General features: G+C 36.4%; 1 protein-coding gene across 1 annotated transcript; it reads left to right on the forward strand.

Annotated features, from left to right (window-relative positions):
• The first annotated feature begins 22,355 nt into the window (after positions 1-22,355).
• Positions 22,356-46,482, forward strand: LOC144445703 (uncharacterized). The gene is made up of 5 exons (XM_078135347.1): positions 22,356-22,852; positions 29,148-29,269; positions 36,656-36,801; positions 39,543-39,663; positions 43,913-46,482. The coding sequence occupies exons 1-5, from the start codon at positions 22,393-22,395 to the stop codon at positions 44,321-44,323; spliced, it is 1,260 nt and encodes a 419-aa protein (XP_077991473.1). The 5' UTR covers positions 22,356-22,392; the 3' UTR covers positions 44,324-46,482.
• Positions 46,483-58,795: the final 12,313 nt, after the last annotated feature.

Genomic DNA, 58,795 nt, shown 5'->3' on the forward strand with positions numbered 1-58,795 from the left:
TCTACCCATTACTTCACATTTTATAACATAATAATACTATTAAATGAACATTTGTTATAGTACGCCTGTTTTTCGAAGAGCTCCAGCTGCTAACAATTATTACCCGTGTTAGATCTATAGCGACACAATGGCTCTTCATACTTCCTTAACTTTATTTTGGAGCATGCATGCAATCCACTGCAGCCTCTATATAAGCGCATAGGATTAAAACATTCACATGGCAACCTCAGGTTTCCAATTATACAGCTGAGTGGACTGAGCCACATTTGTACTCTTTCGAGATTGTATAGATGAGTTGTGAAGTTAAATCGTGATCGTCTAAAATTTGTTACAGGCACGTACTCTGTAGATAATGTTTTTTTTCAGTAATCGCCATCATACCATTTATTTCCGCTTCAAAAAAATAACGGTCAGGGGACATTATGTTTGCCACCTTTGTCACCAATCACAAGTTTGATGGGACCAGGTTTAATAGGCCTTTCCAAAATTTGACATGGTGGCGCTCTACTTCCCGTCTGTGTGTATCTTGGGGGTATACATGGTATAGGTTAATCATACAGCACTGCTGCTTTCCTCGATGTCTGAACAATGTGCAAAACACCCCTTTCTACAGAATACAAGGAACAATGAGGTGATGATACCCCAATTTGAGCGAGGGTGCTGTATTCTCAATTTCCTGTTTATAAATTATAGTCTGCAATGGCATGGCCTATTGATAGGGGATAAAGTACTAATTGACAACTCGGATTACATTAATGTCCCTCATGTATTAATGGGTTAATGGAGGTTGGACGATTATAGGTCTTTGCCTGGGGTAACAATTGCACAATGCCTTGGGTACTATGTAATCGTCGGAGGCGCTGTATATATAAATGTGCGTCGTTATAGCGCATTAGCATTTACTCCACACCGCTTCAAAACCACCCTTCTCTCTCAATATTTGTCATCGCTCCAAAAATTGTAAGTGCTGTCTTGAATAAAATAGGACGAGGGCACACAAACATGAATAATGCAGGAATTTCCAGTCTTTATATTCTCAAAATCTCCGTTAATTGACAGCAGTATTGCAAATGTCAATCACATCAACATTAACCCAATAGTATTATCAATATAGTTTGAATATGTTACATCAGGCAAGTTCATGTCGACAGGCTAGAATCATCAGGCAAGTTCATGTCGACAGTTTCTTAGCAAACTGCCACCTAGCGGTAAAGCCAGCAAATGGACAGTTTGACACAGCCTGTCAAGTAACAAGAACCCAATGGTACAAGAACTTATATTATTATTAATAAGGAAGTGTTTTCATCTTCGATTTGTTATTGTACACCGAGTACACCGGTATTGTAATATGAAACTTGTTACGACATCATCAGTTATAGTACATGATAATCAGAGTAGTATATACATTCGTTAGATATTTTAGTCAAGGAAGCAATAAAGCGGTGCTGTTGTGATTAGCCACTCTGATCACCATATATTGCGATTTATCGTTTATAGTTCATCGTAATGGGATCTTGGTAAAATCAAGACTTATACTTAATGACTAGACTTACGATTCGTAGACAGCATGTTTTATCGGCGGCATCTCAGACAACTTTTTTTGTTTCGAATTACACACGAAATACAGACACGGATAGCGCACACAATGGAATTAGATTAGGTTAGATTATATTAGATAAGATAGGGTTATATTAAATTAGATTAGATTAGATTAGATTAGATTAGATTAGATTAGATTAGATTAGATTATTAACCAAAACGACATAAATCGGCATATAATAACTCTTAAATGCCTCAAGGGTGTCATTATATGTTGATGAAACGCCATGAGTACTTTATTTATATGCAATTAATATGTAATATTTATCTATGATGAAGATGTATTTATTATTTAGTTTCAAATCATGAGCTACTCATGAAGCAACGTCAACTTGATTAGGTGTTGTCGGTACTCGGTGCTCGAAAAACTTCAACTTATTATTTAAGTGTTATAGAACACGGATAAATCCATGGGGATGAATCGGTCAGCTTAAAAGACACAGAAGAGCTGTAAGGGATCACTGCACAATATTGCACAAGATTAACTAATCAATTCGAACATCGTTCGTTTAGGACAAAACCCCCCTCCACCTTCCCCGTAAACCACATGTTTATATATAATGTAAAACATGATGAAAATTGTAGCAGTCGCACCACTACGATCGATGCAATGTAAAAACATGGCAAACATGATGTTCCAGTCTCATGCATGAACATGTGTACTGTAGGGAGATGATAGTAAACACATCAAAATACTACCCACCACTGTATCTCACTTTAAAAGTAAATTTTTATCAGCTTATCACCATCTCAGCAGTAAATACAGATTAAGCTGTTATCATTGAAGGCGTGATATATAGTTTTCCAACTTTGGTTAGAACATAAACCCTCCACCCACATGGTCTATGGTTAGAACACAGACCCTCCACCCACAGGGTCTTTGGTTGGAACACAGACCCTCCACCCACAGGGTCTATGGTTAGAACATAGACCCTCCACCCGTGATCGTCTATGGTTAGCAGTGCGAAAATAAAGTTCAGTAATCGCATTAACGCCAGACCCCCTCCACCGTAAAGGAACGAAGTTCGATTAATTGAGCTTGTGTGACATTGTGCGATCGTCCCTAACTTTGAGCACGTTTAACATTTGGCTCATGTATAATTCACCTAAAACGTGACCAACACCGTATTGTGAACTGATTGAAGTACCAGCATCGTCGACACTCAGTGGATTACAAGCATGACCTGATGAACGATGGTTACGAGAAGGTGACATGAACATTATTGTACTGTAATAACAGAAGTAGGGTGAGGTTACAGCCCGATTTCTTGTCAACTAATCAGCATCGAGTTATATCTCTCTGCCTGGGGTGTTCCAGTATTCAAAACAAGTTCATCTGAGAAAACACCCTTCATTAACACTGTCTGTGGTCTGCTGCTAAGAAAATCCTTAAACCAATGATTAAGATGTCCGTTTAGCTCTAAATCTAGAAGGCGTTGCAACAAAATGTGGGTTTGTATAGTATTAAATGCTGAGCTAAAATCTACATGAAGAGTATACGCTCAAAAGCTTTAGACTGTTTTACGGGTATGCTATTAAGTTAAGTAATGTAAGAGTCGCATCTTCGGTTCCCATGTAGCTTTGTAGGCGAACTGGAAGGGGTTCAGACTATAAACTACTGATTCAGAATATGTTATATGTTTACTTACAACCCTTTTCATACATTAGGCCAAAAAATACCTGATTGTTTCTGGTCAGCACGAGCATCACTTAAATACCAACGCGTCATCTTTTGTTTTTGTGTTTGTCCACCCCATGCAGTCTGCAGATCAAGGGAAAACACAAAAATTGCCCCCCCCCCCCACATTAATTGCTACTTCTGAATCAGTGAAGACAACTGCAGAGCAATCGCGAACAAGCAAAATGACATCTGCCCCACATACACACTAGCTCTAAAGTACTAAATAAAAGGAACAGTAACTGTCATAAATAGTAGATTGAGTGACAGGTTTGTTGAGAATTTAGAATACAAATCACCTCACATTGACCTAAGATATTACCTAATTATCGAAATGTTAATTATGGAAATGACCTATTGTGATTTATAAGCTACTGCAACAATCTATAATGGACATATGCACTTTATTACCGTCTTTCTATTCTTAAAAGGTTTGCTGTTTTCAGATAACATAATGGGGTCTGCAGTATGATTTTAGTAGGCACAAAAAACTCGCGCATTCCTGTTCGCTGTACAAGACTCAACTTCCGAGTCAAGCAAATCACTCATTTTCTACCGAAAATTCTTGTCAATTAATGGACCATTGCACAACGACCTTACCAAGTATTTTACCATGGCATTTAAAGCTCATAAGAATCCATCCTTTTGTGAAATTTGTAAACTTTTCGACAAACTATGAGCAGGAAATGGACCGAAATTAGGCAACATAGCGCAAATTGATATCTCTGAGCAAAATTGTGCTTGTCCCTAAGGAATTGCAGACAAATCTAATTGTACATTAACAACCGGTTTTAGGACGTTGACTCCTATATCGACTGTACTGCTATTCAGTTCCATTAAAAGAAGTTAACTGCGTATCATAATGACTGAGAACATCCGCAGCATAATTGTTCCACCTACAGATACGTATGTAATGCGAATATAAAAGGCATTTCTCAAATAATCTGTTCCGCCCCGTCGGGTATTGGACGTTCAGGTAAAAAAAAAACACCGTACATAAAGACATAATCATTATCTTGAGGGCTTTTACGTATCTGCTTTCGCTTCCTTTAGAGCTGTCACTTGAAGAATACGTGTTACATTTTCCACAAGCTAGAAATTATTGATGTTTCTAAGCTGCACAGGTTTTTGGTCAGTGCCTTTGTATATGATTTGCTGCACACTAATTTACCACACTATATTGATGAATACTGCAATGTGTTAAAGTATGACTACAGTACACGACAAAAAGAACAGCATAATGTATGTGTACGTTACCTTCTGTTAAAACATATTATGGTAAACAATCAATGACATACACAGGTGCAATTACATGGAATTCAAAACAACACGTCACCAGAAACGAACCTATATGGCAACTATTCAAAGCATCACTCGGTAAAGATTTATTGAAAGAGTATACCACATAACATTACATAGATTTAATGTAATATATGACTTCTTTTCACGTTGGCGCTCAGATATATATGAAGGGGGGGGGGTCGAGGGTAGAGCTACATTTTGTATATTTATTTACACCCTAAACTTGTACCATTATTTACTGTTTCCAGGGGTCAGACACGATTAGCATAGCTATTTTCTGACTCCTGTTATCCGATCTGATTGTTGGCTTATTCGTATTTACGTTTTTGATGTCCTTTTTTCTTTTTTCTTGATCGGGTAATAAAAGATATCATATCATATCATATCATATCATATCATATCATATCATATCATATCATATCATATCTCATATCATATATCATATCATATTATATATCATATCATATCATATCATATCATATCATATCATATCATATCATATCATATCATATCATATCATATCATATCATATCATATCATATCATATCATATCATACCATACCATACCATACCATATCATATCATATCATATCATATCATATCATATCATATATCATATCATATCATATCATATATCATATCATATCATATCATATATCATATCATATCATATCATATCATACCATATCATATCATATCATATCATATCATATCATATACCATACCATACCATACCATACCATACCACACCATACCATACCATACCATATCATATCATATCATATCATATCATATTTGTTAACATATCTCAAGTTACGATGTTGGTAGAATACCACAGCATGATGCATCATGAAATGGCGCCATTTTCTTTTTGCTTTAGGATCTACACTTGTCTAGAAAGTTAAATTCGAACCCTAAAAATATGTATACATGTATCAAAGGACCCATGCCTCCTGTTTACATTAACATCATAAAAGAAACATGTAGGTGCTTTCACTCAGTTCTGTCAACTCTTACCCAATCTCCTTATTGTACCACACCCTTGCAAAGTTTCTACCGTTATTCTAGAGCCCCCAAAAAACAATGCCCAGTTATTAAATGACGTCAGGCCTTCTTAGGTCAAATTTCATATAGTTTCATATAATTAACTTTCCAGTTAAGGGTACATCATGTATATGATAGCAACAACTCAGAACAATACTTCGAAAGTTCAACACAATCAACCAGACGATCTCATTCACACACATTCCATGGAATACCAGCAAAAACAAATGCATACAAATACTTATATTATCCCGTAAATGACTGGAATAATCTCACAAATGTCATGTCTATTCTATATCTACCGAAGTATTCAAAGAATACGTATCAGAACACATTAACTCTTTTCATCATTACTAGTGTTGTCCACACACGTACACACTCACAAACTTGGTGTGGCACTTATTAGTATTACCGAGTAAACAGAAACAGAAACAGAATTTTGCATTCCAACAATTCATATAGGCACAAATAATCTCTAGGTTTGCCCTTACAGGGAGACATTCAGTTTAAATCTGGTTTGTGTACTAATATAGCCGCAAGTCTTTGCCTACGTATACAGAGAGTGCAACTTTCTAAGAACAGGAGATCACGAAGTAGACCACTGGAGTTTTATCTGCTATGTTGAGAATTCTTTACTTCAATCAAAGAGATTAAAAAAAGCTAAAAGTGAACAGGGGGTCTCAAGTATACGGTGGCTTAATGAGGACTGGGTAGTTTTTTTTTTAAAAATCATGTGAGGAGTTTGTTTTTTTTACCGTGGATGTAGTTTTTATTTCATGGGAGTAGTTTTTTTTTTTACCATGTGAGTATATTTTTTTACCATAGGAATAGTTTTTATTTCATGGGAGTAGTTATTTTAACATTTGATAGTTTTTATTTCATAAGAGCAGTCTTTTTACCATGGGAGTAGTTTGTGTTTACCTTGTGAGTAGTTTTTTCTAACCGTGGGAGTATTTTTCTTTACCACGGGAGTAGTTTTTATTTCATGAGAGTAGTTTATTTTTTACCATGTGAGTAGTTTTATTTTTTTACCATGGCAGTAGTTTTTTTTTCATGGGAGAAGTTTTTACCATGGGAGTATTTTTTTTATACCATGTGAGTAGGTTTTACCATGGGAGTAGTTTTTTTTTTGTCATGGGAGAATGTTTTTTTTTACAATGGGAGTAGTTTTCTTTTACCATGGGAGTATTTTTTTTTTTTTACCGTGGGAGTAGTTTTTTAAGTTTAAAACTAAAAAACTACTCCCATGGTAAAAAAAAAAAAATACTCACATGGTTTAAAAACTACTCCTATGGTGAAAAACTACTCACATAGTAAAAAAAATAACTACTCACATGGCAAAAAAACTACTCACATTGTAAAACAAACTACTCCCCACAGGGTGAAAAAGCTTATTTATGCTATATATGTTATGCCATAAAGCATCCATAAATGATGTCTAGCATGTTTATGTTCTTTTATGCCATGTTTATGCCAAGCATATAGAGATTTTTGTTTTCTGGTTCATTTATGCAGTATGTATGTGTTCATAAAGTCCCTGCGTGTTTGCATAAACAAATGCAGGGCATTTAAAAACAATTAAGGGTAAAACTGGTACCAAATTTAAAAGATTTTCTATCGAACTAAAATTCTCTGCACAAATACCAATAAAACAAAAAGATGGTCAGTGTTTAACACTTAATTTATTGTGATATTGGGAGTGCATATATGTCCAACTGAAATTTGGCATTGTGCATAAATGTAACATATTCAAATTATTTCTGTTTATTTGTTGAGTGACTTATAATTGCCACTTTTGTTATAATACATAACTCATGATGCACAAATACGTTATTACTGGTGCATGTGGCACTGTTGTGATACTTAATTATAATTTTATTGTGATATTGATAATGCATATATGTCCAACTGAAATTTGGCATTGTGCATAAATGTAACATATTTACGGTATTATGTTAATTGTTGAATGACTTACACTATAATTGCCACGTGTACATGTGCATATCTGATACTTAATTATAATTTTATTGTGATATTGTTAATGCATTAATTCCGATGTTGTGATTTGTCATTGAGCATACATATAACATATATACAGTATTTCTTTATATTTGTTGAGTAGCATGTAATTTCCAATTATGTTTGATCCAATAATGTTCACGTGTACAAAATAGCTAGCTATGTAATACCATCAGACAATGAGATGGTAATATTAAATATGTAAACTATATATGTATGTCACTTTAAAGTCAAATTTATTTAGTGAAGGTAATTCTGCATATATAACTGATAAGTTGTAATAAAGTTGAACTTTTTGTTATTGTCTCTTTCAATACACGTACATAAACACACACGTCTTTGCATATCCATAACAAGCTACTCCGAATTTGTGCGAGAATCTTTAATCAGTCCATATTACTAGAAAGCTTGGGTTAAGGTGATTATTAATTATTAATTGTGTGTGTGTGTGTGTGTGTGTGTGTGTGTGTGTGTGTGCGCGTGCGTGTGTGTGTGTGTGTGTGTGTGTGTGTGTGTGTGTGCACATTAGGCGCCAAGTTTAAGCCATACGTCCTTCGAATTGTTGGCATAAATTATACCTTGGGCGGCTTTAGCCTCTTACCGTTGAGGGCAGATTGGCAGAGGCTGCAACCATGCATGTACCAATTGCAAGACTTGGGCAGATTTGGAATCAGTAGGGCGCCATCTAGCGAGTGTTACGAAATGTTATGGCAGCGTCACCAGCGTTTTTTGAACTAAGGCCTAAATATATTGTTTCCTTTTTTAAATGAATTATAGAAAGTGTGCCAAATTTGATTTCATATGTGCAGATGTAATGCGCGTGTTGTACAAATGAAAGTTTAATTTCATGTGGACTGAATTATTGAATTACACGTACGATTCTGTTGTCAGAACATAAATATTCTCTGTATATATCGCCCTCAGCTCTGTACTAGTCTAACGTATTCAGCTAGCGCATCAAATGTACTCTGACCTTGATTCGATTACGTATTCAATTGTTCGGTGGAGATAAAATTGACACAAATTAAAGGCGAAGCTTGATTTTGGTTTAACGTGTTAAAACGAAATATAAACTAGCTATTTATTGGCAATAAAACCACAGCAGATGTATGGCAACTACCTTAGACTCTCACAGCCCTCGGACCTTCGCATTACTGTAAAATTGAAAGCTAAACGAATTAATTTGTATGTACCGATACCATCTGCACATACAACGTACTCAATGACCGTACTCGAATATCCTTGTACTGTGCGCTCTCATCGACCACATATATAGAGATAACTATTCGCTGACGTGTGACTGCGACGCTCCGCGTTTTCGCGAAAACTTCGGGCTTATCTCTATCATGGTGGATGATAGTGCACAGTACAACTACAAGGATATTCGAGTACGGTTATATAGCTGGTATCGGTACATACAAAATAATTTGTTTAGCTTTAATTTTAGTAAAGCGAAGCTCCGAGGACTGTGGGATTGTCTACAACTACCTCTAAACTGGATTTGCTGTTGATCAGAAGTACTTTCACACAACAGAAATGTGTTTGCGTTCGAGGAGCCATACTTTGTGCCCAGTGTGTGACATGCACGCATCTTGAAGATTGTGAGTTGAGTCATTGCGCAAAGTCATTGGAAACAAAATTTGGAGCGTTATGGTTCAGAATATACGGAGTTTTCTTTCGAAAGGTATAATGGGCAAATTATATGAGAATTCACCACCAACGAATTCTTGCTACGCATTAAGCGACAAGATCTTTCAAAAGAGTGTGAGAGTGAGTTTTGACCAGTTCGTTCAAAATTACCATTTCCATATTTAAACCCATCTGGCAATTTAGACCCAGCTGATGATAATATGAACGTCATTTTCACCGTTATCATTAAAAGAAAAACAATCACAGTTTGCAGTGGAGACTGTTTAGAGCCACAAATGTGTATGTTGTTAAAAACATTTACAAGTTGCTACAAATTGTACAAGTATTCAGGCCTTTCAGCACCTTGTTACATGTAACCTTTTCCAAATAATCAGCACACAACATAATGTGTGAATTTATCATAATGTACAAAACCATGCTTTATTCAAAAGTAAATGAATGTGTTTGTGTTAATTTGATAGCATAAAAAGATGTACACGTCAGATACGTCCTCCACATTTGTCTTCCAGACATGTTGACACCAGTCTCTTTTTTTTCAGAATTCTATTCAGACTGACAACACTGTGTTAGATAACTTCATTAAGCTGTCGATAATGTGAAACATACAGAAAGTATGGTAGAGTCAAGAAAATTTATTCATAGTATAAAATATTTTACATTCACATGTGCAGATGGGATTAATGTGCAACATGAAATATAAGAAAACAACAAGTTGCCATGCAAATTGCATCTGTTCATCCCAAGACACCATTCAACAAATTTCAACTCCACTGGCTCAGTAGCTTTGGAGAAGTGTTTTTACCAAAAATTCTATTTTAGTCCTAATTTGCAAATAAAATTATCCATTCAATTTGTGCACTTTTCCATAAGAACTGTAAATTTGAAGACACACAGCATTTCTCATTTATAATAAATCAATCATACAATAATACTAATAGCATTTTCTTTCACAAAAAAAAGAACAGCACTTGCAAGAACTCACAAAAGAACGGTTTATGAATATGCACTGTCTGATATTTACATATTTCAGATGGCAATGTCTCTAGAATGACAACATCTTGCTCACCTACTTTACTGAAGGTTACCATATAGTTTGCTTGTTCTCCATTTTGCGAAGCTTAAAGTTTAGCATTTTCCAATTGTAGAAACCATAAAGCAAAGGATCAGTGGGAAATAATTCTTCAATTGTCCTTTGCTTAGGTTCATGGTACATGTTTATTGGAGTACGAACTTCCTCCTCCTCTGATGAATCAAATTGTGGCAACTCAGTAGGTCGATGAGATGGTTGGATAGAATCAGTCTGAAATACTTCTTCTTGAGTCCTTTTCTTTGATTCATGGTATATTGGAGTATGACCTTCGAATTCCTCCTCAGATGATGAATCAAATTGTGGCAACTCAGTAAGCGGGTGAAATGAATGTTTTTGAAACTTGTGAAGTTTTCTTTTTCTTTTTCTTCTAGCTTTGCTACGTCTCTTTATGGATAAAGAGCTTCTTTTCCCCATACTGTGTTAGATCTACAAATGATAACTAAAGTTAATGGCATATACATGCACTTTCACTGTTTTTAAAAATTATCAGCACTGCAGTTATTTTCATAGAACGTTAATTTCTCAGTGTCATAGTTATTTATAGTGCTTTAGTTTAGAAGACCTTTCCAGATTATTTAGTCATCCCAATTTGTCAAATGTTCACCCTTTTAATGAAATAAAAAAACCTATCCATACTGAGATTTGCTTTTACTCAGCTGTCCCTATTTTATGTTCTTGATATGTCACGTCATCTCATCAATGTGTGTATATTTATATATATTATCCCATGAAATTAAGGGTAGTTTTAGGTCATAATGCTCCGAGTATGATTCCGCGGACTAATACAAATTCGAGCCGGTAGGCATTCTCACCGTCACACCACAAAACCATCTAAACTATTTCTATCCCTCCACACTAAAGCTTTTATATCCCTACACATTACATATTACAAAATGGCTGAGTTGTGTGGCCATTTTCATCAGAGATCACTGACCGTCACACCACAAAACCATCTAAACTATTTTAGCCCTCCACACTAACCTTTTATATCCCTACACATTACATATTACAAAATGGCTGAGTTGTGTGGCCATTCTCATCAGAGATCACTGACCGTCACACCACAAAACCATCTAAACTATTTTAGCCCTCCACACTAACCTTTTATATCCATACACACTACATATTACAAAATGGCTGAGTTGTGTGGCCATTCTCATCAGAGATCACTGACCGTCACACCACAAAACCATCTAAGCTATTTTTAGCCCTCCACACTAACCTTTTATATCCCTACACACTACATATTACAAAATGGCTGAGTTGTGTGGCCATTCTTATCAGAGATCACTGACCGTCACACCACAAAACCATCTAAACTATTTTTAGCCCTCCACACTAACCTGTTATATCCCTACACATTACATATTACAAAATGGCTGAGTTGTGTGGCCATTCTCATCAGAGATCACTGACCGTCACACCACAAAACCATCTAAACTATTTTTAGCCCTGCACACTAACCTTTTATATCCCTACACACTACATATTACAAAATGTCTGAGTTGTGTGGCCATTCTCATCAGAGATCACTGACCGTCACACCACAAAACCATCTAAACTATTTTTATCCCTCCACACTAATTTAACCTTTTATATCCCGGCCTACACACTACATATTACAAAATGGCTGAGTTATGTGGCCATTCTCATCAGAGATCACTGACCGTCACACCACAAAACCATCTAAACTATTTTTATCCCTCGCCACACTAACCTTTTATATCCCTACACACTACAATTACAAAATATGGCTGAGTTGTGTGGCCATAAGAGATCACTGACCGTCACACCACAAAACCATCTAAACTATTTTTAGCACTCCACACTAAAGCTTTTATATCCCTACACACTACATATTACAAAATGGCTGAGTTGTGTGGCCATTCTCATCAGAGATCACTGACCGTCACACCACAAAACCATCTAAACTATTTTTAGCCCTCCACACTAACCTTTTATATCCATACACACTACATATTACAAAATGGCTGAGTTGTGTGGCCATTCTCATCAGAGATCACTGACCGTCACACCACAAAACCATCTAAACTATTTTAGCCCTCCACACTAACCTTTTATATCCCTACACACTACATATTACAAAATGGCTGAGTTGTGTGGCCATTCTCATCAGAGATCACTGACCGTCACACCACAAAACCATCTAAACTATTTTTAGCACTCCACACTAAAGCTTTTATATCCCTACACACTACATATTACAAAATGGCTGAGTTGTGTGGCCATTCTCATCAGAGATCACTGACCGTCACACCACAAAACCATCTAAACTATTTTAGCCCTCCACACTAACCTTTTATATCCCTACACATTACATATTACAAAATGGCTGAGTTGTGTGGCCATTCTCATCAGAGATCACTGACCGTCACACCACAAAACCATCTAAACTATTTTAGCCCTCCACACTAACCTTTTATATCCATACACACTACATATTACAAAATGGCTGAGTTGTGTGGCCATTCTCATCAGAGATCACTGACCGTCACACCACAAAACCATCTAAGCTATTTTTAGCCCTCCACACTAACCTTTTATATCCCTACACACTACATATTACAAAATGGCTGAGTTGTGTGGCCATTCTTATCAGAGATCACTGACCGTCACACCACAAAACCATCTAAACTATTTTTATCCCTCCACACTAACCTGTTATATCCCTACACATTACATATTACAAAATGGCTGAGTTGTGTGGCCATAAGAGATCACTGACCGTCACACCACAAAACCATCTAAACTATTTTTAGCACTCCACACTAAAGCTTTTATATCCCTACACACTACATATTACAAAATGGCTGAGTTGTGTGGCCATTCTCATCAGAGATCACTGACCGTCACACCACAAAACCATCTAAACTATTTTTAGCCCTCCACACTAACCTTTTATATCCATACACACTACATATTACAAAATGGCTGAGTTGTGTGGCCATTCTCATCAGAGATCACTGACCGTCACACCACAAAACCATCTAAACTATTTTAGCCCTCCACACTAACCTTTTATATCCCTACACACTACATATTACAAAATGGCTGAGTTGTGTGGCCATTCTCATCAGAGATCACTGACCGTCACACCACAAAACCATCTAAACTATTTTTAGCACTCCACACTAAAGCTTTTATATCCCTACACACTACATATTACAAAATGGCTGAGTTGTGTGGCCATTCTCATCAGAGATCACTGACCGTCACACCACAAAACCATCTAAACTATTTTAGCCCTCCACACTAACCTTTTATATCCCTACACATTACATATTACAAAATGGCTGAGTTGTGTGGCCATTCTCATCAGAGATCACTGACCGTCACACCACAAAACCATCTAAACTATTTTAGCCCTCCACACTAACCTTTTATATCCATACACACTACATATTACAAAATGGCTGAGTTGTGTGGCCATTCTCATCAGAGATCACTGACCGTCACACCACAAAACCATCTAAGCTATTTTTAGCCCTCCACACTAACCTTTTATATCCCTACACACTACATATTACAAAATGGCTGAGTTGTGTGGCCATTCTTATCAGAGATCACTGACCGTCACACCACAAAACCATCTAAACTATTTTTAGCCCTCCACACTAACCTGTTATATCCCTACACATTACATATTACAAAATGGCTGAGTTGTGTGGCCATAAGAGATCACTGACCGTCACACCACAAAACCATCTAAACTATTTTTAGCACTCCACACTAAAGCTTTTATATCCCTACACACTACATATTACAAAATGGCTGAGTTGTGTGGCCATTCTCATCAGAGATCACTGACCGTCACACCACAAAACCATCTAAACTATTTTTAGCCCTCCACACTAACCTTTTATATCCATACACACTACATATTACAAAATGGCTGAGTTGTGTGGCCATTCTCATCAGAGATCACTGACCGTCACACCACAAAACCATCTAAACTATTTTAGCCCTCCACACTAACCTTTTATATCCCTACACACTACATATTACAAAATGGCTGAGTTGTGTGGCCATTCTCATCAGAGATCACTGACCGTCACACCACAAAACCATCTAAACTATTTTTAGCACTCCACACTAAAGCTTTTATATCCCTACACACTACATATTACAAAATGGCTGAGTTGTGTGGCCATTCTCATCAGAGATCACTGACCGTCACACCACAAAACCATCTAAACTATTTTAGCCCTCCACACTAACCTTTTATATCCCTACACATTACATATTACAAAATGGCTGAGTTGTGTGGCCATTCTCATCAGAGATCACTGACCGTCACACCACAAAACCATCTAAACTATTTTAGCCCTCCACACTAACCTTTTATATCCATACACACTACATATTACAAAATGGCTGAGTTGTGTGGCCATTCTCATCAGAGATCACTGACCGTCACACCACAAAACCATCTAAGCTATTTTTAGCCCTCCACACTAACCTTTTATATCCCTACACACTACATATTACAAAATGGCTGAGTTGTGTGGCCATTCTTATCAGAGATCACTGACCGTCACACCACAAAACCATCTAAACTATTTTTAGCCCTCCACACTAACCTGTTATATCCCTACACATTACATATTACAAAATGGCTGAGTTGTGTGGCCATTCTCATCAGAGATCACTGACCGTCACACCACAAAACCATCTAAACTATTTTTAGCCCTGCACACTAACCTTTTATATCCCTACACACTACATATTACAAAATGTCTGAGTTGTGTGGCCATTCTCATCAGAGATCACTGACCGTCACACCACAAAACCATCTAAACTATTTTTATCCCTCCACACTAATTTAACCTTTTATATCCCGGCCTACACACTACATATTACAAAATGGCTGAGTTATGTGGCCATTCTCATCAGAGATCACTGACCGTCACACCACAAAACCATCTAAACTATTTTTATCCCTCGCCACACTAACCTTTTATATCCCTACACACTACAATTACAAAATATGGCTGAGTTGTGTGGCCATTCTCATCAGAGATCACTGACCGTCACACCACAAAACCATCTAAACTATTTTTAGCACTCCACACTAAAGCTTTTATATCCCTACACACTACATATTACAAAATGGCTGAGTTGTGTGGCCATTCTCATCAGAGATCACTGACCGTCACACCACAAAACCATCTAAACTATTTTTAGCCCTCCACACTAACCTTTTATATCCATGCATACACACTACATATTACAAAATGGCTGAGTTGTGTGGCCATTCTCATCAGAGATCACTGACCGTCACACCACAAAACCATCTAAACTATTTTAGCCCTCCACACTAACCTTTTATATCCCTACACACTACATATTACAAAATGGCTGAGTTGTGTGGCCATTCTCATCAGAGATCACTGACCGTCACACCACAAAACCATCTAAACTATTTTTAGCACTCCACACTAAAGCTTTTATATCCCTACACACTACATATTACAAAATGGCTGAGTTGTGTGGCCATTCTCATCAGAGATCACTGACCGTCACACCACAAAACCATCTAAACTATTTTTAGCACTCCACACTAAAGCTTTTATATCCCTATACACACTACATATTACAAAATGGCTGAGTTGTGTGGCCATTCTCATCAGAGATCACTGACCGTCACACCACAAAACCATCTAAACTATTTTAGCCCTCCACACTAACCTTTTATATCCATACACACTACATATTACAAAATGGCTGAGTTGTGTGGCCATTCTCATCAGAGATCACTGACCGTCACACCACAAAACCATCTAAACTATTTTAGCCCTCCACACTAACCTTTTATATCCCTACACATTACATATTACAAAATGGCTGAGTTGTGTGGCCATTCTCATCAGAGATCACTGACCGTCACACCACAAAACCATCTAAACTATTTTAGCCCTCCACACTAACCTTTTATATCCCTACACACTACATATTACAAAATGGCTGAGTTGTGTGGCCATTCTCATCAGAGATCACTGACCGTCACACCACAAAACCATCTAAGCTATTTTTAGCCCTCCACACTAACCTTTTATATCCCTACACACTACATATTACAAAATGGCTGAGTTGTGTGGCCATTCTCATCAGAGATCACTGACCGTCACACCACAAAACCATCTAAACTATTTTTAGCCCTCCACACTAACCTGTTATATCCTTACACATTACATATTACAAAATGGCTGAGTTGTGTGGCCATTCTCATCAGAGATCACTGACCGTCACACCACAAAACCATCTAAACTATTTTTAGCCCTGCACACTAACCTTTTATATCCCTACACACTACATATTACAAAATGTCTGAGTTGTGTGGCCATTCTCATCAGAGATCACTGACCGTCACACCACAAAACCATCTAAACTATTTTTAGCCCTCCACACTAACCTTTTATATCCCGACACACTACATATTACAAAATGGCTGAGTTGTGTGGCCATTCTCATCAGAGATCACTGACCGTCACACCACAAAACCATCTAAACTATTTTTAGCACTCCACACTAAAGCTTTTATATCCCTACACACTACATATTACAAAATGGCTGAGTTGTGTGGCCATTCTCATCAGAGATCACTGACCGTCACACCACAAAACCATCTAAACTATTTTTAGCCCTCCACACTAACCTTTTATATCCCTACACACTACATATTACAAAATATGGCTGAGTTGTGTGGCCATTCTCATCAGAGATCACTGACCGTCACACCACAAAACCATCTAAACTTTATAGTTTTAGCCCTCCACACTAACCTTTTATATCCCGACACACTACATATTACAAAATGGCTGAGTTGTGTGGCCATTCTCATCAGAGATCACTGACCGTCACACCACAAAACCATCTAAACTATTTTAGCCCTCCACACTAACCTTTTATATCCCTACACATTACATATTACAAAATGGCTGAGTTGTGTGGCCATTCTCATCAGAGATCACTGACCGTCACACCACAAAACCATCTAAACTATTTTAGCCCTCCACACTAACCTTTTATATCCCTACACACTACATATTACAAAATGGCTGAGTTGTGTGGCCATTCTCATCAGAGATCACTGACCGTCACACCACAAAACCATCTAAGCTATTTTTAGCCCTCCACACTAACCTTTTATATCCCTACACACTACATATTACAAAATGGCTGAGTTGTGTGGCCATTCTCATCAGAGATCACTGACCGTCACACCACAAAACCATCTAAACTATTTTTAGCCCTCCACACTAACCTGTTATATCCCTACACATTACATATTACAAAATGGCTGAGTTGTGTGGCCATTCTCATCAGAGATCACTGACCGTCACACCACAAAACCATCTAAACTATTTTTAGCCCTGCACACTAACCTTTTATATCCCTACACACTACATATTACAAAATGTCTGAGTTGTGTGGCCATTCTCATCAGAGATCACTGACCGTCACACCACAAAACCATCTAAACTATTTTTAGCCCTCCACACTAACCTTTTATATCCCGACACACTACATATTACAAAATGGCTGAGTTGTGTGGCCATTCTCATCAGAGATCACTGACCGTCACACCACAAAACCATCTAAACTATTTTTAGCACTCCACACTAAAGCTTTTATATCCCTACACACTACATATTACAAAATGGCTGAGTTGTGTGGCCATTCTCATCAGAGATCACTGACCGTCACACCACAAAACCATCTAAACTATTTTTAGCCCTCCACACTAACCTTTTATATCCCTACACACTACATATTACAAAATATGGCTGAGTTGTGTGGCCATTCTCATCAGAGATCACTGACCGTCACACCACAAAACCATCTAAACTTTATAGTTTTAGCCCTCCACACTAACCTTTTATATCCCGACACACTACATATTACAAAATGGCTGAGTTGTGTGGCCATTCTCATCAGAGATCACTGACCGTCACACCACAAAACCATCTAAACTATTTTTAGCACTCCACACTAAAGCTTTTATATCCCTACACACTACATATTACAAAATGGCTGAGTTGTGTGGCCATTCTCATCAGAGATCACTGACCGTCACACCACAAAACCATCTAAACTATTTTAGCCCTCCACACTAACCTTTTATATCCCTACACACTACATATTACAAAATGGCTGAGTTGTGTGGCCATTCTCATCAGAGATCACTGACCGTCACACCACAAAACCATCTAAACTATTTTAGCCCTCCACACTAAAGCTTTTATATCCCTACACACTACATATTACAAAATGGCTGAGTTGTGTGGCCATTCTCATCAGAGATCACTGACCGTCACACCACAAAACCATCTAAACTATTTTTAGCCCTCCACACTAACCTTTTATATCCCTACACACTACATATTACAAAATGGCTGAGTTGTGTGGCCATTCTCATCAGAGATCACTGACCGTCACACCACAAAACCATCTAAACTATTTTTATCCCTCCACACTAACCTTTTATATCCCGACACACTACATATTACAAAATGACTGAGTTGTGTGGCCATTCTCATCAGAGATCACTGACCGTCACACCACAAAACCATCTAAACTATTTTTAGCACTCCACACTAAAGCTTTTATATCCCTACACACTACATATTACAAAATGGCTGAGTTGTGTGGCCATTCTCATCAGAGATCACTGACCGTCACACCACAAAACCATCTAAACTATTTTAGCCCTCCACACTAACCTTTTATATCCCTACACACTACATATTACAAAATGGCTGAGTTGTGTGGCCATTCTCATCAGAGATCACTGACCGTCACACCACAAAACCATCTAAACTATTTTAGCCCTCCACACTAAAGCTTTTATATCCCTACACACTACATATTACAAAATGGCTGAGTTGTGTGGCCATTCTCATCAGAGATCACTGACCGTCACACCACAAAACGTACCATCTAAACTATTTTTATCCCTCCACACTAACCTTTTATATCCCTACACATTACATATATATATATTACAAAATGGCTGAGTTGTGTGGCCATTCTAATCAGAGATCACTGACCGTCACACCACAAAACCATCTAAACTATTTTAGCCCTCCACACAAACCTTTTATATCCATACACATTACATATTACAAAATGGCTGAGTTGTGTGGCCATTCTAATCAGAGATCACTGACATGTGTGACCGTCACACCACAAAACCAGCTAAACTATTTTTATCCCTCGCCACACTAACCTTTTATATCCCTACACACTACATATTACAAAATGGCTGAGTTGTGTGTCTATTCTCATCAGAGATCACTGACCGTCACACCACAAAACCATCAAAACTAGTTTTATCTCTCCACACTAACCTGTTATAGCTCTACACACTATATATATAACAAAATTGCTGACCTGTGTGGCCACTTGCCACATCCATCCATACATGTAGTTCATACTTGCATATATTTATTCGTCCATTTTATTCTTTTGCCAATTACTCCCCATTTTATCTTTTTATCATTAAGTGGCCATTTGGTCTTTTTCGATGTATTTAATCTATTACTTGAATCCTTATTTATTTGCCTATCTAAACTATCCTGAATTTTATCTTTGCAATATATACCCTCATTTGGTAGTTGCATTGGTCATGATCTTGTTACTCAGCATACTTAGATTAATGTTTTGATTCTTCAATCACTTACATACCTGTACCTGTTGTCTGAACATCATTATTTCACTATTGCTAAGGAAATGATCATTATTGCTAGGGCCAGCTATTTGCTGTAAACAATACCCTAAAAATATCCTACCAAATGTCAGTCGTATTCACTATGCAGATTTTGAGATTTTTAGATATCACTGATGGGATATCATGTCATTAACAAATCTCTGCATGAAAACACAAAACCATTCAGTTTTGAAGTTAATCACACAAATTTTGATTTTAATTATTTCCAAACTTAACATCAGAAGAATCTCCTCACCAAAAAAAATATAAAGTTGACTGGTTTGGCAGCATTTGATTTTAATCAGAGACATACACTTAACCATGCATATAGTACTACGGAACCAAAGTTGAAATCTGCTAAAAAAGAAGTATTCATTTGATGGCAATATTGGCATGCAATTCATTCACTTAAGTCTTACCTTAATTGACCCCATTCATATTATAGTTTGGATGTTCTCATTCCTCCATAAGATAAATCCCACCAGATGACAAACATATATATTACCTGCAATGTAATTGTGATTATTTGTTGTCAAAAATCATCCATTGACATTAATCATGCACTATGCATTTCCTAAAATTATGAAATTACAATCAATGCCATTCACCTTCTTAGAATTGGGCAACATATGTAACTATTTATGTTAGGCCTAAAATAAAATTATCTGGTCCCGGTTACCCGACCCCACCTAGCTTTTCATAAAATATCACTCACTCACACACACACACACACACACACACACACACACACACACACACACACACACACACACACACACACACACAATTGTGAAGTCTCATGTGAAATTGTGGATGTGGATTCAGAGATCAACTTAAAAGACAAAATAAAACAATTTTTTTCCAATTGGCTGTACATCTGATAGTAAGAATTAAAGAACACACAGACATTTTTAAAACAAAAGAAAACCTGAACTAGACACTTCCACTAAAACATGAAATATATAACAACAAAAATACCCCACCAATACTAAAACTGAGCTTAATTGGAACCACATTTTTTTTTATATTAAACCTAAACATTACAGTCTCATTAATTCACATGTCATTGTCAATTGAATCATTAGGGACAAAGTGACTTTATTTCATATCAATTTCATAATATTTCATTGACTGAACAATCTATTAATTCAACACAAAATTAACATTTTCAATTTAGACAAGCGACCTATCTGTCAGAATAGATTCACTCGGGTGTTGCAGTACTTTTCCGCCCATGCTAAAAAAAATCCTGCAACCCCTCCTACAGAATAGTCGAGTCTTGAGTCCAAGATGCATGGCGTCCGAGTTAGTAGCGGAGAAACACGGGTGCAATGTTTGTAGGATAAAACGGTGTTTTAAACATTTACAAATCTATTTTTGTGATTAAAATGGTAAGCACACTTCTACTTTGGGCCCGGGCATAAATTTGTAGGACCCGTGCTGGGCTCTGGATATGTATACGATGTTCCTCACGTCTTTCCATCTCCATGATTGGAAAGACGTGTCGAACATCGTTGCGCATACATCCAGAGCTAGTGCTGGGCATGCTGACAACTAGTCATGTTTGCAGAAGGCGGGTTCAGATTTGCAATGACGTGAAGGGACGACTTACTCCTAGCTGCAATAATTGTAGCGTCTTGTTGCGGTTTTGGGGTTTTTTTCGTCTGTTTTGGTGACTTTTTAAGTTTTAGGTGCGGGTTAAACACTAAAACTTAAAAGCCGTGCAAGTAAGTATACTGTCATAACTGACAGTTTGACACGTCCTTGTGTAAATAACATAAGATAAGATAAGATAACACTTTATTTTAGCCGTTTAGAAAATTTTACATTTCTAATTTGGTATTTAAACAAAATAAAGTTAATAATGATCTATGAAATATAAATATTAAAATATACAGTAGTTCTAGTGTGTGTCTATTGACTACATGTATCATCCAGGTATATGTAGAGAGCGGTTATAATATCCTTATGTTAACAAGTTCAAGGTTGATCTCGCCCAAACACTTCGTGCTATGTCGATCCGAATCAGTTGAGCGATCAGTAGCAGATTAAAGATTTTACCATATGCGGTCCTAGTAATAGTAGTAGTAGCATAGTTCAAGCATTAGTATATTCAAGAAATATGTTATCGTTGTCTTTTTAATTCCTGACTTCATCTTAAATACGTCATATGTGATGACCAATCAAATTCCCCCTTCTGTCATGTCAAAGGTCACTCGTGACGATTAGCGCCATTCTTTCACGCAACCGTCAATTTGGGTGTTCAAATTTAGTGTCAAAATGTCCAGTGACCACGATGACAAGTATGAAGGTAAAGTGGATACGGCACAGCTCTGTAAAGCCTTCAAGGCACAGTCTTTAGAAGACAAATTTGTCAATGATGACGGTGATAATAGTCGGCCAGTTTCCCACTACACTCGGCTCAGCGGAGAGGATTGCAGTCAATATAAATTTGGCGTCTGTGAGCAAGACAATTGCACCAAAATACACAAAGTCTTGCATTACCCATCGGGTTCTCACTGGGATAAAATGCATGTTAACAGTTTAAGACTGGATTTTGTACCTTTGGGAATGGACGCCCATGTGACCAGTGCCGTGCTAAAGGAATGGTTGGTATCAAGTCCAAGCAGGGCAGATGCTATGCTGGGATCCCGGTCAGGTGTGTTATTCGCGGCTGCAACATCAGCTACCTGGAATGGACAAATGGTAGATAATGATGGCCTGTCTCGTCATTTGGAAAGTAAGTTTATACTGAGAACTCCAAAACTACTGGGCAGATTGGGCTGAAATTTTGTAGGGCTGTTGTGGGGATGACATGATGTATTAGTGATACGCAAATTAGTTAGGGTTAAAATGTGTCTTTTTGTCTTCCAAAATTACTGATCAAATGCGGCTGAGATGTGGTGGGAATGTTACACAGGTAGTCTGTATGGTTTTTAAAAAATATATGTACATGTATGTAAATAACATACATATTTTTTTTTAAACCATACTGATTGATTCGAGTACCTGTGGGAATGTTAAGGGTTGTTTTAAGATGTATTCTAAATACATGATTATCTCACCAGTGAGATTCAAATTAGGGCTAAAAATGTGTCTTTTTGTTCAAAAATCAGTGTATTTTCAAAACTACAGTTTAGATTTGACTTGAATTTGATGGTGATGGGGGTGGTATAATTTAGTTAAAGACTTGCTCATGATGTGATGATCCCAATATGATATATGGAAATTAGGGCTAAAATGTGTCTTTTTGGTCAAAAAATATTTCAATTCAAAACTACTGGGCAGGTTTGGATGAAATTTAATGGGGATGCATGTAGGGATGTGTACAACAGTAATGTACATTTTCAGCAATATGCAAATTACACGTAGGTCTAAAAATCTCTTAGTTTTGGTCAAAAACGTATCTTGAAAAGTACATTAATAATGGGGCTGAAATTTGGTGAGGGTGTTTCTGGAGGTACATGTATTATCTGCAGTTTTTGGTCATAGCATTTTGATACTACTGGCCCTAAATGTACATGTAGATGGTTCATGTACATGTACCATCTACTTTAGATTTATAGTTTAGTAGCACTGAGCAAGATGGGGGATGTTCAGTGCGTTAGTCACTCAATATTATTATAATAGTGAATTAATTTTATTCATTTTTTTCCACGTGTTTATTTAGGAATCTCCGAAACATACAATGTATACACTTTTATCTGAAATTCCTTTCAGCTACATTGTAGCTTTCTCTTTGAAATGAAATAAATGTTTTCAAACTGTTGTACAATAAAGTGGTCCTGGTAGACCACTTTAAAATACATAGTAGAGTATTGATTTTGATGGCAAAATAAAAATTCACTGAATCAGTGGTCTCTGATTTCAAGATCACCTCGAACCCAGATTTTTGGTGAGTGCTTGACATGAACTAAGAGGTGTTACTGGCAGTGGATATTTGGGTTCAATACTCTGAATTCAAGATCAACTGGAACCCTGATTTTTGGTTACTGCTTGACATGAACCAACAGGTCTTACTGGTAGTGGATATAGATGGAGTAATACATTTACAACATGTACATATTTGGGTTCAATACTCAAAGTACAACGTGTGATGTAGGGTTATTCTTAGAAACATCAAAATGTGCATCAATTTCAAAACTTCTTTCCTAAGTTCCTTTTACTAGAACTTGACCTTTATAATTCGTCTATGACCTGTACAATGTGCATTTTGTATACATGTATAAATGTATGTCTATGCAGAGGTGGACAACAATTTGACCTTGCCAGTCGGAACGCAGGTCACCCATTTGAACGTTATTCATGACGATTTCTATTCTTGCTGGCGCCCTCAGCGTCAGATAGTAATCAAACCCGGAAGTACGGTGTTAAATTCCCGCGTAATTTTATAAGCCGTTTACTGTAAACAACTGGTGAAAATTTTCGACTGAAATTTACAGTATATTCAATTTCATAACTGAGCTTTATGTTTCTGCATTTACATGTCCAATTGGCGTATCTTTTTGGTGAAAAGAAGAAATAATTGCATGACCCCATAACAAGCCAAAGTAATTTTTGTCGCACTTCCGGGTTTTTTAGAACTGCAGCACTTTTATATAAACAGTAATTTTTGCATTTTAAGATTATTTTTGAAAAATTTATTATTTTTTGTAAAAGTCTAGGAAATTTCTTGTATCTACATGTACTCCCAGAAGCATTTGCGAAACCCAACTTTGACCCTGGCCTGACTCAACAACGTCATTTCACGCTCGGTCATCTAAGGAGCTAGACGTGTACTTGTATGTTACGGCTCTCTGCATTCTGAGCTGTGTTCGTCATTTTTATTGATACTTTTACATTTAACAGGTCAAGATTGTCCTTTTTCATTTTGTTGGTCAAGTTGGTATTTTTACGATCGTTCTTATTTTGGGTGGTCAAGTTTGTATTTTTACGATCGCTGTTATCAGTGAAAAACGCCGTCTTTTTGTTTGCTTCCACTGTTACCAGGCAAGTGCTGTGCTGTCACATACTCGGTGTTCAAAAATGATAGTTTGTAGTTCTAAAGTTCTGATTACGCACGCAGTGATTAGTGGAACTGTTTTTGTGTTACTCCTCGCATTGCTGCCTGCATCACTGCCCGTTGGCATGCATACATTGGGCCATGTACATCAGGGGACAGTTGATCACGGTCTACATTCAGAGAGTGTGTCCTCTTGTTTGATTTTGATGAAATTGAAGCTCAGACAGTTGAAATCTCCTTATGAAAGAGACGCTATAATCCAAAATGTTTGTGATGAAATTGGTGTAAGAAATGACCATGTTTTGTGTCATAGAATCGGTGTCAACTTGTTCAATGATGAGAAGCATTCTGATCCTTATAAAATACAAGTTGATCTTATTTTAGTTCATACTTTTGGATATCAAATGACCTGTCTTTTATTTTTTCTCCTGCCTATACTTCTATTTCTAGTAGTCGTAATACTTCCCTCCACTGTCTTTACACTGTTCGATTTTGTTAATTATTTCCTATTTTCATATAGTAGCACGAGAAGCAGTGGAAATATATGCACTGTTAAAAGTGAAAATGACAATATATTGATAGCTTTACAATTACTCTGCTTTGCTATTGGTCTCTTCAATTCTTACTACTTGATTTCTTCACCTTTTGACTTTCAATCTCCAGTCTTTTCACTCTTTTGTACTCGGTATTTGCATATTTCCAATTTAAGATCATAGAGTGAGGTATATTTTATCAGTTTGTCAGTGTTATATTGTTTTGTAGCCAGGTCATATTCCTTATTTCTGCCAAAAGGTAAACAAAGTCTGTCTACATATGATCATGAAATATCATGCAATAGAAAACACAACTACAGGTGTGACGTTGCCAGTTTGATGTGATGGCAAGATAGAGTTGAATCCCACATTCACCTATGTCAAATTGTGCAGCTGATAATTTCTGTAGACGGTTATCTAACATCCGATTATTAGACAGATTATGTGTCTGACTGCAAAGAAACCTTGCTGTAGGAAGCTTTTATTTCATCAAAAAAACACTAGTGTCAGTGATTTGTTTAACACTGTACTGGTATTGTTTAAACAATGGCAGACAGAGTCTGTTGGCACAACATATCAGATACAGGTGCTCTTTGTCATGAATATTTTGATGTGCTGTGCACATATGTTCTAATGTTGTATATGACTTCAGTTTTTCTACTTCATGAAGCAAACAGTCTACAAAATAATTGTTGTCATGATGCTAACACTGGGCTGCACAGTTTTTCACAATGTCAGGTCAAGTCTGTCAACCAAGAAATACAAGTATCACATTCAAACAATGTATGTGATGATTACTTTGATGTGTTGTGCACTTATATGCTCACAGTGTATGTGACTTCTATTGTCCTAGCCTATAAAACAAACTTTCCCTGTGAATACCAATTTCTGCTTATTCTACCTGACCACTCTCTGTTCTCATCTATGAATCTCCTTCACCTGCTATATCTTCTTCTGATCTTATCAACTTTGTTTTAGAGAACGCAGGCATTTCTAGTAGTGCATACAAGTTGATTTATGATGGTAAACCAATTCTGTCTGGGACAACAATTGATCACAAGGTTCACTCAACTCTGTCCATTAACATGACTGGGTATGGTGGTGGCAAGAAGTCATCTGATTTGGTACATCCAGATAAATCATGTGGTCCATGTATTGTATGTGGCTGTTACTCAAAAACAAGGTATTATCATTTGTGTCGCAGAGAAAATGACAGTTTGGTTCAGTATGTTTTGTCAAATTTCAGAACAAAATCCCATGAGCGTCTGTCCAAAACTGATTGCATGTGTAGCAGTTGTGACAGAAAGATGACCTGTAGTTTCAAGTTACCCACTGACCAAAGTCAACCCAAGCGAACATAATCAAGCCATTGTACATTAATCAAGTACAATTTGTGTTCAGCTATGGCAGATCATGATGCCTCCACTATTGCAACATATAACCAATTGTTTGAGCATCTTAAAATTGCTGCTATATTGGAAAGTCTGCCACAAAGTATGCCTTTGTGTCACCAACACTACTGTGAAATTTATGACTTTGTAAAGGGCAATGTTTATCGTCCGTGTGCAGTTTGCACACAAACAATGTCACCAAAACAACAGAAATACAACATAAGTGATCTGGAGTTAATGTTGAAATATGTTCATCACATTAAACTAGATGTTGAAGGTCTTACTAATGAAAGTCTCTCATTTGTGGCTCCTGTATGACAGCTTTTTCAAAGTTTGTCCGTTCAGAATTTGAAGTTAGCAGCGTCAAGGCAGCTTCTAAAGAATACATGAGATCTCTATGTGATAGTTACAGGAATGTCACTTGTAGTGACATTAATTCCATTGTGGCGCACGCTGTAGCTGTGCGATTTTATTTGTATGCAGAGAATTTGAAGAGAATAGGGCAATGTTTCTTTCTTTTGTGTACGGTGTTTACTTGAAAGAACTTCAAAAAAAGATTGAAAAGTATGAAAGGTCAGATACCTTAGATTTGTTGAAAAAAAATAAGAGATGGCTGATGGTGAAACTCCAGATTGTATTTGGTGATTGTTTGATTTCCTATTCTAACCCCATGTACAAAAAGCTTGGGACTTTACTAAGGAGATGTGGGTCATCTCTTGAAGACTGTTTTCTTTTCACTCTCTATGCTGCCAACAATAAAGTTGATAGTTTAGAAAAGGAAATTCTTTCTGTAAATGTACTTAAGAATTCTTTGATTGCTTCTTTGCCAAGTCATGATATTACCTCACATCTACGTATTGGTTGTGAATATCTTAAATCTAAAATTATTAAAATGGCACAGAACTTAATGAAAAACAACTAAAATATGAGTTTGACATTACTTGTGTTGATTGATGAGGACAGGGTCTTTGATTGATAACCTGGAGGCAGCAGACTTTAAATATATAGAAAACTTGGTGGAATATGAGTTGAACGGTGACAAGACTGGAGTACTGATTTAGACTAAAAGCTATTCAAAATTACTCTTTAGTTGTCTTAAATAACCAGACACATGTTTCGACAGTTAAAAGAAATGGGTTTTTGAACTTGTAATTTACCTTTGTAGTGTAATAAAGATTAGTAGTAATATTATTATTATTATTATTATTATTATTATTAGTAGTAGTAGTAGTAGTAGTAGTAGTAGTAGTAGTAGTAGTAGTGGTAGTAGTAGTAGTAGAAAGAGCAGTAATTTCAGGCTATTTTTCTTTTGGGGAAGAATAACAAATTCCTGCACCCTATAAATGTAAATTTCAAAACCTTATTTTCCTGAATATTTCAAAAAAGGTACATACCTGCAATATACCTACTTTTTCTAGTTATCTATCGGGTGGTCAAATCCCTGTACATACGTATCGGCAATAACCTATGTTTTCGATATTTCACCGATGCATGTAATACCGTACCGTCATTGCTGGTACCAAGATCGTTCACAAAAAACTGCAGCACTTTTATATAAACAGCTCACCAACGTTAAAATTTGGCTCAGTTACAGATGAATACATTGTCTAGCTTCCATGTGATACTTATTTTTCTACCATCAAAACTTTTTGAGATTCAGGTCGTCAAATGTGGAAAATGGTAAATTTCACACAAGATTTCCGACGAAGTAGATTCTATGAAAAAATGTCCACAGTGACATATAATTTCTCATAAATTATCCTAAATACCTACTTTCACCAAATCTACGGCCATTTCAATGGAAACCTGACTTAACTGTGAAAATCAGCCTGTGTTTCGCGTACGTGAACATTTGTCTTACGGGAGCTGCCATATCTGAAAATAATCACATGACCTCTGCATAATGAACGCCCTCTATGGTGGGTGGTTGCGTTCCGACTGTGCAGTGATCGAAACAGTTAATTGCTTCATGTACATGTTCTAGTTTGCTAGCCTTGTCCCATGCAATGAATTGCTTCATGCATGCACCCAGTGTACATGTAACTTGGCCTATGTGTAGTTATGGCTTAGAAGTGTTTGATTCTCTAAGTGTTTGTTTTCCACTTCTAGATGATAATGATGACAACAAGCTGTTTCAGGATCCTTTCCTTGATACCTTAGTGAAATTCTGGCATGACAGTAATCTGAACAAAGAACAAGATAAACAAAGTCTACATCTCTTGGCTCAGAAAGTAAGTATCAATCACAAATTTTCAGAAACATTATATCAAATAAGAATGTGTATGGTGAATTGTATGTGTTTAAACATGTTCGTCAGGTTGGTAAAACATAGTAAGTTTTTGTATTAGTACATGTGCATTTTATATCATTAACTTAAACCTGTAGGTGATTGCATCTACAACTTCCTATGTCACTCGTGTTTAAATATATAAAGTGTACATTGGCGAAACAGGTAGAAGTTTTGGCACAAGAATGAAAGAACATAACAGAAAGTGGATGAAAACAACGTCTGGACTTTCACCAGACCTACACAATGATGTTCATCCAAGGTGTTTAATCAATCCACTATCGCAGACCATGTTTGACAAATAGTGCTGCAGCAGGGACCGCATTTTGGATGTCAAGCACAGCCGGAAAAATACCAGCATAATATACACGTGTATATCAAACTCTTTGTTAATGTCTCAGGAATATGGAAATCCATTATTAAAAATTAAATTAAAGCACAATATGTAACATCGTGTACATGTAAGAAGACCCAAATACATATTATTGCGTACCATCAATATTCGTCTCAGTCTTTATTCATCATGTCGCAAAATGTGTTGTAACATTATTTGTGTTAGTCTCCAGTTATGTCATCATATATTTCCGTTACTCAAACAAAGAGTTTAATCAGGGTTCGCACGGTCCTGGAAAACCCTGGAATTTCAAACCCTCCCTGGAAAACCCTGGAAAACCCTGGAAAATGCGCCCTACCCCTGGAAAACCCTGGAAAATGATCATGATCAATCGATCGATTAATATTGACGATCGTCATGTTTGCTCGAGCCAGCCATTCATATGGTTCTGAATCTCGTAAATATGAAATGGCGAAAATATTTTCAAAGCCTTTCGCCACGGTGGTGAATCAAAATTCACACCGATTAAACACAGACAGTCGAACGATCGGTACACGAGACACTTTGCCCCACAGACCGTGCCTATGCATAGTTGAATGGGGGGCGCCGCAGTGTTTGTTTCGATCTTGCGACAGTATATTGCTACTCCATCTCCCAGTCGTCATTTCAGGGACATGATATTGCATTAACAGTCCCGGCCGGGGGTAACAGTAGGTCTTCTAACAAGATTATCGTAACATTGTAGCGAGTATCAAAGCATCATCAACCACGATTAGAAATTGTTACAAGTTCGGGGCACGAGTCGACATACTAAGCTCAGGCATGGCAATACTAGGGCTAGGGCCTCGGGAAGTGCAGGTGAATTTCCGGGTTGTGGAAGTACGGTTGTGACTTTTATGTCGTCAATAAATGGGTATTTGTGTTACATGTTCTAAAAGAATAAACTACTGTTTTATGTTGTCGGTACAGTAACATTCGTCAATGGTCAAGTTGAGTTGAGAAATCACGATGTTCTGCAACTCGTGGCATCCGTACATAAACATCGAGACGCAAGCGATGAATGTATTCAGTTATTCATAGCTCGAAATTTCGTTACGTAAATGGCGTTTTTATTCTAAATTTTGAAGAAAAAAATTATTTTAGGTGACTTATAAATCTAGTAACATCAAACCATACAATAACGAGGACAAACTTTAGTTTTTAATTTATTTTTCTGGATATGTCTGAATTAGACTGACGAATGCTGCGACTCAATCTTACATGATCAATGCACCAGCTTGACGAAACTGCTACTTTGATGACAGAGGTTTCTCCGTTAGTCTTAGCGTGCAAACGTGGTTTTGAAACCAACATCTTGCATAGTGTCGATTGTCTTTAAAATGTTTTGTAACATATTATGGGAACTGTTGTTAATTTTTTTCTCGTCCACATCAGACAATTAGATGTCATTCAAAAAGTATACTTTAGTGTCAACACCCCTGGAAAATGGGCAAAATCAATATGAATACCCCTGGAAAACTGACGAAAACCCCCTGGAAAGTCCAGGAATTTTGTTTTGCTTTAAGTGTACGAACCCTGTTAATGTATGGAAGCCTTAATACTTATTTTCACTTTAAAGCCACCCTGTAAAACTTTAGGTGACTGTCCAGTTTTCCATTGCTGGATTACAGGAAGACAAAGTGGGATTTAGCTCAAAACGTGACTGTTGCTATGGTAACATGCATATTGTTTGGGAATAGTTGTTCATATATATCGCAAGTTGACACCTACATGTAACGCAGACAGGCGCATATTCAACATAAACACATTAAATTGTTAACATGATACATTGTACAAGAACACATCACATACAATGTACATGTAACACCTGTATGGTAATTAGCACAACTGAACTGAAGGTTCAGTCATATATAGGCATGGCAAAGTGTTTGTCTGTCTGTGTGGATGTGTGTTTGTGTGTGTGTGTGTAAACAACTTTAAGTCAAAAACTGTTGGACCAATTGCTTTGATATGTGGTGGTCATGTTACTTCTGGTGTCTAGTTTGGGAAATTTTTCAAATGAAAATAATCATGTATATCGCAAAGATAACAGGAATTGAAAAAGAAATGAATAAACATGTAATAAATGTATGAAAATGTGCCTACATGTAGCAACAAGACCACACCCATAGCAACAGCAAAATGATCACATACATTTGTATATTGCAAAGATAATATCAGGAATTCATACACAAGTGAACAAAAACATATAAAAATGTATGCAAATATATCTAACAACATGACCACACCCATAGCAACAGCCAAGTGATAGCATATATCGTAAAGATAGCGACATGGTTGGATAGGCAACTGGATAGTCATTCAAAAAAAAAAAAAACGACCAACTATTGTTAGCATGGACTAGCATATGGATAAACATTTTTAAAAACTGTACAGATGTGCTACAATGCCATTGGCGGTATTTTTGAATAAATGTCGATCTCAGTCTAACTGCAACATGTAACACAAAGTGTTGTAACTTTCTTTGGATCAGTTTCCAAGTCTGCCATCATATCTTTTCTTATTTGTTAGACTCTAACAAAGAGTTTGATATATATATAAACCTGCAAAACATTATGTGACTCTCCTGTTTCCGTTGCTAAACTACAGGAAGACGATAGTGATTTTGGCACAAAACATGGCCATTGCCATGGTAACATGCATATTTTCTGAGAAGAATGGGTCTTGTATGTAGTGATACCTTTCCCACACAAATTATATATATCTGTTGAACCTAAACACATTGAATCGTTAATATGATATCCGAATTAAACGCATACTACATTGTACCCGTATGTCATCCGAACAAATGTTGGTCTTAGTCTTCCTGCAGCATGTTATAAAAAGTGTTGAAAGTTACTTTATATTAGTCTCCAGGTCTGTCATCATACATTTCCTTATTTGTTAGACTCTAACAGTTAATTTGATTTATAGAAACCTTACATTATTGTCAAGATAAAACTGAACTGCAAAACATTAAGTTACTCTCCAGGTTTCTGTTGCTGAACAACAGGGAAACAAATTGTGATATTGGATCAAAATATGTTTATTACCATGGTGACATGCACGTTATTCAGGCAGCAATAGTTCCTGTGTGTCACCTAATACATATCATCACACACAAAAACATACATGTACACATCTTTAACCTAAACACATTAAAACTTTAATATGATCCACAAACACAACACATACATGTAGTATCTTTATTTTATCCCAACAAATGTTGATCCTATGTAGTTTTTTACACTATGTTACATATTGTGCTCTAACTTAATTTTTAATAATTGTTGGCTCGGTCATCATGGATTTCCATATTCCTGAGACTCTCATGAAGAGTTTGATATATACACATGTATTATGCTGGTAATATTCCAGTTGTGCTATCTTGAAAACTACGCCACTTTTTTTGGCCTCTGCTGCAGCACTAAAAAACAATCATGTCATCAATGGGAACTCAGCTAATATCATTGACAGAGGACAGGACAGGTTATCAGGTTATCCATGAAAGTCAGAGAATCTCCAAATCAGAAGACAAGGGGGCATGCCAATTATCATGTCATTGCCAATATCAGTCACAAAATCAGCAAACAGATACATATAATTAGACAAAGCCTGTCAACCTGAACAGGTGAATTGTTATTAGTACATGTACATGTATTAGTAAGTCAAAAGAACCATTGGTGTGATACAAGAATGTACAGTATTATTTCTACATGTCTTTGTATTCTGCTACACTGAAATTATCCCAAAACTTACTTACAATGTACATGTACATGTACTCATCAGTGGATCTCTAGTTCTGTCCAAGAAATCAAGTTCTGTCACACTATACATGTACATGTAATGCTGAAAACAGCAGCTGCTGTCATGTAAAACCATGCTCTTGAAATGGTATAGATAAAGTTTGGCCAGCTGTTGAATACTGGTGACTACTGGTTGCTACAGTATGTTACTGTTTTTCTGTTTATTGCTGCATATACGTTTCGCTATTACACACAGACTCTTCAGAATTATAGGAATTGAAAAACTATGCAGTCTGTGACTTCAGATAAAATCTACCACCAACTACGCGAGTCTGTGTGGCCATCAAAAACCTAGGTATTTACACCATTCCAAGATAAGAGCACAATTTTATATTACGAAAGCTGCAGTCTTCAGCATTTATATGTGACAGAACTTGATTTCTGTGACAAAACTACAGACCCATCGATGAAGAGGAATTCAAAATTTTGAGTTAGAAATTTTACAAATGTAGGGTTCACAATATTATTATTCATCATAGCCAGAACCTCAGTGTAAAGATATACATGTATATCACAATATCAAGCAGGACACTGAGTACAATGTACATACATGTAGTTGTTAACCAGTGACAGTACAGTATTCATTGTACATGTAGCTCTGTGAAGTTTGAAATTCAATTCCGTGACTTATGCCTGATGATCTAAAATTCCATATACAATGTAGTATGATATGGTTGCCAGAGTTGGTGAGAATGCATTTATTTTCATGTTGTCACATTGTGATTTATTCTGACTTTATTTAATAAATTCGCAACCTGCAACCCGGTGTTTCACATTTTTTGTAACAAATTAGGGGCGTCATCGAAATCAAAAGCATCGTAATTACGCGTCGCTACGAGTAAAGACTAGTAACTACTAGTAGCTACGATGTACTACGAGAAACGGGAGATAATGAGGTGTTCAAGTTCATGAATAACTGACAATAGATAATAAGTTTACCTTTCTTTGTTTCCCTTAACGATGTCGTCTTTACGCGTAGATACACGTAATTTGTGGTTGCCGACACACAATAGATAGAGATTCTCACCTTCAGTGTTTCCAATGATGACATCGTCTTCTATCGTAGTTGATCGTAGTTTGTCATAATTTTCGATCGTCAAAGAAAACCACGTACTCAGCCAGTAATGTGCTGATGAAACTAGTACTGCACATGTTTTTATGAGTGCAAGTTCATGGGCGATATTCATTAAAAAAAACCAATAAGATATGCACGAAATCAAAGTTTCAATATTCAGTACAAACTAACAGTACAACTTACAAGCTCACGCTTGGCGGCCATGGTAGGGCCAAGAAATGCTGTTGAATTTCCGGGTTGCGGAAGTGCAGTTTTGACTTTTATATCATCGAATAACGGGATTTGTTTTATATATTCTAAAACAACAACTAATTTTTTATGTTTCTCAGTACAGTAACATTCCTAAATGATGGGGTTGAGTTAAGAAATCGCAATGTTCGGCAACACGTGGCGTGATGCATGATGTCGGTAGATATATAAACATAGAGACGCAAGTGATGAACGTATTCAGTTATTCGTAGCCCGAAATTTTGTTATATAAATGACGTTTTTCCTCAAAATTTTGAAGAAACAAAAGGTTTTTAGGTGACTTCTAAATCAATCAAGTCAAACGATATATTAATGCGAGACAAGCTTTAGTTTTTAATTTGTTTTTGTGGACAATGTTCGAATTCGACTGACGAATCCTGCGACTAGAATCTAACACGATCAATGCACCGTTCACCAGCCAGACGAAAATGGTCGACATGTTTGTTGACCAGCCGAGAAGTGCATAAGGAACTTGTGAGGCAGTCCGAATAAATAGATGTAAAATCCGACGTTTCAAATAAAAATTCTTCTTCAAGGTATTTTTAGGCAAGAAATATTAGGTAAACATCTGAATATATCTGAAACACTTAGTTGACTAGCCGACTGTACGAATGCCATGTAGAAGGCATCGAATGAATAGCATTGAAAAAAGTAAGCGTGAAACTGATTTGCGCACAGGAAAGAAAATCTTTTTGTTTCGTTATTTTTTTCACGATGAAGACTACGCGTAAATGGTCGTAGTTTGGGCTCATGAATAACGGACAATAGGTGTTTACTTTTTATTGTCTACAACCTAAATTACATGAATATGCGTTGAGACTTATGAATATTCACCGTAGTACATCGTAACTACTAGTAGCTACTCGTCTTTACTCGTTACGACGCGTAATTACGATGCTTTTGATTTCGATGTCGTCCCTTACACAAATATGTTTTATCACTGAATGCAAATAGTTTTTTGTTCGAATCTCCCTTGTCTCATTCAATAGTGATGTTGATTTGTGTTTGCATTGGGACAAAGTGCATCATTTTCTGGTGTGCACATGATCAGTTTCTGTATTTTTGTCTGATGTAATTTGTAATGAAACAGGTGTGAGACTAGTCTATCAGCTAGCCCTCGGATGTTCTTCCGATAAAATACGACACACAGCCGAACAATGCTATCGAGGATGGAACATCCGAGGTCTAGCGAATGTCATCAGGATATAAATAACTGCCAATCAGAGAACCGTATTAGCGACAAGCACAAACAGAGGACAATAGCTAAATTTTCATGCATATTCATCTTAAGGAGGGGCTTGTATAAATAACCACCAATGCGTTAATTGAAATGTGTGAATGACAACGTCTACACACTCATCAAACTCACAATTACCATAAACCGATAAGCCATAGTAATGACGTAAATGTGTTTGTCAACACTTGCATGCAGAGATTCCCCGAGGTCATAGGTTATTGAATATATTAAAGTATATATAGATGGCCCAACCCACCGCTCAATGTAATCTCAATGGAATGTCCGGTCTGAAAATGACATTCGCTAGACTGTTCAGGCAAGCCCTCACATGCGAACTTCGTTCGCTTATAGTTATAGCATCGAAAGAAAGCCCGAACGTCTAGCAGCAAGACTAGTGTGAGACATGAAACATTGTGTTGTCTACTTAAGTTACTTAATTATGGTAATATATCACTAACAGTAAAGAACATAAAAATGTACAGGTACATGTACATGAACTTGTATAATGGACATGTGCTTATATTTATTGCAAAGTTATGATCATTATATATCCACTAATCTGTTTTCTGGTATTTTGTCCTCTTTACCAGGCTAATAAGAGTGAATACAGACTGGTGTTGTATAGATGGATCACTGTCCTGAAAGATTCAAAAGTGAGTGAGTGTACATTGGATGACTTAATTGTTGAGGTGGTGAGAGTTGCATCTAAACGTACTGACATTGACCTTGTTATTAAGTAAGTACATATATGACATACAGTTCCTTTTTAGCACAACTTAACTTAAATGAGGTTTAGTTGTGTCATGCAGTAAGCATGGAGAAAAGTGTGCATGTGTGTATTCATAAAATAAGAGCGTCATCTGGTGAAAACTGTTTGCAAACAGCCACTAACTGCTGTGAGCTGGACCCTGATCAGACACAAGAGAAGTGGTGAGAAAGGGTTTGCATTGATATCACAGCCATTAAAACATCTTCTATTCATAGGTTGAGCGATGATCAAATACGTGTTGACAACATTGGCGGACAGTTTATGCTGTGCCTGTCTGAAAACACTCACATAAATTCATACCGCCACATCACCATTTCATTCTCACTAAAACTTTTTAGTGCACTGAAATGATAAGGTTCAGTAGTATTATAGGCATGGTGCGATGTCTGCCTGTCTGTGTGTGTGCTTGTGTATGTATGGACAACTTTAAACTAAAAAAAATGCTAGTCTGATTACTTTTGGTGTCTAGTTGGGAAAGTGTTCAAGCAAAATAATCTCATCACAGGTATGTGATTTTGGACAAAAAATGTCATTTTTGGTCAAAAAACTTACACTCCAAAACTACTGGGGAGACTGGTCTGAAATTTGGTGGGAATGTTCTTAGGGGTGTTTAGATTAAGATTTATCCTGATATGATAATTCCATTATTAATATGCAAATAGGGCTAAAATTGTGTTGTTGTTTTTATCAAAAATCTTTAATTCCAAATCTACAGAGATTGCACTGTAATGTAATGGGGATGTATCCCATGGTGTTTACATGAAGAAATATTAACCCTAGAATTATCTCATCGTTGATGAAAAGTACTCTATCAGTGAGACTGAACCTTGGTGGGAAGTTTCCAGAATTGTTATTCTACAAATTTTCTTAAAAACATTTTGACACAAGTGGCCCTACATGTAGCCATGACCAAATCTTTAGTAACATGCAGTTTGGTCAAATAACATTATCTGGTAGGAAAGTGAGTAAACATTCAAAAAATGTTTGCAAATATCCCTAACAACCATGACCACACTCATAACAACAGCCCAATGGTTTTGTATTTCACAAAGATGACAACAGGGATTCTTACACAAGTGAATATAAATTCAAACCAGATTTAAACTGAATGCCTTCGATAAGGGTATACATGTAGTCTTGCCATTTCATGATTTATGGAAGAAATTTAGCTGTACAATGTATATGTACATATGTGATTCTTCAAGTCCCAAATGAAAGTTAGTTGTCAAATATGCTGTTCAAATGCCCAACTATTCTCAAAGCTTGCCATCCTCGACTTCACTTGGTTTTCATGATCCCCTACGTATGCGGGATATATGCACACCCGTTTTCATGGTAAATAATAAATGCACAGAAGGAAAACATATATGTAAATGTGCTTAGCAACAAGACTTACACTCACCATTGTAACAGCCACATGAACACATATATTGCAAAGGTAACAACAGGGATTAAAAAATACATGTACAAGAATAAACATTCAAAAAATATATGTAAATGTGCCTAGCAACAAGACCACGCCTATAGCAACAGCCACATGATCACATACATGTATATTGCAAAGGTAACAACAGGGATTAATAGACAAATGAATAAACATCAACAAATGTAGCGAATATACCTAGCGAAAAGATCACGTCCATAGCAACAACCAAATGATCACGTCTAAATTGCAAAGATAACATCAGGGATTAATAGACAAGTGAATTTATAAACATTCAAAAAATGTATGCAAATCTGTCTAGCAACTTGACCACGCCCATAGTAACAGCCAAATGATTGTGTATATTGCAAAGATAACAACTGGGTTGGAGGCAACTGGATAGTCATTCAACTGTACAGTTATGCTACAATGCCATTATTGCTATTTTTGTTTATGAGCTTTGTGACTACAATGTTAGGTTGAATGCATTAGTTGAATTTACCAACTGTTCACTACATGTACATGCTCTTAGGTGAACACAGTTCACAAGTAATGTAAAGGCATTGTTCAAGAATAAAGAAATTTCTTGGTGTACATGTGTATACCGAGTTAACAGTTCACTTCATGCTGCCACATTTGTTTCAAACTCTTATACAACTGTGTCTCTGTCAAATTGAAAGTTAACACTGTTATTGATGTCCTGTAACTTTGTTTGTGCACTGCAGTACTGTACCATAGTGTAGGGTTATATGTATTCTGTATAGTCCAACTTCGAGAAGAGCCCGAACAGATTTATTCGGAGTTCATTCTTGAAGCTCATATTTCCAGAGAGTGATTACCATAGAAAATTGAAAGTCCAGAAGATAATATTAAACCATGGTACATGTATAGAGTATTGTTGCATACATGTATAAATGTTTTCTTGTGACATTTTGGAAATACAAGCTGTGTACATGTATACAGTGTGCGGAAGAATGACATGTACATGTACATGTACATGTAAACATTTTTAATGTATTTAGTGTACATCCGAAATGCATGTAGTGTGCATGCAATTTCGGAAAAGAGGCAAACAGGATTTTGATGCTAATTTTGGTGGGAATGCTTCCCATGGATGCATCATTAAAAAAAAGTGGACATGACCTCTGAAATGTACATACATGTATACATTCCATTTACTTTTGGATGTACAAACTTAAGACCAAGTTATATACAAAGTAACTTCTTCTGTTGATAATATCATGCACATATTTAACTTTCATGGTATTCTTATTTGTTGTGGCAGTGTTCGGGAGTCAACAGGAAGGAAAATGACAATTTGTGGAAAAGAACTTGGCGTACAAAGTAACATCGAAGTGTGTGGTATAAGTGGCAAGGGTGTGCTTCAAGTCTTAACTTGCACAGAGGTATGTATCAAATTATAAGTTTATGTGACATCTGAATAAAGCATTATTCATCTCGTGGAAGATCTCACAAAATCCCACGAGATCCCATTGAGTGCATAGCAACCACGTTCGGATGGTCAAGCTGAAGTGTCAAACGCTTAGCAACACCATTGTTCTCAACGTCATCATACGTACAGTATGTATGATAGATCAAGGGAAGCAGACTTTTAAAGTATGCAGTATTTCCGCTGCCCACTCGCCAAATCGCAAAATGCAAATAAAGTCTGCATTTGGCAAGAATATTTTTGATACAATTAGCCAAACTTGCGAAGCCAATTTAGAATAGGGCACCAGAAAATCTATGTCTTCTGCTTGTGGTTCCTTTGTCGCAACATTGAATATCCGTAATTTAAACTATATTGTATTGCATTTAGAAGGAAGTGTACACATTGTGCGTTCCTCAAAAGTTAACCAAATCATAAAATTGTTACATCAGCAATGTAAATAAACATCCTGTCTAACAAACTTGTAAGTTCTGTTGTGTAAAACCTTGCAGCATCTGATCATGTGATCCATGCTTGTAAAATATTTGATCATTGTAGTTCGTCACATGTAAGGGGCAATGGCAGATGAGTCGTCTTTACCGGGCCCTTCCACTATGCAGGCTGAAAAAACCCCCAGACAATACGGTGAATACCGCAATGTACAAACTGAGTTCCATGACATGAAGCACGAACGACAGGGTGAACGTTCATTTTGACAGGGATACAGTTGTAAAAGCGTTTGATACAAATTCTGTGTTGCTGATCTGTGGAGAACTGTTAACTCGGTATACACAAAGATATTCGTTTATTCTTGAACGATACATAACGTGTGAACCAAGTTCACCTCAGACGAAATGCATGTAATGCGTTCGATCTAGTAACGAAGCTCAAAAGGAAAAAGTTTCAGTTTTAGTGAGAATGAAATGGTGACGTGGAAGTTTGAATTTATCTAAATGAAGTTTTCAGGATAGACTGTCCAACGATGTGGTCTATTTGATCGTCGCTTCACTCGTGACTTCAAACTTCAAAGTTGTAGCACCAGACATGAAAAATGTATGTAAATAAACAGAGTAAAAACATACAAGTTTGCGTTATTGTCTTTATAAGTTCATTAATATCGCAAAAGTTTGGCTAATTGAAAGTCTTGTTTGGCTAATAAATTTTGAGGCAAATTAGCCAAATTGCTAGTAAATTTTTTGACCCAGAGGAAACACTGGTGTGGTTGTAAAAACTATGTGCATATGTATAAAAGTCACCGGCAGGGGTTTCATAACTAGATTGTAGCCGTCAGACACAATCTGATGAAAATCCGATGTAGATGCCGGCTAATCGTTCATTGCTATTTTACCTTCGTTATTTTGCCTGAATTGACCTTCTTGGTACATGTACATGTTTACATTTGTTAGCCTGATCGCCTCCTCTACATCTGAGATGGCGCCCATTCAAACGAATTTCTGCTCACTAAGCCTCACAACCAATCAGGTTGCGTCTTACATGTCATGGGCATACATGTACGCATTGAATATCAACAAACATCAACAAACATTGAATATCAACAGGAAGTCCAGTAATTGAATGCGTAGGCGTTCTCGGTAGTAGGCTTCTCCTCAAACATAATCAGGTTGCGTCATACTGAAGACAGTTTGTAGTGTACGCAACGCAATGCAATGCACAGGGTTCGTACACTTAAAGCAAAACAAAATTCCTGGACTTTCCAGGGTTTTTTTTGTCAGTTTTCCAGGGGTATTCGTATTGATTTCCAGGGCTGTTGACCACTAGAGTATATTTTTGAATGACATCTAATTGTCTGATGTGGACGAGAAGAAATTAACAAAGGTTCCCATAATATGTCACAAAACATTTAAAGACAATCGGCACTTAACAAGACGTTTCAAAACCACGTTTGCACGCTAAGATTAAACGGAGAAACCTCTGTCTAAGTAGTCGTTTCATCAAGCTGGTGCATTGATTGTGTAAGATTTGAGTCACAGCATTCGTTAGTCTAATTCGGACATATCCAGAAAAAAAAGTTAAAAACTAGAGTTTGTCCTCATTATTGTATGTTTTGATGTGGCTAGATTTAAAGGTCACCAAAAATATTTTTTTCTTAAAAATTTTGAATAAAAACGTCATTTACGTAACAAAATTTCGCATTATAAATAACTGATTACGTTCAGCCCTTGCATCTTGATGTTTATATACGGCCACGTGTTGCGGAACATCGTGATTTCTCAACTCAACTTGACCATTTAGGAATGTTACTGTACTGACAAACATAAAAAAAGTAGTTTATTCCCATTTATCGACGACATGAAAGTCAAAACCGCACTTCCACAACCCGGAAATTGAACTGCACTTCCCAAGGCCCTAGTATTGCCATGCGTGAGCTTGTAGTATGTCGACTCGTGCACCAAACTTGTAACAATTTCTAGTCATGGTTGGTGATGCTTTGATACTCACTACAATGTTACGATTAGCTTGCTAACAGACCTACTATAGAAATTATATCTTAAATTTCCTCTTTTCTGGATTCATATAACACAACTGTGCACTGTGGCAAATATTTCTATGATTCGTTCAATACTTCAAGCCTAATACAGAAAACACGTAGGCGTTCGCTGAGATAATCATGAACACTACGGGGGAGACGCATTCCAGTGTAGCTAACATGTACATAAGACGAAATGCATAGAGGTACCTCTAAACAAGAATTCTTTAATTACCGTAAATATATAGCAATACAATCACTGAATGTTTTTACAGTTGAAATACTTTGTATGTTGTCGGTTGCTTGTGTGCACAAATAACGCCATGTAGTAGTAGTTTTAAAGGTAGATCCACGTCAACTGAGCCGTTGTACTTCGACTCAGGAAGTTCAATTACTGGACTTCCTGCTGATATTCAATGTTTATTTGTGTAAATGTTAAACCATAAAGGTACATAAGGGCTAACGGTCGGTGTATGTGTACTACTACTACGTGACACTTCATGTGCATAGCACACTAAATACTACTATTGAAAATTGGTTATGGGAAATGCTTCTACCATATACTGTACATATGTACTAATAATCAAAACTTGTTGATTTTCCTTGTCATTAATTACCATTTCTCAAGATTGAAATATTATAGCCATCTACATGTAGTACATTTGTATGCTGGATAAGTTCAGCACTAACAACGTATTCCCAGAAATGACAGTCAATTTTTGAAATGACGATATGACACCATGTTGTATTTTTCTTATAACTTGTTCACATGCCATATTTTCATAACTAACATGCCCAAATTATACATTAAAACTGTAATCTACATCATCAAACTTTAAATTATAGGACAAATGCACTTGGTTAACTTATGTACTAAATTATATTGAAATTGAAATTGCATTTTTAAAATATACATGTAAACTAATTACTGGAATTCATTAATTATGCAAATTATTCATAAAAACTCTGAGCTAAATCAACAAACCTTATAGGACATGTGCAATTTGTTATGGATAATGTATGAACTAAATTATATTGAATTTGAAGTATGTGTTCCAAATAATTACTGAAAACCATTAATTATGCAAATAACTAATTAGTGTTCATTGGATGTTTACTAAAATCTAATCAGTTATTTCCATTAGCATATGGAAGATGTGTAGCAAATTTCAGCTGTTTTTAAGAAAAATGATGACACAGACAAACACAAACACACACACAGACGGATGCATGCTATGGGCATGGTCATGTTTTGAATCAAAATTCTTTATCAGCTTGTTGCTACACTCAATCGTCAAGGTAAAATACATCTAGCAAATTTGTTAATAACTTATGAAGTTTTTCATCGAGAGACATTTAATGCACAATAAATTTACCATAATGTTGAGACTTCAGCTTGATGTTGGCCGTTAGGGTCAATTATGGCAATGTAGCCATTTTCTGCATTTTCTCATTTTGTAGTATTTAATTGTTGCCACCAAATTCTTGTCAATCATGTCGCCATTCAATAACATTGAAGTAAAGTATTTGTAGGGAATGTATCTTCTACGAAGACTACAAAGACTTGTATTTTAAAGTTTTGGTTTTTGTTCAGTCTATTTATAGTTTGTACATGTTAGAATAACCATTGCAAACAATGTTTTATCTGGGGTTAATTGCTAAAGTAAAGAAATCTGCATAATCATTAGAATATAGTCAGCTGTGCTTCAATTTGACTAGTACTATTATATTTTTTCAGAACAAGGTGATAACTAAAAAGGCACATGTACGTAAGGAGCAACCTTGGAAGCCATCAGATGAGGCAGAACAGTTTCTCCCACAGATGGCATGCGAGGCCTTAGCCATTGGTGAAGATAGCCCCTTTGGTACTGCGATGTACAAGACAGTATACCAAGTGTCTCTTCATGTAATTCGGAATAGAGAGGGTAAATTAAATGACTTGTATGTTTTACTTACAAGATGTCACATATCAAGAGATACTTTGAAGTGTATGTCAGAACGGCCACTTCCTAATCCTCTTGAAAGTTCGGTGTTATTATATCAAAGGGTAAACTTTGACAAAATAAATAATGATGCAATCTCATTTATATATCTTGCCATAAAGGCTGTTGTGATGATGTTCAAAGCAGATGTGGATGGGGCTATTTAAAAGATATGATGTTCTCAGTGATACTGCAAGAATGCCTTATGTTATGTAATGTCGTTGTTTGTGCTATCTTTATAAACCAAACAAAGTGTTAAAATATATGCAAAAAGTTTGTAATTGTATGTACAATAACAAACATTTTTTTATGACCCTAATGCAAGGTCAAGAAATGCAAGTACATGTATAGCTAAATTGTAGATCCATCATTTTAATGTTACAAGTGTTAGACTGTTGTTGACTCTTACATAAAGATGATCTTGCCATCCATGCAGTAATAAGACCTTGCATGTGTTAATTAGAGGTTGATTTCATCCGTAAGTGATACAGTAATAGGTTAAAAACATAAACGCCAAAATCAATTTATTGAAAAATTGCTTAATAATAGTATGTGTACAGTATACGTATCAAAAATATGTTTTACCCACTGGTGATTCAGTTCTGTTCTGGGTGTGTGATATGAGTGATTCTGGTCAGGTCAACTTATCTAATATGATGTGACGACACACTTTTTAGCACAACTGAACTGATAAGGTTCAGTAGTGCTATAGGCATGGCAAAGTGTCTGTCTGTCTGTCTGTCTGTCTGTCTGTGTGTGTGTGTGTGTAAAAAACTTTAAGTCAGAAACTGCAGGACCAATTTCTTTGATCTTTGGTGGGTATAATACTTTTGGTGTCTAGTTGGGAAATTGTTCAAATGAAAATGATTGCATCACAGATGTGCGTAAGGTCAAAAAATGTAAACTTCACAACTACTTGACAAATAAGGTGTAAAGATGTGAATTTTGGTTAAAAAATTACATCTCAGAAAGTACTCGGTCAATGAGACTGAAACTTGGTGAGATATTTCCTGAAGTGTTATTTTGCACATTTTCTTCAAAACATTATAACACAATTGACCCTAGCAACCATTACCACGCCCTTAGCAACAACCAAATGACAGTATATTTTGGTCAAACAACATCATCTGGTAGGCAGGTAAGTAAACATTCAGAAAATGTATGAAATATCCCCATGACCACGCCCATAGCAAGAGCCAAATGGTGGTGCAAGTAACAAGACCACGCCCATAGCAACAGCCAAATGATCTCATATATTGCAACGATAACATCAGGGATTCATAGACAAGTGACAAGTGAACAAACATTCCAAAAATGTATGCGCTATCAGTCTATATCATGACCACAACATGACCATGACCATGCCCATAGCAACAGCCAAATTATCGCATATATTGCAAAGAAAACATGGTTGAATAGGCAACTGTGCATAGCACCCATGAACACACCTATAGCAACAACCAACAGTATATTGTGTCCAGATAACAAAATGAATGAGTAATGAATCAACATGTCCTATCAATCAAACCATCTTAAAATTACATTAGTAATCATTGCCTAATAAATTTACTCTATAGTTGTGTGGCAACACCATTGTGTTATATGATATGGACCCAATAATGAAAACCTAATCCAGTACTCAAGATGTTATATTGCAGAACTGTTCACCATGTGTGATTATGCAGTGTGCAACTTTTAATTAATTGAAATGCAACATAATGAATATTATAACAATATTGTATCTGCTGTTGGTGCAAAGTTCTCCACCAGTTTATATAGTTACTACCAGTGAACAGGTTGTGCTCTTGAACTTTAAACACTTGATATTATAGCCAGAGATAAAATGCTTTGTTGCTGACATTTTTCATGAGCACAAAAAAGTTGATCAGGGAATGTCCCTGCCTAATTTACTATGCCAACAAAGTAGTGTAAATTAAATTCTTTGTGTACTCAGACTATATATATGTATGTATACTATTAGATATCCAAGGATAAGTTTAAATGATATACATGTAGTATCTCAGAGCAATATGTAATGACATTGCAACACAAACGAAAAAGTATATTTTACTAATGATTTCAAAAGATTTTTTAATCCTGTGTACTCAATATTTTTGTAATTTCTGAATTTAATATTGCTAAATTTTGACAATCAACTTGTTCTTCAATCAAATAGTATAATACAAATGTTGATAGTATTCATTGCTTGTGACCAAAATGTACCGAAATGCACAATGCCTCTAACAGGCTTGTTATAAATGCTCAAATAAATAAATTGCAATTGATATTGTATATATAGTACCAGTCGCTTAAAATAATATAATAAAAGTAGTCTAAATGTAAGATATAAATGAAATACATTTTGTTTTGTAATATGACTTCACTCCATTAAACGATGTGAGCAGACATTGATGTTTCCAGCTTTTCATTCCATTCATTAGCACAACTGTACTTAGTTCAGTTGTGTGCTTTGTATATATACATGTATGTATGTATGTATGTATGTATGTATGTATGTATGTATATGTGTGTGTGTGTGTGTGTGTAGAAGTATTAGTAAGTGCGTGCAGATGCGCGCGTGTGTGTTTCTAGTACTATAGGCAGGATGAATTACATCTCTGACCATTTAGTGATCTGAGATTACATGTACGTGTGTAAACGACTTGAAAAACTACCAGACCGATTGCCTTGGCAAGAACGTTACTCAAGGATGTATAGATGGGAAATAGTAAAAAAAGAAAGTGATTACGACATAGGTGTGTGTGATTTAGCTCAAAAACAGTGACTACAGTGGTATCGTCAACAATAAAATTTAAACGAACATTCCCATAACAAAATTATAATCTATAATTTATGGATCACAGGAATTCATGTGACTGGTTCCTGGATAGGAATCAATCGATATGAAAATGTCCCCTACCTCACTGCATCTCTTTCATGTTAAAACTTTTAAAGTGAAACTTACCGAGTTCATTGATTTACAACAAAACGTATAATGTTCTTCAAGGGAACCAGATTTTGTCCATCAATGTTTCAGAAAGATGTCTTTTCGACCGAGCCTTTGAGTAGAGCGCACCCGTCTGAGCTGAGTGCTTTTGCCGCGTTTTTTCCACGTATGCGTCTGTCATGGGCATCAAATTAAACGTGATTGATGGATTCCAATGTCGAAAGGTTAAACAAGCATTCGAATTCGAGAGGGAAAATAAATGACCGAACCATGCATAACCTTAAACATATATATAGATTGAGACTTTTGAGGTGAAATTGAGCGCCATATATTATATAGAGCGATACACAATTCGCTGTTTATTATTGTTGTTGCTGTTACGATTATTGTCGTCATTTTAAATATTAGATTAGTTGATTATTATTTTCATCATGCAATTAAAGATTAGTTTTTTCAAACTATAGGAAAATCACGCGTTTAACATCACTTTGTATGGACACAGGCTAATAGACGTTGATAAGCTATTCGAGTATATCAACCATCTCATACTGATATAACCACAATCAGCATAAATTACAACAGTTACATTGAATAGAAAAATATCATATGCATATCACGCATGCAAATAACCCTGGTAAAAATAGTCGCCACCATCACGTAATATCAGGCAAAAATCAACCGCTCCAAGAAATGTTTATGGTGGAAAGGCGCGAAACATTTTCTCACGTATGGTCACAACACAAGCGTTGGTTTGTAATTTTAGTAGCTTTTGTAAACCAGCGTATATATGAACTAGCCAAGTGACTAAAATGTGTTCGACCAACATTGTCCAAACAGCGGAATTCCAATTTAACATTTGTTCTAAAGTAATGACAGACACGGGACGTCTTTTAAATGTTATCACATACTCATGCGGGGAATAAATATAAGATGCAGAATTTCGTTCCGCTCAAACTGTCATTTCTTCTGTGCACGCCTGCCCGCGATAGGTATTTCCGCGATAGGTATTTCAGTGTTGTGAACACTATTAAAGAAATAATATCTAACATTAGAAGCGCATTATATAAGCAATTATTTGGGGCAGTGTGGTTATAATCAAGGAGCTTGCACATTGTCAAGCTCCCCCCCCCCCCCCCCCCCGTGTACATGTGTTTGTGTTCATTCGTCCATCAGACAAGTTAACTTCATGGTATACTGGCAGTGACATCCATGGCACAGATATTGTACTTGTATTTATGAGTTATTTGTTTCTAAACCATGACCGTTGACGGACCCAGCCCATTTCGTGTTGCCAGTATCGCCAATACTTCGTTTAGTGGTTTCCAAAAACGAACAAAAACCGATCTTCTCTGAGTATCTTCCAAATTCTGATACAAGTGCCCCATTTGTTGCATTACGGAACTGAAGAACAAACTTTGTCAACTTGTTTGGGATATATATTCAAGCAATTCACTAGCAAGATAGTACAACAGCTGTGAAAATATTTAGGTGGTAATAAATACATACATACATACATACATACATACATACATACATACATACATACATGCATGTACATACATACATAAATACATACATACATACATACATACATACATACATACATACATACATACATACATACATACACACGCACATACATACATACACACACACACATACATACATACATACATACATACATACATACATACATACATACATACATACATGCTACATACGTACGTACGTACATACACACACACATACATACACACTCACTCACACATACACCTGTAACGTGTTCAGTGTAAACTCAATGACTCGACACCAAGCATTTTTCGGAATGTGGCTATATACGCTTCCCCCCCCCCCCCCCCCCCCCCCACAAAACACCTGACCGATTGCCTTGAGATTTTGGTGGAGACATTACTAGATGTACAATTGTTCAAAGGGAAATGATGGTCCAGAGATGTCCAGAGCCATTTCTTGGATGTGCATGGACCGATTTTTTCAAACTTAGTACAGGGGCAACATACAATGGCATACATATGCACATCAATACGATCCAATATGGCCGCCTAGCAGCCATTTTGTTTGCAAATTTTCCCTGTCTAAAGCCATAACTCAGACATACTTTAACATATCTCATTCAAGGTTGGTATTAGGACAGTGTTCTATGATAATACATGTGCATACATGTCGTGATATAATCCAATATGAGATTTTGGTACAGGGGACAAACTAGAGTAAAATGGTAGTCATCTTCAATATTTGTTGACATATTTTACAAGTGCGATCTTCGAGATCAATACCCAAAGCACGGCCCTTTTCCACAGCCAGTTCGAGACCAGAACTTCTAAGGCAAGCCAATGCTTTTCAAACAATTCCTCCGGCCCCTCCCCCCGGTCATATGACGAATCTCTAAGAGTTATGAATGTATATTTACTGTGTTTAGGTTCACATACATGTTGCCAAACGCATTTTGCATTAGTTCACAACATAGATGCCAAGACAATAGTTACCATCTCATATTTCTAGAGATGTCATTCAAATTGTAACGTCCTTTAAAATTATTTCATGCTCCAGGAAACTCATAATACCGCCATGGAATGTCAATTTATTTTATTTATTTATTTATTTATTTATTTATTTATTAAACGTCGATAATAAGTCAGGGAAAAAAGTCGCACAGGTGGCAAGCACCCATATAAGAGCAACCCTCCACATACAATAAATGGCATAAACAAACAAGAACATATTAAAAACAGTTTAAATACAAAATATAAAAAATATACACTAACTATTAACATACGAGAACAGAATTAAGAAATACGACACTTGGCACAATGACATCGATTGACCCATGTGCAAGTATTAAAAGACAAAAAAACTATTTTCCAAAAGATTTCTATAAAATATATGTAGATTGTTTTTATACGAGTTGACACTTACTGAAAACGACAAGTCCGACTTGACAATTGAAAAGATTTAACAGCTAAATATCAAACACGTGTTTTTGAAATCACATATGCATGATATTAAAACGTTTGTGGCTATATACCTCTTTTGAAAAGAATGAATGATATGAAAAAAGAAAGATTTTTAAATTCAAGAAGGATTTAACAACATTGATTAATATCGACAAGTCGTAATAACAAAATGCATTCTTTAATACTAGAGGTCAACAACTTCTGGAGAAGAGTATGGAATATGACCAAATGGAAGCCTTACTCAACAGACTGTACAGTTGATCGAATATACAACGCATATCATGATTGTGCATACAGTCATTGACGATATGTTTCTTTGACAAGGACTCAGTCTGGAAATCTATACTAAGCAGATACAAACAAAACTATTAGCAGGATTGTGTTTTTCAATGTAGGAACACTAAAGGTTATACTAGACTGACAGCAGGTGCAGTCCCTTGGAAATTTCGTTAGCACTACTATACTGAGATAGCACCCTAAAATATGTGAATATGCGTGTGGCTGTGTGTGTGTGTGTGTGTGTGTGTTTGTTTGTTTGTGTGTGTGTGTGTGTGTGTGTGTGTGTGTGTGTGGCGTGTCTGTCTGTCTGTATGCATGCATGCATGCATGTATGCATGTATGTATGTATGTATGTATGTATGTATGTATGTATGTATGTATGTATGGATGGATGTATGTATGTATGTATGTGTCTGTGTATACGTCTGTGTCTGTGTCTGTGTCTGTGTCTGTGTCTGTGTCTGTGTCTGTGTCTGTGTAAACAACTTAAAGTCAAAAACTGCCACCAGACGGATTGCCTTGGTATTTGTTAGAACTGGTACTTAGGATTTGTAGATAGAAAATTGTTCAAATGATGATGATTGCGTCAGAGATGTGCTTCTTGAGTATAAAAGATGACTTTTTTGTTTAAAAGGTTTTAAACATCAAAACTTTTGTGCTGATTGGCCAGAAATTTGTTTTAAAGTTTTCTGCAATGGGTATATAGATAAAGGATTCTTCTGTCAGTGATGTGCAAAATAATTATACAATTGTGACTTTTTGATCTTCAAATCCAAAAGTACAGGGCAGATTGAGCTGAAGTTAATTGTGAATATATTAGGGGATGTGTATAGCATATTGACACAACAGACCCTTTGTTGGGTGAACAAGTGAAGAGCAGTTTTAAAATGATTTGCAAATGTGCCTAACAACAATACCATATGTTGGACAGGTAAGCAACTACATGTACACCACGCCCATAGCAAGTTAAATGGGGAATGTATATTGCAAGATTAAACCAGGATTGGTAGGCAAATGAATAAACCAGAGTGACTAAACATTCAGAAAATGTACGCAAATGTGTTTAGCAACAAGACCACGCCCATATCAACAGATAGACCAGGGATGATAGCTGTGGTTATAAGCTTGTCTGTATTGAAATGAATGAATGATTATGAAAATTGTCACAATTCATACAGGAAAGAGTATTATTCATTGATTTTACTCGTAACAAATCGAAAGATTTTTCACTTGAGGTCAACCATTACATCATCAAAGAAGAGATGGTATGTTGCCAAATGGACGCGTCACTCAACAGACATTAGCCTTAATCGAATAAACGTAGCGCGTATGGTTCTTGGTAAAGTTGCTTGAAATACCGCAACCATACACCCACATATGTTTGTTCTCACATCTGTATAGGGCATGTGTCCTACATCTGACCAACAGAAATCTATCAAAATATTGAACTTTGTAGAAGACGAAATTTTGGTTGATATATCTGCACAGGTATTAGCAATAAACAATCATTTTGTTTCAATTTTCATGGGATCAAAAGTCAGTACCCTTATGTTTTACTCATTTCTTCAATTCTATGCCTATCGCGAGTATCACACTACAATTTACACGAGCCAGTTGTTAGATCCGTCGCATTTCATTAAACCTCTTAATATTATATTTCAGTACATTGCCTTATCCTTGGAGTGTAAGTTTTGATTTTAATCACGCCCATACTTGTTTCAGTCAACTGCATATATGGTATGCATGCATGGTTTTGTCACTTATCGTTTTAATGTGACCATACACCACAATACGACAACGCCCATGATATATAGCTAAACTCCTGACCATTTCATTTGCAAAGCGTGTGTATCCCAGATCTAGAGAAATGGAAAGTCATACATTGTCGAATAAGAGAGTATACTTTTCAAGGACAATTACACAACTACTATTACCTTACATATGTCGCGAGGATCTGTCAACGCATTATCAATGCGATGACGTATACGAAAATTCAAGACTCAGTAATCTTCGATTAAGTGTAAGTACAAAGCCTATATTTTCATTATATTTATAAATTATCATTTTACTGTACCAATTTGGAAGAGAAACACTGAAGGTTGATATTTAGAGTCGTATCGTTAGTATCATTTCTAATATAATCATTATTTTAATTTATTTTAACACTTTATTGGACCTATAATCATATTCTGAATCAGAATTCTTCAGAAAGACGGCTAACATCAATGCAATATCGAGGCAATCGAAAAAGGTTGCAATATAAATTAATAAATGATACCCATGCTAGTTGTGTTTGATATTTAAATGATTGATTCATGAAATAAACATACATTAACAATAAGTTATAACTGAACTCTTCAACATTGAGTTTTCGATCTGTCTTGGTCTACAATCTTCATCAGATAGAATGAATTTTTCCATAATAACCACCTGCAATTATGGAATCTGTCATTTTGATGAGGGTCGTCGACCAAGACAGATCAAAAGTTCAATGCTGAAAAGTTTGAACTGCTTGTCCATTATAACCTTTAAATCATTTCATCTACTGAGAGATTATTACTTCTTTCATCCGTACATATTATTTTTGCACAGATACATTATAGCGAACTCGAAGACATTTGTGGGTTGGCTTCGGGAGCCATGCTACATTTGAAAGAGTATGGGCCTGTTCGACAACTAAATCAGGCTTGCAAGTTTCTTTTTCGCCAAGATGGAAGGTACGGCTGGTGGCTGATAGAAGCTATTATCCCGTGGTAAGTATGGTTATGTCTTAAAGTAGTCAGATAGCCCCGTTACTACCAGAACCGGCTATGTCTCTGCCTGCCTGCCTGTCTGTCTGTCTGTCTGTCTGTCTGTCTGCCAAGCTGTATTGTCTGATCGCCTCTCTCCATATATGTGTGTGTGTGTGTGTGTGTGTGTGTGTGTGTGTGTGTGTCTTTAATGTTATTTGTTAAAAAGCTTTTGCATCACGCGCCAAGTAAATTTGTTTATATATCACGAAATTTTCTCAATGTCATGACTTTGTTTGTTTTGTTTCATTTCAGTGAGTTCAATACTGATTGACAAGACGAAGAACGAGAACTTGGAAGCAAAAACCGATCATGACGGTTGCGCTATTGAAATGTTTTATTTGATATGGAATTTAAAGATTTGTGTTTTCACAATATTATTATATTATATATTTCATAATGATCAATTCGTGTCTGTTGTCAGTGTAATCAAATCAATTCTCAATAGAATCTTAAGAGATTTTCCATCTTATATTTAAGAGAATTTCAATATAGTAACGTAGTTTCACAAGGTATTGTGAACAAATTACAAAATTGTGACCATATTTCTAATAGAATTAATTATTTATTCCACTCATCTAATTTCTGTCTAAATGAAAAGATGCATGTTTATCCCATATTATTAATCCGCAAGGTAAACTAAAATTAGGGGTATATACACGGTCTGTATACCCCGTGCACAAAAATCTTATTTGTTAATAACCCCATCGTGTTTATCTAAAAGGGGATTTGAAAGAGCGTTATCGCTAGATGAGCTTTTATATATTTTATTACCTTTGAATTCCCCAATTTTAGAACGGAGAGTGACATTCTTTCTTTCCTTTGAGCTTTGGGCTTGGATATGATCCCCAAACACACAGTGCATCAAGACACTTCTTAAGATATGACCACTGAGCCACGGTTTGCTCTCTCCTGGGTATACGTACGCAAATTGATAGTGTCGGTTTACTTGTATTTCGGACTGTTGCGGTTTATAGTTTTGCTTATGTCATAGATGTCCTTGTCTTTGCTTGTGTTGAATCCTTCAAACGTCGTACAATTACAATTACGGTAGAGTTTTTGTGTACGAAAAACTGTACTTTACACAGATTACAGTCAAAATAAAAAGTTACTTACACAGCCTGTCCGCCCATCATTAATTTATAAATATTTACGGGCTTTATTCCAACGTTTTATAATTTACAAAAATACAATATGGACCGATTACAAAGTACAAAGATGCACCTTGCACAGCCTCTCGTATCTTTCGACTTGATTAATGTGTTCCCGCTTACATATGAACTTTTATTTATTTAGTTTATGACTAAGACTGAACTTCACAATGCCATGGAAAGAGGGGTCAGACTGAAATAGGAGAGCCAAGGATGTGGGCGGAAAGTTAAACATTGTTTGCTTTGGCACTATTGTATATACAGTCTGTCATCTGATGAGATATCAAATTCAGTGAGACGGACTACAAGGTTTTACTAGTATGTAGATAAACACAATGCAGATAGCAGAGATCTACCTCTCACTATGAATGTGATTAATATTCTGATCTGTGTGGTCACTGTACATCTCTGAACAGTACTGGTACACGACTGTTTGTATCTAAGATGTACCCTTCTCTACTGTTTAAATGTTTTAGCTAAATACACTGTCACACTTAAAAACTTGGCTTACAAGTCAGTACATGTTTCAATGGCGTGGTACTAGGTTCATGTAGTTCAGAGAGAGAGAGAGAGAGAGAGAGAGAGACAGACAGAGAGAGACAGAGAGAGACAGAGAGAGACAGACAGTATGTAGACTGTCGACAGTCGCTCGCGCCTTTTTTTCGTACGTTTTATCTAAACTCCGATCCGGCGCAACACTAGTCTAATTGCAAACTGATATCGAGGGCCGAAGGCTCGGGTCTTCGGCCCTCGACCTCGGGCCTTCGGCCCTCGATATCGATTATACTAGTGACAGTGTTGCGCCGGATCGGAGTTTAGATAAAACGTACGAAAAAAAGGCGCGAGCGACTGTCGACAGTCTATGTGTGCCTGTGTGTGTGTGTGTGTGTGTGTGTGTGTGTGTGTGTGTGTGTGTGTGTGTGTGTGTGCTACATCATGAACAATTCTACCAAGTCTACCATGTGGATATTCACAGACAAGTAACTTTTATATGATACTTGTCTGTCGTCTATTATAATGGTAGCTACTGTTTACATTTGTATTCATAGCACGACATAATACTACATACTGATTTGAAATTGGTTGTGCTGTGTGCAACAAGTTAACCAATTTAGTTAGAAGGGGGTAGGAAAGGGGGTTCTGATGCCTTACTAAAAGAACTTAGTTTTTTTACCTACTGATCTCGCCCTTAATATGTTGATTTATCATACATGTACAAACTATTGAACTGTTGCTTGGCATAGCTATAGTACGAACTACATATCTTATTATCAAAAAAAACTTTTCTGTGTTTGTATTTCACTTATTCTCTGATACCATAAACTACCAAGAAAGAAATATATTCCAAGGTGAACACAATATTATTCGGATTCTCGGTGAATATATAATATGTGAATGACTGATTAACAAAGTTATACACACATACTTGTTTGATGATGATCTAGTAAATGGTAACTTACTGTAGCCAGGACGTCTATAGTACAGACACAGTGCAAAGTTATAGGAACATTAATTAGGTTTTACGTCTCCCCTGGAATGTTAAATAGTATCCACATTCATTGACTGTATACTGCGAGTAAAATTTTGTTAGCAAATCATAATATTATATATCCTCGGTATTATAATGTATATACACATGTATCAATCAAATTGGTATTGATTGATTATCACATTTGATTTTCATTATTCGAAACCTTTGCAAAAGGATTTTGGTTAAAATTAGCAGTTTGGTCAATGAAGGAAGGGAGTTTTGAGTCAGTGCCATGATCAAACTGAACAGTTATGAACGGGAAATCAAGTGCCTTGCGGAGTGCAAACTAATTACTGCGTGTGCATGTATAGAAAGCGCTAGCTACCTTACGTCTAAAGAAAACAATATATTGACTATATGATGCGAACACATCATTATCAAACTTACTACTGTCTCTGCAAAACATAGTTTGAACTGGAAATTGTATTTACCAGTTCTCATGCTTTTTAGTCTTCAAGTTGTTTCTGTCGAGTTTTACTTATTCGCACGGTTCCGTAACTATTACCACTACAGTAAGTTTGTGTTTGAATTTAATCAATACGGTGTTTGGATTTAATTGGCTGAGCTGAAGGCCAGAACTCTGTAGATGAGTGCACGACTGACGTGACAATCTCAGGACTGATGTCAACAACTCCACTCCACCACATTATCCCAAATATCTTGCCATGCTGTTCTCCCTTTACTATTGTGAGTTAATTCACTGAATTTCACTTATACTGTATGCTATTACCTGTAATAACCCCGTAAATTCGACTCTTTTAAATTGAACACCACATAGTCTCAGAAATGTTATTATTTTTCTAATCCTTGAATTTCAATCACAACAAAATCAATGTATTTATTTGTCTTTACCTCGACCACCAAATATATAACTATCGATTGGAGAGGTTCACTTTTATGAATCCTAAATAAAAATAAAGACTCGTACAATATAATTGGCGAAGAAAAAAAAGATTAGAATTGTATGATACACTCACACCTTGCAATTCGCCCAGCAAAAGTGCAAACTTATTTTCATTTCACAATTCAAGTAATTCGACCACAAACAAATCGTAATTATTAAAATCTGGCCAAACTGGTGATATTATTACGGTACTTTACAGTTGTGGTAGTGGTGGGATCATGCCAAAATAACAAAAGACTGCAAAGTTAGATAAAATTAGTCAAAGTAAAATGTGACCCTACCATAATTTCAATTTTCTAAAATATGGCCTTCATTGGGTGACTGATTTGTAAAATAAATGACCCATCCCTAATTCCCCCTGCCCCATCCCTACCCTTGCAATTACTAAATGCTCTCATACAGAACAAGAGCGAGTGAACTGTCATGTGTAATTCCAAGAGTCAGTGGTATGGGTAAGAGTTCATTCGCCTACACAGGCATTGACCTTTGGAATAGTCTCCCACTCTAAGTGAAACAATGTCATACAAAACTAATTTTAAAAGCCAAGTCAAATATTTTCTATGGAACAAACTAGTGTCTAAAGAAAATAATATATTTGTATAAAATCTTCAATAAACCTTCCTCATTCTAATTGTGGGTCCAATCAATGTGTATGTTATCACTGTAACTGTCATGTCACGTGTATTGAAATACATTTTTTGTTTCCACAGCGTCTTGAATTTCCGTACGAGGACCACATTGGAAATACATGTAAGTGGTTTTGAAATGCTTTCACGTGGTACCTATCCGCCGTGATTATTTTCACACCTTGTATGTTGATAATGTACTTGAATGTGCAAACTTTTAACTAATAAATCAAATATCAAATTCAAGAACCATATCCACTACGACTCTTCTAAATATACAAACCGTTTACTTTAGGTGACCTGTGAACCATGTTATCCAGAATGTAGTAATCAACCCTCTAGTGCGTCATTGACTCAACGAATACGACTATTAAGTTAGTCCACGATGGTTCATGTTGAAGCCACTCACACTGACAACATTGCTCTGTGCTCTGTTTTGTCGTCGTGCGTCACATGCCTTGGGACAAATATTGTTTTAAGTTCCATGCTAAATGGTGAATGACTGTTGGTTGGTTGGTTGACAAGACGGAAGGCGGTGGTCACAAGTAGATTTTCATCGGTCCCACAACATTATCAGTACAATGCCGAGGAATAGAAAACTCAAGGGCACAACAGCTCATCCGAAAGACAGTGCCACATTTGCGCCATTCATTTCCGAATTTGTTGAACAGTTTGTATCAGCAGACGATGGGTGTTTTGCTCCAACAATGGAGTTGCACATAAAATACATGAACTGGATGCTTGTGTATACAACTGATTCGAAACTTATCGCGCTATCAAAGAGACCTCGTCTCTTTTCTGTAAATTTGCGAAAAATCGCTCATCAAAAGGCATGGAGAGTAAACACTCATAGACGACGTGGATATTTTGTGAAATGTACTGCTCCAGCCAGGCCAGTTAGACGACCAAGTTCTACGCAATGTGTGACACAAGTTGACATCCATTCCTATTTGTTATCACCACGGGAATTAAGACAAGTACCCTTCGACTGTCTCAGTATTAACAAGAACGTTGGGCTTGGGGCATTTGCAAACCGAACCATTGAACCAGGCGAAATAATCACTGAATATTTTGGTCAAGTAGTCACAGAAGACGTAATTGCAGAAAGGGAAGGTGAATATGAATGTATGGGATTGCCACCAACAGTTGTCACTTTGCGACACAGAGGAAAACGTGTGTTTTTCGATGGAAACCGATTTGAAGATGGGCAAATGATTAAAAAAGGTGGTAATCCTGGCGCGGTTCTAAACCACAGCAATGACTGCAATACTGAACTTGAAAAAGTCGTCGTTAACGGAAAAATAAATATTGTAATAATTAGTCAATGTCGCATTGCGGCAGGAACAGAATTAACTCATAATTATTCCGCCGGAGTACATTCAGGACGTACCAAATTTGAATTTATGATTAAACCTGAAAAACACAACGAAATGTAAAACT

The sequence above is a fragment of the Glandiceps talaboti genome, chromosome 14, assembly GCF_964340395.1.
Source record: "Glandiceps talaboti chromosome 14, keGlaTala1.1, whole genome shotgun sequence".
Classification (NCBI taxonomy): domain Eukaryota; kingdom Metazoa; phylum Hemichordata; class Enteropneusta; family Spengelidae; genus Glandiceps; species Glandiceps talaboti.

Bases quoted from the DNA above. Each gene is read 5' to 3' on its own strand.
- LOC144445703 (XM_078135347.1), top strand. From the start codon at position 22,393: ATGTCCAGTGACCACGATGACAAGTATGAAGGTAAAGTGGATACGGCA. The intron at 22,853-29,147 runs GTAAGTTTATAC...TTCCACTTCTAG, and splicing joins CCTGTCTCGTCATTTGGAAA to ATGATAATGATGACAACAAG. The intron at 29,270-36,655 runs GTAAGTATCAAT...CCTCTTTACCAG, and splicing joins TACATCTCTTGGCTCAGAAA to GCTAATAAGAGTGAATACAG.